Source organism: Canis lupus, chromosome 5 (genome assembly GCF_048164855.1).
Source record: "Canis lupus baileyi chromosome 5, mCanLup2.hap1, whole genome shotgun sequence".
NCBI classification, from domain to species: domain Eukaryota; kingdom Metazoa; phylum Chordata; class Mammalia; order Carnivora; family Canidae; genus Canis; species Canis lupus.
In genome coordinates, this window is record NC_132842.1 from 32,029,792 (window position 1) to 32,101,208 (window position 71,417).

At 44.0% G+C, this 71,417-nt stretch overlaps 2 long non-coding RNA genes across 6 annotated transcripts; one reads left to right on the top strand and one right to left on the bottom strand.

Annotated features, from left to right (window-relative positions):
• Positions 1–30,537: 30,537 nt before the first annotated feature.
• LOC140633443 (uncharacterized) lies at positions 30,538–55,561 on the bottom strand. Of its 5 annotated transcripts, none has more exons than XR_012031059.1 (5): positions 55,295–55,561; positions 54,323–54,724; positions 50,978–51,236; positions 33,573–33,660; positions 30,538–31,175 (listed from the first exon to the last, which is right to left on the bottom strand). It is a non-coding gene; the product is annotated as an uncharacterized lncRNA (long non-coding RNA). The 5 variants fall into 5 exon arrangements; XR_012031056.1 differs by lacking the exons at positions 30,538–31,175; positions 33,573–33,660 and adding exons at positions 38,548–38,966; positions 39,713–39,876; XR_012031058.1 differs by having other exon boundaries at positions 30,538–33,660.
• On the top strand, positions 55,554–57,787 carry LOC140633442 (uncharacterized). Its single transcript, XR_012031054.1, has 2 exons — positions 55,554–55,938; positions 57,443–57,787. It is a non-coding gene; the product is annotated as an uncharacterized lncRNA (long non-coding RNA).
• The last annotated feature ends 13,630 nt before the right edge of the window (positions 57,788–71,417 follow it).

A 71,417-nucleotide genomic window follows, 5' to 3' on the forward strand; every position in this document is an offset into this window, starting at 1 on the left:
AGGAGGTCAAAGGACTCCGGAACATTCTAGCAATCTGACCCACACTCACAGTTGCAATGGAAACCAGGGGGTTTGTGTCATTCAGAAAACAAGTTGACCTGTTCTAGACAAAAAGCAAACTGCGAAACCACATTTCAAAAGAAGTAAAAGTCGAGAGGCTGATTTCAGTTTGTCATATCGATACTTCTTCATCAGAAAGCCCTGAGCAACCTCCGCATTCTTGCGTAGCCAACAATCATGTCCTGGATACCGGCTTTGTGCCAGGACGCCGGGCGGGCACCAGGAGTGTGAATGAGAGCAGTGACCTTCTTTAGGAACTAGCCTGACCTCTGTAGCAGGTGGCAGGTACAGAGGCAGACAGGCATCAGTCAGCGTCGGGGGCAGAGGGAATAGCAACCAAGACTGAGTTCAACAGAGCGGCTGAGATCAGTCTGAAGAATGACCCGTTTCCCATTGTTAGCTGTGTGACCCTGGGCGAGTTGCGTAAAGTCTCTGTGCCTCACCTCTTCGCAGTTAATGCCGAGATGACCCTAGAACCTGCGCCAGGCTGGTGTGATGTGCAGATGCAGGTGATACGTGTGAGTGAGCACAGCAGGGTCTGGAACGTAGGACCTAGAGAGCATTAGCTACTAATATATCCCTACCGGCTCCGGATCTCAATCCGCTCATCTAATGTGGGGGTGAGGGGTGATGACCGCAGCCTGTCCCGGAGGCTGACTGTGATGCTTATGTGGGGAAAGGAACAAGCCAAAACCTGGACCGTTATAAAGTCTGTTCAAAGGCAAAATGCTACCTCAGTAGTAAAGTCCCCCCAAAGTCTCTTGACCCCGTAAAACCAATGTGCGAGTTTCCGAATTACACGGCAGGTGCCACTTCCCTTGACTTCTGACAATGACTCACCCTTGCGCTTTTACAAATGTCCACTGGTGATGAGGCCAGGGCTGCTGTTTGTGATGCTTTCTGTGTCGCCCGTTACGTTAAACAGAAGCAAGTAGCAAGTAAAAGTCCAGCTCACAAGACTCGGAGCAAAATCCATTCAGCTTTCCAAAGATAAGAAATACCCCCTAGGCACACACATGCCTCTGTGAGGCAGCCAGAGGAACCACACACCACCAGCGTACAGGGATTAGGACATAATAACGGATTTTTCTCCATCACAAAGTAAGGGCAGAAACAAAGTGCTCCCGACCAAACTGAGGATTAGTATGAATGAAGCGGAAGAACCAAATTTGCTGACCCTCATCCACTGTGTTCATCATCTGCTCCCCTCATTAGCCAGCTCAGCTGATTCTGGAGAGAGAAGTCTGATCCAGTGCATAAACTCTAACCAAACTGACAAATGAGCTGCTAAGGAGACCTGATCCAATTAACGCGCACGGTCCATCTTTCCTCATTCACAGATGCCCCTTCCCGGCTCCTCTCTCATCTTTTCTGATCCAAACCACTCAGGAAAACCCACTTACTATGCACATAGTGAAAGCTTTCAGGCCTGAGCTCATGGATAGTTCATTGCTACAGCCATGCTAATAGGGTTTTTTTTTTTTTTTTTTTTTTTTGCGAAACTTTATAAAACAATGGGCAAAAGGCAAAGGTAAGATGAATATAGGGTTCTTGTCCAGCCCCCATCAAAGATGCCGTGAGCAGAAGGCAGCCCTTACCCCACAAAAGGATATTTCAGATCATTTTGCTCCATTACACACTTCACATGTTAGCAACCCCTAGTAAGTGAAATGAGACTAAGGATTTCTATAGAGTTAAAACCATTGTTCTAATACTTAGATCGTGGTATGTAAAAATAAGAAAAATAAGAGTGACTCCTGCCTCTCTTCTGTGAGTGACAAGCCATGGGGCTGTCCCTATGATATGCCAAGAGCGGTTTAATGAATAATATGTTTGGATAAAACCTGTTTCTTGGCCTAGCTGGTAGCGTATCTCTATCCCTGTATTCCGTAGTATTATGTGACATCCTGTTACTGACATTTGTACAAAAATCCTAAACAAGCTGTAAAATTAACAAGGTCTTTCTTTCTTTTCTTTCTTTTTTTCTTTCTTTTTTTCTTTCTTTCTTTCTTTTTCTTTTTTTTTTCTTCAAATAAGTGTCTTTATTGGTCTTTAAGGGCATATTTGGGAAATACACCTGGAAGCATTATTGTCCACAATCATGCATGTTTGTGTGACTCCTCTGGTAGGCAACTGGCTTATTCGGATTTTCCTCAAATGCTTTTTCCTTTTGTTGATTTTATTTATTTATTTTTATTTTTTAAGTCTATTTATTTTTTTTATAATAATTTTTTTTTATTGGTGTTCAGTTTGCCAACATACAGAACACCCAGTGCTCATCCCGTCAAGTGCCCTCTTTCTTCTTTTCTTTTCTTTTCTTTCTTTCTTTCTTTCTTTCTTTCTTTCTTTCTTTCTTTCTTTCTTTCTCCTTTCTTTCTTTCTTTCTTTCTTTCTTTCTTTCTTTCTTTCTTCTTCTTTCTTTCTTTCTTTCTCTTTTTCTTTCTTTCTTTCTTTCTTTCTTTCTTTCTTTCTTTCTCTTTCTTTCTTCCTTTCTTTTTTTCCTTCCTTTCTTCCTTTCTTTTTTCCTTCCTTTCTTCTTTTCCTTTCCTTTCCTTTCCTTTCCTTTCCTTTCCTTTCCTTTCCTTTCCTTTCCTTTCTTTCCTTTCCCCTTTCCTTTCCTTTCCTTTCCTTTCCTTTCCTTTCCCCTTTCCTTTCCTTTCCTTTCCTTTCCTTTCCTTTCTTTCCTTTCTTTCCTTTCTTTTTTCCGGTCTCCTAGTTGTTCCATTTGAAATGCTACAGGTTACTGAGACTATTAGACTGGCTGATTATTATTTCTAAGCGTCAAGCCAAGTGCTCAAGGAACACCTCTTTTGTGTGTTTGGGTTTTGTTCTTGCTGTTTTGTGTTTCACTTGTATCAGTGATGCAGATGAAACAAAATACCATGGTGTTCTTCTTCCAAGAGCTTATCCTTCAGATAGGGCAGTGGGATCAATAATTGTGGAATAATTGGAGAAGCGAAGATAATCCAGGGCTGCATGATGGTTTCTAGATTAATAACCCGAGGAGGAACCCCTTCCCACCCCTGAGAGCTGGTGTGCCCAGACAGAGTCTAGTGTGGGTGTCCAGGCTGGCCAGACCCCACTTGGACAGCAAGAGGAGAGACAAAGTGTCCCGCAGCTCGGGGCTGCCCTGGCCAACATCGGGGGGCCTCAACGCACGAGGGCTCCTGGGAAGCAGCTGGCTTAGAACAAGGGGGTGGCTCTCCCAACCGCCGGGGTTGAACCCAGCACCAAGAGACAGGAGGGGGTGATTTTGAAGGAGGAAGAACCTGGCTGGATTGCACAGAACAGGGAAAAACTGGGAGAAATAAGAGTTTGACCACTCATCTGGGAGGCCGTGTGAGGTTTGGGGGTGACAATCTCAAATTCTACTGAAAGACACACCTGGAAAAAAGCTTGAAGGAAAATACCAGGACTTGGCGATGTACACAAGGGTAAAGCTCACATTTTTGCTTGGAAGTCATGTTTCTCACTGTTTTCTACAGAACCAATGAATTGGAGTATATGAATCAGCTTACCTAACAGCTTCACTTAAAGACAAAAGGAAGTAGAGGCCTTTGTAGGAAACCATCCATACATACTTCCTGAAGGAACTAGCAGGGTCCCCAGAAGGAGACCTCCTGATCCATACACCTTCCATTCAAGTTTTAAATAAAATATGCTCCCATATCATTGTGCGGGGCCTAAACAACAAAACTACAAATACTACGTTAGTAAGTTCCGTAAGTTCTCATCTTCTCTGGATGCTTGCTCCCCAAGTTGCCAACCTTGCACTGATCTGTCCATTATGGCTCCTCCAACTCCCTTCCTTCTAGAAGCACTACTACTGCCTGCCAGCCAGTCTCTCCCTGGTCAGGTTATGACTGTGACAAAACAGACACAGGCTTTATTCTCCTGGAGCACAGAATCCAAAATACTCCCTTACAGACAAGCCCAGTGAAGGTTTCCTTTTAAATTTTTCCCCAAACTATGAAAAATAATTTTTTTACTACGTTTTACAATGCAGGATAGTAAGTACTCATAATCTTGTTCACTCGTGAATCTAAACTGTCCTTCTAATGAAAATAATCGTACCTTTTTTTAATGACTGGAGGACTCTTAGATTTGGTGCAGTTTGGGTTCTTATAATGTAGTCACCTGCTGAGCCAATTCTTAGGATGCAAGCTAATGGTTAAGTTTCTAGAAAGGCCAAGCTATTACTTCCAACAGGTAAATCCTGGGAACATGGCAGGTTACTCTCATAAACCAAATGCTGGACTATTGTTTTAGGGCCTTGTGAGGAATGAAGAGACAATTAATTATTTACAACTATGCTTCCCTTAATCTTAATGGAGGAATGAAAACAAAGGGAGAGATGGGGAGGGGGGGGAAGGAAAGTAGTTTCACTTGTAATTCTGCTTTTCTGAGTATTGTTGCCTGGTAATGTAAATGTTGGAGGCTTCTAATCTGGCATCGCTCCCTAAAAATTCTCAATGTGATGGACTCTTACATAAGTGTTTAGAGGAACAAGTTGAAATGTCTTAGTGAGACTCTACACACCAATTTATTTCTTCAAAGCAAAAAGTAAGAAATACTCTAAATAAAATACAATATGAAAATCTGCAGACATTTTTTGGATTAAATTTTCGTCTTCTTCTGAGATGGTTTATTTGGATATTGTAGAATGACTCATTAAACAGAAAGACTTACATATCAGTGAGAAAAATGGTCCTCTTCTAAGTCAAAATATCTATAAATTACTTTGAAAACCTGTATTTCTAATCTGTCATGTGAGCTTAAGTTCAAGTTAATTGCTGTATTCTAAAGGGCATGCTTTTAAACAAAACAAAACAAAACAAAACAAAACAAAAACAAAGGGCATTTGCCACCTGTAGGAAAGTCATGGTATTTAGAATTTAGTCACCAATTCAAAACCTTAAATACCCTACAATAGTCTTCTGAGATTTTCCTGGGCTTATTATAAATTTATATATGGCCACTTGCTACCCAAGCTGCATCAGACACCCAGCCTGTTCACAATGCCATCTTCCACCTGTATCCCTGTCTATTCCCCTTTGTCTGTGTCACCAACGCTCCTCCTCATGCAGACCATCGGTTGAAGCTTTAGAGGAGCACAACCTCTCTTGATCTCCTTGAAGCTCAGCAGTCTCCTCCCATCCCGTGGCCCATGGGTGAGGGTCACAGGGGAGAATAGCTTCAATGGACCCCACTGTGGATGCAGGAGAAGGAAATATGTAACCATGGAAGCAGGTTTTTCTATTTGTTGGTGTGTGTATGGGTGTCTGGAGATCATTTCTGTGCTTGGAGGACCCCCCGCCCCCCATTTTGCCCAATCATAACAGAACCCAGCCAGTAGTAAATGAGTGGTTTTGCATTCCCATGGCTTGATCTTAATGCACATTCTTACTATTTCCTAATTACCACACTGTAAAGATAGACATCACATGTCTTTAATTCAGCCCTGCTAGTTACTGAACTGGAAGTAGACTTACTTTTTGAAATGCTTTCTATTTGTTAGAATACCACCATTTTGGCATTTCCTAAGAAGAAGAGAGAAAGAAATAAGCTTTTTTTTTTTTTTTTAAAGATTTTATTTATTTATTCATGAGAGACAGAGTCAGAGACACAGGCAGAGGGAGAAGCAGGCTCCATGCAGGGAACCTGACGTGGGACTCGATGCCAGGACCCCAGGGTAACAACCTGGGCTGAAGGCGGCGCTAAACCACTGACCCACCCAGGCTGCCCAAGAAACAAGCTTCTAGGCAAGATGGAGATTAACAGTTGTGTCTGACAGCACATGAATTATAGAAAACCACACCCTGAGAGTCTGTGGGGAAGGATTATAATCTGTAAAATCTCGCCCGAGCCGGGACCTCTAGCCTGTGTGTCCCATACCTGGCCTGCTTCCCGCCCAAATGGTTTGGAAGGATGGGAAGAGGGTAAGAATGTTTTCTGTCCACTAGTAAATCCTTTTTCTCTTGAAATATAGTAGTATTAAGGTCAAGCTATCTTTGTTCTTCATATAACAAGGGACTTTATGTCATCAGCTAAGCTCAAATCTTTTAGAATTTGAGGACCTCCATCTGGAAGAAAGGAACCAGTTGGGACAATATCTTTTGTATCTCCAAAGTGAGAAAAAGGGAAAATAGATATTTCATCCAAGGTGACATGTGTTCCAGTGGGGGTGGGATATTTTCCCATAGGCCCTTTGGACTTCTGAACTTCTTCATGCCAGTTCACACCTCACCCTTATTAAAATTCTGTGTCCATTTAGAGTAGTGGGGGCACCCAGGCAAGAGCCTGTCTTTCTTTTTCAAAGAACCTTGGTTTAAAGGATCCCTGATATGATGGGCTGAGTTCATATATTGAACTCCTAACCCCAAAACCTCAGAATGTAAACTATATTTGGAGACACCGTTTTTAAAGAGGTCATTAAGTTAGAATGAGGTCACCAGGTGGGCCCTAATCTGATCTGACTGGTGTCCTTTTAAGAAGAAGGGATTGGGACACAGACACACACTGGAGGAAGACCATCTGAGGACATGGGGAGAAGATGGCCATTGAAAGTCAAGGCCAGAGGCCCCAGGAGAAACAATAGCTGCCCCCTACCCCTGCATCTCAGACTCCTGGTTTCCAGGACTGTGAGAAATAAACTTCTGTTGTTGAAGCAGGCCAGCCTGTGGTCTTTGCCACGGCAGCCCTGAGGTAACACAACTAGTGCGAGTGTGTGCCCACCCAGAACTTACTTATCCTGCCAACATGAGGGATTTCATTATTCCTGGTCTCATGCATGGCAGGCAGCATGACACAAATCTGCAGAAGCAGAAGCATCTGAACTTGCTGAGTCACTGAAGTCAGACTTCTTCACCTTCCGGCCAGAATGTTCAGAGCCTAGAGAGGCCATGAGGCTCCACCAACTAGAGGAGGCGAGCAGGAGACAAGGTTGGGGGAGCGAGGGGCACGTGCTGCCCACACAAGCACCTGGTGCTCCATAGGGACAGACAAGGTACCCCTACTGCAAATACTGGAACCTGGGAAAATTGAGATCAAATGGGTTGATCAGAATTCAGAAACTGCAAAGAAGATTGAACTCAATTTACAGAATAGCATAACAACTTCTGTCTGTTTTTCAAAGAGACAAAACGTTGGAAAGTGATATGCTAGTTTTTCATCCTCATAAATAGAATTTAATTGTCATTTCCGAGCACTGGGATGGGTTTTGCTTCTGAAATCAAATATGTCCCTGTTTACAATCAATCTTTCATACTCATAATCAACAGAGGAAAATTTCAGTTCTTGACTCTTCTTCCCTGCTCATCTGAACAATTGGTTGCTTTCTTTTTTTAGTGTTTGCTGAACTTTCCATATTTCCTCGTTTTCTTTAAAACTGAAGGCTCGGTAGTTTTAAATCAAGATGGTAAAGAAACATATTGTTTATGGGGAAAAAGATCTTAGATATTTCAGAATCACCGATACACTCTCAAGCAATGTATTTCTAACAGTTTAAATATTTCAAGTATTTATCTACAGAGTAGAAGTAAATCAACATGACCTCATCAACTGACACTGATTTTTTATGGATGTCCAGAAAATGCTGATGAGGACTGCAGCTTTTCATATTTCCTACTGATGAATGAAGGGAGACAGAAATAGAAATTCTTGGCAATTGGTGGTGTGTTCCAACATATGCAATCACTTCCTTCTATTGCAGAAAAGGAAGTGCCAAAACAAGTTGCTCCAGAAAGATAAGATGTATGGGGGGCTCTGTGGAGGAGGGAGGGGGAGATAAGGTGGGAATAGTGGCATATAGAATCAGCATGGACAGTGAGAATGGAGTGAGTAGTATTGAACGTGTCTTGGTTAATAGCTATCAACAGGCCTACCTCCATCAATAATCAACAGCTTGTCCCAGAGATGCTGCTTCTTCATCTGCACGAGCAATGCTGTTTATCAGGGCTGCTTTTTCCTTTACTGATTGCTCCAGCAGCTCTTCATCCAGAATCTACTGGAGGTCAGGCATTGTTCCAAGTAGTCAAAAACCTGTGTCCTTACAATGTACCCATAGCATACTAGACCATGCAGCCTTATGAAATTAGATCTTATAATGAGGTTTCCTGCATTTTAAAGGTTAAAAAATTAATATCTGGGTCATATTTTGACCTCATAAGAACCCCCAAATGACCTCATTAGAATCCCTAAAATAGAATAAATAGTGTATATTTCCTCCCCAATGAGTGGTATACGCAGTCTGACCAGAGGTTATGAGCATCATTCCATCCTCTGAACAAGTTCTGTTTCTCCAGTCTCATTGGGGATCTCTAGGAGAGAAGTAGCTTGGGATACAAATGCAACTGAGAATACAAGTGAGAATTTGGAGCCATTTCTTCACCATGAGGGAAAACAACATGGCAAAGATGAGCCATGGTGTTAAGCAAAGCCAAGAGAATCACAAAGAATTGGAGCCAGATTCCTGCTCAAATTTACTTGAATATTGCTTTGTCTCTGGACTTAGCTGTTATGCAGTCCCCTAAAAAAATTCCACAAATTGTTTAGCTACTATGTGGTGGTTTTAAAATATGTGTACAAATTATTTAGCACTTGTCCCTTGGTGTATAAGTTCATCTTCCCTTAAGAGTGAACCACACCTCATGACTTATTTCTGATGAATAGAATGTGGCAGATATGATGGTGGGTGGCTTATGAAGTGACATTATAATGATACTGCTAGTTCCCTAATGTCCTCTCTTGGATGACTTACTTTGGGGAAAGCCAGATGCCATGTCATAATGGCCCTCGAGCAGCCTATAGAGAGCTTCATCTGGGGAGGAACTGCTGAGGCCCCTAACCAACATCAGAAACATGTGTCATCTGTTTGAATGAGCAACTGTCAAGGCTGATCTTCCATCCCCACTCAGACATTCAGATGAGGCAACCCCACTGGCATCCTGACAGCAACCTCTGAGCTACCCCAGCTGAACAGGCCCTCAGAAACTGAGAGGAAATTTTTTTTATGCAGCCATAGATAACTATTGCCAATTTTGGCAGTAGAAGCAGGGCACCTCCAGGAAGTGGGAAGAAGCTGCAAAGATACTGAGTCAGGTGCAAGTGAAAAAAGCAAAAGAGTCTCAAAGACCTGGCAGCAGACATCTGCTGGCCTTTGAGAAACCTGCAAGGAGGAAAGGCTTAATGTATGGTGGAGAAAATGCTCCTGAAAACAAAAGGAAAGGGAGCCTTATGAGTTGGTGGAAAGTTTACCAATACTGTTGATTGCAGTAATTCGAAAAATAAATTAAATATACCTTGTGAACTTAGTAACCAGCCAAGGAGACCTCCAGGCAGTGTTTCAGGGGTGCCACCAGGCTGCTTCTTGCTACAAACAGATGTGAAATGAAACGTGAAAAGACAGAGATCAGCTAAAGGAAATAAGGAGAGGAAGCAAGGACTTGCTGATATTGAAATTTCCCAGCACTCCTGATGGCAAACAATCCTAAAGTAAGACATGACTCCCAGGCAAAGAACAAATCCAGAGCACTGTCAGGAACACATGACATAAACTTGGAAGCAAGGCATGATTTCAAAATCCTTTGCCAAGGCCTCACAAAGGTCTAAAGTGACCTTATGTTTAATCACATGATCACATGATTAAACATAAAGTTAAAGAAACTTAAAGATGAGTTTCCTCAGAAGTCCCAGCAGGAGCTCAAGGTAAACATGAACTATTCTTCAGAATATGTCTAGGTGTGGCTTTCATCAAATGAAATATGTCTCAACAAGATTCATGGGAGATGCACATAACTTTTCAAAAGAATTGCAGTAACAGAAAAACCACCAGCCTAGACCAGAAAGGACAGAAGAAATGAGGCATTTGGACCCTAAACTTCCAGAGGCAAGAAACAACCAAGAAAACTACTTTGCTTGGGGCAAAGGCCTCATTTCATGGGAAAAGGATGATTCGGAGCAAAACCAAGAGCCAAGAAGGCAGAGTCAGAAGCCATGGAGGATTACTCACACACCTGGAATCCTCTTGAAGGACGTTCCAACATATGTCCTAGGAGAAACAAGGATTTCAAGGCTGCAGAGACTCCCGTGTGCCTCCGTTGTGAAGGAAAATGCATGCGGGGTTATCTTGTGCTTGCCACACCATTATACATCTGGATGATGTGGTTGGTGTAGCTCACAGGTCTTCAAAATCCAAGAAGCTGAAACTCAACTACCACCACTGGTGAGAAAGGAATGGAGTGAGTAGAATATATTTTCCGTGTGAAAGGGTAGATTTTGTTTCTAACCAAGGTCAGAAATCACTCTACATTTTAATCAAATTTCATAAAATAGCAAGTCCTTAATTTGACTTTTAGAGTGTTTTCTTAAAAGATATTTGTGGTATCCACAGTACTATGGACTGAACTGTGTCCTCCCACCTCCCTTCATATGTTGAAGGCCTGCCCCTGGTACAGCTCTTCAGAGTGAGGAATTAATAATCAGTGTGAGATGAGGTCATGAGAGGGGGTGGGCCCTGACCCAACACAATCAGTGTCCTCATAAGAGGCACCAGAGAGCATTCCTGTTCTTCCTCTGTAATGAGAAGGTGGTTGTCTACAAGCCAGGAAGAGAGCTCTTACCAGGGAACTGAACTGGCTAGAACATGATCTTGTACTTCTGGCATCTAAAACTATAAGAAAATAAATTTCTGTTTAAGCCACCCAGTCCGAGGTATTTTGTTATGGCAGCCTGAGCAGACTCAAACACATGGTATCATTAATTAAAAACCCTAAGATCTTTGGAGATGAAAGTATTGATTTTTTGGCCTGGTTACACCTCTTCCATTAGTTTTGAGGCTACTGTTCCTAAACTGTATGACTTTGGCAGCCTCTAGGGCTTAACTGGCGACACTGTGAAACAGAGGTAGGTTTACTGCAGAGCTATAAAGCTTAAGGCATTTGGGGGATTCAGTTAAAGAAAAGCTGAGCTAGAAGTACTTTTGTAAAAAAGATTTATTTAGGGATCCCTGGGTGGCGCAGCGGTTTGGCGCCTGCCTTTGGCCCAGGGCGCGATCCTGGAGACCCGGGATCGAATCCCATGTCAGGGTCCCGGTGCATGGAGCCTGCTTCTCCCTCTGCCTCTCTCTCTCTCTCTCTCTCTCTCTCTGTGTGACTATCATAAATAAATAAATAAAAAATATTAAAAAAAAAAAGATTTATTTATTTATTTGAGAGAGAGAGCGCAGAACTGGGAGGGGCAGAGGGAGAGGGAGAGAAAGTCTGAAGCAGACTCTGCACTGAGCGTGGACCCCAATGCCATTCTCAATCTCACAGTCCTGGGATCACGAGTTGAGCCCAAACCAAGAGTTGGATGGATGCCCAAGTAACTGGGCTACCCAGGCACCCCTGAGCTAGAGGTACTTTTCATTCGGAGTTTTCTAGGATATCACTGTATGATTCTTTGTCAAATCTAGTAAGTTATTGCTAACTGGATGAACAAGAGGAATGCCCTGTAGGCTTACTCCCCTGTCGTCCCCACCACCATCCTCACATCAAATACCCTGGGGTTCATGACAGCAAAGTCTGAGGCCTTGAGTATATGCTTATCTTATTTTCTTGATCTTCTTGGGAAAACTGGGTATCTCCATAGGTCCTGAGGTTGTTAACCTCATCAGTATTTTGCAAATTATATGTTTTCTTTTCAGGATCATCTCCTAAATGTAAACATACGTGAGAAATTTGATTTTTCTTAAGATACTATCAGTGAAACAACAAGGCGGAAACACTCATGTTCAAATTTTGAAAATTGGGTCCCATAATGTTTTAAGGACTCCACGATAAATATTTGAAGACTCCAAAGAGAATCTCAAACACAGATTAGATACGATAAATTTATTTAAAAGATTGATAAAGTTTAGATATATCATTGTAACTACCATGTGATAGGATGTTCTACAAGTTTCAATGAAACAAGAAATTAAAAGCTGTTATACACATACAACAGGTATGTTTCAATTATTTTCAAATGTATTATCCAGTAGAACACCAATGGAGTGCAAGAGAAAAAATAATGGAATATGAAACAAAACAGAAAGACGTGTCTTAGAAGTAAAGTCTTTACTCCAATACTGAGTAGAAAAATGTAATGAATGTTTTCCAGATCACACCAAAAGCAGTAATTCATTAAGGGTAAGAAATAAATCTCAAACAGAAGTCACAAAAGGCTTTTGAATTTTCTGATCACACCAATGAAGAGATTGTGCATCATCTAAACCCTCTGCCAAGAAGTTTTAAAATTCTTGCTGATCCGACACAAAATCCTGGCATTAATTATGTTAACATGAAACATATACGATGCCACTAGAAATGGGACATTTTTTGGAAAGTTGGTTAATGTGTATTATCAATCAATTCCATTAATTATGAGTAAAATTTAAAAATCTTGACAAACCCTGTAATCTTACAGCTTACATAGGAGAAAAAGTTGATAGAGGACTTCAGAATATACTATCACCAATAACCAGTTGTAAAACTGAAAGAGATTTTTCAAAACTATTAATTAAAAAAATACCCTGCTAACCATTCTAGAGGAAAGACTAAATTGGTCTATTTATTCTATAAAAATGATAGAACAAATCTTTAGACCTGAGTTAGGTATGCTACCAATTTTTTTTAAGGGTTCCAGAATTATATTAGGCAGCTAATTAAGAGACAGTTGTGTTAGGGGCACCTGGGGTGGCTCAGTCAGTTGAGTGTCTGACTCTTCATTTCTGTTCAGGTTAAGATCTCAGGGTCATGAGATCAAGCCCCAGGTCAGGCTCCCTGCTGAGCATGGACCCTTCTTGGGATTTTTTTCCTCTCTCTCCCTCTGCCTCTCCCCTCACTCGCGCGCACATGCACTCTCTCTCTCTAATGATAAGGTCTTTTAAAAAGACAGTTATGTTAATTTTCTGAATTCCGTAACAGTTGTCATATTGGAATGCTTTCACAAAAATTGCATTTTAATTTGTTTTTTCCTTCTGATTAAAAACATTACTTTATCACTAATTTTCTCCTTGTTTTTTTGTATGTATGTTTTGGACCAATACAACATGAGATCGTGGTGCTGGGTGACCCTTGGCAGTGGTTACCGTATCACTTTCAAGAGTCTTGCTTTCAAGACTAAAGGAAAGGGAGGAATGGAGAAATGGAGTTATTTTAATTTTTTTCTTTTTTTCACTTTACTCTTTGATGGCTTTTAAAAGAAGTGATTGTGATTCTCCCAAATAGATAACATTAGATTAACCCCTATTAAAAAATTAATAAAAACAAAATTATATGGTTCGTATCCCCTTTAAATAAGAAGAGAAACCAAAATGATGACTCATCCATTTCAAAGGTAATATGCAACTCAACAGCAAAGACAGAAAAAATACTTCCCAGGTAGTTATGGTTGGGAATGCGGAGGATCCCTAAAAGAAGGAGGGGGAGATATGGGAATCTTTCCTCAGTCCCTGCAGAGCTAAGCCTTATCTTGCAAATGCCCCTAACCTAGAGAGCATTGGAGGGGCATTTCCTGTGCAAATGTCCTGCACCACAGAGGGAAGAACCCTCGACATTAACAGGGGCACTGGCTCACTTTCATGTATGGGTCAGTTTTAGTCTCTGATCCATGTATTTAAGATAAAATGCTTTTTGTGGTTCTTTCTATGGAATTTAACTGAATGATTAATGCCCATGGCAGGGCTTCTCTCCGTCATTAAAGGGCTTTCCATACTGCTAGTATAACAAGAATCTCTGCTTTGATCCAGGCCGGCGAATTGATTTGAACATGAAGTAGTAGACACAATAAAATATTTTAACAATGAACATCACACACTGTTAACAGCACGGTTGGAAATTATCAACAAGAACAAATGCGTGTTTTCCTAAAAAGACTTTTTTTTTTTTTTGTGAAGTGCAAGTAATTCTCTTCCATGGTTTTGTTAGCTTGCGGAATGCTTAAGACAATCAACACTTTATCAAATGCCTCCCGAGTGGAAGCATTTTAGAGAAATATCCAGCGGAGCTCACTGAGTGCGAGAGCGGGAGGGCAGAGGGACGGGGAGAGGGTGGTAGGGGGAGGCAGAGGCAATGATCCTGTCCCTGCAGGCCCTACAGCGTCCCAGAGGAAGTCAGGCAGATACACATTCCACAACATCACAAAGCAAGTAACACACCAAGGAGCAGTAACAGAGATGCAGAGGACGCCAGTGGGGAGATAACACATTCTCTGTAAGCCATGTGGTTTCTGATCATTTGTTTTCAAAGAGAACATAATTGATCTATCAGCTGATGGACTACATTTTTTTCAACAACAGATTACTGATATGTCTCACATAATTCAGAAAAAGTTGTAAGTACTTCAGTGGAATTCTGAGGCATCCCAGCTCTTCTCAGGGCCTCCATCAAGTAAAAAACCAAAACAAACAACCCCCCCACCAACCCTACAAAGAGATTTAATGCTATACTTATTCCATTCTGTCAGCTAAGTAATAATTACCCACAGATACATCAACTCATAAAAAATATGTGCATTGATTTCATTAGGGTACACATGTCTAATTAAATTCTATTCTTGACTTCCTGAACATACAGTTGTACAATATATTTGTGACTTTGATCAATCTCACACAAATATTAATTATAACTCAGTATAGAAAAACGGAACATTTAGAGCTGCCTGGGCAGAATTAAAAATACTTTATTTTTAATTTATATGTTTTCCTCACACAAGGAATTTTGAAACAATCGATGAAGATGTTCAAGAAAAAAATATTACATGAAGATAAAATTCTGTGGAGGGATACAGTTGGAATATGGTTCAAAGAGAAGAAAGAGTAACTCCTGCAGCCAAATTGCCTGTTCCTGTGTGTCCTTTTAATAGGGGACGGTCAGCAGATCATTTTGTTAGTAAAAGTCCACCAACCACACATAAAAGAACAATTCCATAGGTTCATTTCCTCTTGTCCACAACATAGTGTGCTAAAACCCCAAACTTGCAACTATTCCCCTCATAAGGAAAAATTTCTCATCAATTTAATAATAATTGAGAGCTTGCAGTTTGTAAAATATATTAGTATATTAAGGTACTATGTCAGAGGAGTGAAAACATTTGAAGATCACTGTTCTAAAGCATCATAAAACATACCTTCTAAGCAAAATTATCTAAAAATGGAGTTTTTTTACTCATTTGAACAGCTTTGTCATTTTTCTTGAAATAGTGATCAATACGAAACACGTCTTACGTTTCTATCATGAAGTACGTATTTGTTGAAGTAACTAATGATTTCGTCATAATTTCCAGTGATTTTCTTTCATGACTCTTCGTCTCTACTGAAGTTCATTTTGTTTAGATTTTTAAAATCCACCCAGTAAATGTTTGATTTTCTTTTAATAACATGGTTCACGCACATTTCCTAACAGGCACATATACAGCATCTTACACACATGCGCACACGCGCACAGATTTTAACCGTTAGGACTGTAGAAATGTAGTTAGAGTTCTTATTGTCTTAAATAACGAGTTTCGCCAGACATGCAGAATAAAATAAAAATTTACAGCAGACAGTTGAAACTTACAGTACATGGCGTGTCGATGCAGCCACCTGGGCTCGCATGGAGAGGAACAAAATATAGCTTCCACCGATATGTTCTGGTCTGAACAGATGTTTCCAAACCCACATGGAGGATATGAATCTCTGAAAATAACATGCCATTTCCAGGGGCAGCGTTAGGATTATCAGCAACAGACTGCTCTTCACTAAAACTCGCTAACGCTTCAAGGCAGAGATTTCAGAAGTGTTTTTATATAAGGGGAGTGGGTCACACGTCCGCCCTTAGGGGCCTGTCTGATGCCTGCTGGGTACCGATGAGTATGTAGAGCTGCAGCTACACATAGAACTCTGTTGGGAAATATTTTCCTCAGTCTTGGAAGTGAGGCAAAACGATGAGTGAGTGTGAGTGTGCATGTGAGTGAGTGAGCATGAGGTGGTATGTGTGTGCGTGTGAGTGTGTGAGTGAGGATGAGGTGGTATGTGTATGTGTGCATGAGTGTGCATGTGAGTGAGCATGAGGTGGTGTGTGTGTATGAGTGTGCATATGAGTGAGCATGAGGTGGTATGTGTATGAGTGTGCATGTGAGTGAGCATGAGGTGGTGTGTGTATGTATGAGTGTGCATGAGGTGGCATGTGTATGTGTGCATGAGTGTGCATGTGAGTGAGCATGAGGTGGTGTGTGTGTATGAGTGTGCATGTGAGTGAGCATGAGGTGGTGTGTGTGTGTATGAGTGTGCATGTGAGTGAGCATGAGGTGGTATGTGTATGTGTGCATGAGTGTGCATGAGTGAGCATGAGGTGGTATGTGTATGTGTGCATGAGTGTGCATGTGAGTGAGCATGAGGTGGTGTGTGTGTATGAGTGTGCATATGAGTGAGCGTGAGGTGGTGTGTGTGTGTATGAGTGTGCATATGAGTGAGCATGAGGTGGTATGTGTATGTGTGCATGAGTGTGCATGTGAGTGAGCATGAGGTGGTGTGTGTGTATGAGTGTGCATATGAGTGAGCATGAGGTGGTATGTGTATGAGTGTGCATGTGAGTGAGCATGAGGTGGTGTGTGTATGTATGAGTGTGCATGAGGTGGCATGTGTGTGCATGTGTGTGCATGAGTGTGCATGTGAGTGAGCATGAGGTGGTGTGTGTATGCATGTTTGCATGTGAGTGTATGTGCGTCAAGGAGGAAGGACGGGAGGAAGTGAGCATGAGTCCAGAGCTAAGCTCATTTTATGTAAGATGCTGTGTCCCCTTCTGTTGACTTGGGGGCTTGCTCCCGGCCACAGGCACCCGGGGAGGCGTTGAGGGCCCTCCACCTGGTGCCCCCGAGGCCCGAGGCTGCAGGGGACCGGATGGGGGGTTGGGAGGGTCACTGGCGGTGACAGGGCCGCGGGAGAGCGGTGGCCGAGGGGGTGGCAGCCCTGGGGGCCTGGGGGCTGGTGTGTGCTGAGCAGCAGGGGGTCTGGGGTGGCAAACTTGAATCCTCCGTGTAAGGAAAGCATGAGAAGCTGCAGAAAAGAAAGCACAGGATGGACGGTTCTTGAGGTAGAGGCACTTAGAGCCGGTTACGCCACCTGACTTCACTCCTACAGAGACTCCCAAGTGTACATGACTTGTCCACAGCTTAGAAATCAGGCTTCAGGGGCGCCCGGGGGGCTCAGCGGTGGAGCGTCTGCCTTGGGCTCAGGGCATGACCCTGGGGTCCTGGGATCGAATCACGGGTCTGGCTCCCCGGGGAAGCCTGCTTCTCCCTCTGCCTGGGTCTCTATCTCTCATGAATAAATAAATAAAATCTCAAGAAAACCCATCAGGCCTCTTGCCTGTCTGTTGGGGCATCTCTGGATGCCCCCGTATGTGTCGGGGGGCGAGGGGGTCAAGGCTGGGGAGATAGATGAGACGCTTCGGTCTGAAAAAGCCTGCTTTAAAGACCATGGGCCAAACGGTGTAAGAGGAGCTATCTTCTTAAAACAACACGACAACCCACGTGAAGACAGAGTTCGAGTGAAGGAGGGTCCTAGTGGGGACGTGGGGGCCCTGCTGACGACAGGCAGGGCCAGACCACAATATGTTCGTTTGTTTTTCTGAGGAGCAGAGTGCTTAGAAGGGGGGAGCCAGAAGTAGGGGGTACAAGGCCGAGGGAGGACAAGAAGGGACGAGGCCAGGCCAGGCCATCACCTCAGGAGAGCTGCCTCCACACGGGCCAGGCTGCGTGGTCCCCAGTCCCTCCAGCACCGGACACCCCATCCATCACCCGGCAGTGGACCAGCGTCAGGGCCTTCAGAGCCTGCCCCACGGGGCACGTCCCAGGAGCCAGGCGAGGACAGAGCTCCCCAAATAAAGGAGAGCTGGCCCCGAGCACACTGCCACCCCAAAAGGTGCACGTGGGTGTCCACACCGCCTCAAAACGTGCGGCTGTGCCATAGTGCTCATTTGAATGGGAGGCATTTGAAAGACAGCAGGTGCAGGGAGAGGCTTTCTCTGAACGCCCCTCATCAACCTGAAGATGGGTCCCCCAAAAGGACCTCAATGTCCTCGGTCCCCAATGTGGGAGCTTCGCCAGCCAGGACAAGTTGACCGCAGATGGTCACAAACTGTCACCACCCCCTCATCTATTCTAAGGGCCCCACCATCTCCCATCTCCCCTATCCCGCCGAGATGAGATGCCTCCACCAGCTCCCTCCCCCATCAGGATGGTATTTACACCTAAATCTGAGCCAAATAAATAACCAAAAATAAATAAATAAATAAATAATTCATTTTTAAAAATTAAAAAAATAAATAAATCTAAGCCACCTGATTTTCTAGATTTCTCCCGTGTGGATGCGAGGCCGACATGTTAACGCGTTTCTGTTTGTGTTTGTCCGGACGATCTATGCTGTGTTTCGGGGGGTCTCAGCCAGGGATTTGAAGAGCAGAGGGAAATCCGTTTCCTCCCCTACTCTGTGCACACCTAGGGGACAGGGTCGGCCCGGTCCTGAGGTCTGGGACCAGCCCCCCAGACCACTCACCTTGGGGAGGCTGCGTAGCCTCCTGCCTTCACCAGCTCCTCAGAGCAGTGCTCCTCTCTCTGAATTTCTCCTTCATCCACTGACGTCCATCTCTAGGATTCTGGAACTCAGCACCTGGCATGACGCCCCCCTGCCCCTCGGGCCGGCCTGGCTGTGTGAAGCTCCCTGCGGGGTGCGGGAGCCCAGATGTTGTGGGCCCGCAGCCCCCAGAGCCCAGCACCCTAGTGTGAGGAGCTCCGTTGGTCTCCAGCGGCTCTAACCTCCTCTGTAAAAGCAGGGATGAACTTCCAAGTTCTCTCCTAAGTTTAAATTTTGATTCTGTGACTCAGAGTTTTGCCTTGTTTGGTTTTTCAAAACCTGTTGTGTGCTGGATTTTCCTCTACGCTGGAGTCCAAGCAGGAAAGAGACTCAGCAGAAGGGTCACCTTTGAGTGAGGGTTTCTAGGTTGGCATCGATGGCACTCAGGCGGGTGGGACCCTCACTCAGGACCTGGGGTGGGTGGTCGGGCAGGGTGCATGGCAACACCTGATGCACAGGTGAGCTCGGGGGCCCTCGTGGGCGTGAAACTCTTTTCAGCAACAGATAACAATGATTTTCAGAGTATGTTTAGCTCAGATTTCTGGAAGGTTGATGATATGATTCCCTAAGACTAAGCATCCAATTCAGAACAGGAACCAGCAAACATAGCACCTCCTTGCTTAATGAGAAGATCCAGTTTGCTGGCAGGAAGTCACATGCAGCAGGATTTTAGCAATGTCCCTGGGTTTTAGCAATTTACCTGTAGTTTCCCAGGGAAAATCTGCGGCAGGATTTTGACCTCAAGCAGGTAGGAATTCCCAACACACCTTAATCTCTCCAACTTGATTCACGGGCTTCCTGCAAATCCTCTTTGGGACACACCTTGTGTCTGGGTGAAGACAGGTCCGGTTTCATACATGTAAACCTCTGGGTATGACAGTGACCAGGACAGTGACCTGTACAGTCGGGACAGAACTACAAGCCCGAATCTCTTTTTAATTTTTTTCTGGGGAGATTAACAACTGATGGAGGAAATTCTGATTTCATATCATCATGAAACTGAAAATCGGTATAAACAGGGTCATTTTTCAAACAAAAATAATTTACTTTCGGGGATTTTAATATTCTTGTTTCTTCTATGCTTATCACAGGATGCTGTGCCCATTGCCTACTAGGATTAGATCAGAGAGTTTTCCTTCGCATCACGAAGTCCATGGGACAGGTTATTCATTCCCAATAGGTACAGAAGAATCAAATGGGTATGTTGCAAAGCTTATTGCTTATTTTTTTTTCTTGAGTTCCCTTACCTACTGGCAGCGGTTATGATTTATGCATCGAAGCACGTAGCAAAAAGGCAAATAACGGAAATAAATAACCGTATAGCTCATTGCTTGGAATGAGAGCTTGACGCAGGATCTCCATGTACCTAACATAATTTGCTTGAACATGAAGCAGGGAATATTTTGTACCGAGACTATATGAAGAATCCCTTTATCTTTATGGCTTTGAATAACACATTCCTCCTTACCAGAATGAAGTGGACTTAAAGTTACGAAAAAATTAAAATTAAATTCAAAACTTCTATATTCCTTTTAAGAAGGGCTCTCTGCATAGCACCGCCGCCCCAACAGGAGGAATGAATCAGCTAAAATAAATGAGGTTTCCAGGGGATCGAGATGCAACGTGAGCCTAGTATTTCATTGTCTGGCCAAATATTTGTGGTGCAGATTGGAGTACAGACTTAGGGGATCCAACTTTAAATAAATAACTCGTTATCTAAAACTCCAAGGCCTGCAAGATTCAGCGTGGACTTTCCCATAATAGGCAGCAGGCTTTCCTACAAGAATCTGGACTTGGGTCTGTTCTGAGGCCATAAATCCCAGGAGCCTGGTGCATCGGCATGCAGATTTCACCAACAACACTCCTGCCTTTCTCACAAACACCAGACGCCAATGAGCACCAGAGACCAGCAATGGGCTGTGCGCAGGATGGGGACCTCTCACAGTGGCCTATCGGTCTCAGTTCTCATGGCTCCTTCACGATTATTGCTGATTCACGAGGTTCTAAGGTGCATCAGCATGTTGAAGGGGTTGAAGGGGTTTAGAACATGCCACCCTGAAATATACCCTTTGGGCATACTGACTACTTTGAGCTAAAGGCCCTAGAGAGCCTGCATATGCAGCAAGGGCTGGCTGGCCTCCCTTTCTGTACCCAAAAGCAGGTCATCAAATTTTCCACGAGAAAGTCCCTCCCTGTCCCAGGAAGAGCAGTGCATTCTTACCGATGCCAGAATGGGACTGTGTAAACACACCTACTAAATGACCCTGATCATCCTGGAATTCCCCACAGACCTCCCCACAGTTGTCCCACAGTCAGCCCCGTTCTCGTGTGACATCCCCAGAGTTTACCATTCTTTGTGTAAAATGTATGCAAGCTTTGGGGCCTAAGGGCTTCGTCAGATCTTCATTTTCCTTCCGAAGTCTCCTCTTATGGCAGGGCAGTTCTTGGGCCATGGAATCTGCGAGGGTAGAAGGAAGCATTTCCTCTCCTACAAGCTTATCTTGCAAATATACAGCCCTGAGTCAAAGCTCCATCAGATTACTTCTTGCTGGCACATTCCTGACATTACTCTTTCTAATGTGGGGGGACTTCAAGGCTCCGTGAGCAGGGGCAGAGCCCTCTCCTCTGACATCCACTCCATGACATGAACAAGCCTTCAAAGACCAGTGTTCAGGGCCTGGTCAGTTCAGCAGAGCACATAGGAGAAGCTGAAAGAAATATTTGTTGAGCAAATGCGTGATCAATTAATTCTCCCATACAGAAAAATCAGCAAAGAGAGGGAATCAATCTGTGGGGCTATGAAGCAATTTTTAGCAGGCATTGCTTTGTGTAAAATCTGCCTAAAATGCTCAATTTACAATGAAAACAAAATTTCATGAAGTTATTTCCCGACTGCACCATGTGCTACTTCAGAGTGATACTGTGGAATATTTTTACTGGGATTTTTTTTAAGTGCAACATAAACAAGAAAGAAGAAGAAAACTATGCTTCTCTTAAAAAAAAATTATATTCAGTAATAATCCTGAGTTTGTAAGATGGCATATATATTTTTTTGTCCCCAATATCGACATAATTAAAGTTGATAACTTTGTATTTTGATGCACAGAGATGTTGAACAATGTGAACTACTCAATGCCCAGGCATCCAGCTCAACAGATAGCAAACGGTCTGCTAGACGTTGGACGCTGTGTGACAACGTGACAATAAGAAATGCTTGTTAGTGCTTATTTAGGTTTGAAAAGCACTATTAGAGATGTCACCTCATTGCATCACTATGAGGACCTTGTGAGCTTCAGGGAGTAGTTAGCCCAAGGTCATCCGGCAAGGAAGCCACAAAGCATTTTGGGGAAGATGACCTCGCCTGAAACAACCCCGCTGTAGGTACCCACTGTGTCAGGGCAATCGGATGTTCAGGTTTCATTAGGCGCCCGGGGGGGTGGGGGGGTGAGGTGGTGTTGGATCGAGAGGGTCTCATGTGCAGTGATACTGAGGAGGGAAAGCGCTCTCTTTCTGTCCTACAAAGCATTGGTGAGTGGCTGCCAGGCTACTACCAAAAATCCCCATTCCTTTGTGTGCAGTGCACTTTGGCGAAATTGAGTTTACTGACACTCTCCACTGGCAGGCCTTTAGAAGAGGAGCAGAAGGCCCTCGGGGAGGTGCACACTGTGCCCTCTCAGGACAGAGAGAGACACAAAGCTGGTGCTTGCACTGAAGAGATTTGTGGTGGTGCCAGGAACTCGGAGCTGTAACTCATTTCCATAAAACCCCACATGTTTTTCTTACAAACGGGTGGGCCAAACCAGCATGTTCATTGTTTATACAATATGTGTAATTTCTCCCAGTAATGAAAGATGACACGCCGCCAGCAGGGAGAGGAGAGCCCGTATGGTGGGAAAGAGCACTAGTGCAGCACCCACGAGCTCTGCGGCAGCCATGGGAACCCCTGCGTGCGTGGTCTGCCCCCTGGGACGCAGGTCCTTTAAACTGCCGATGGTGGTAGTTTAAAAGAAAATCAATGGACAGCATGAAAACACACATGCATTGTTATTTTTCCGGAAAAATACCTCATAACTCAACTTAAACCCACTTCCCCTTGTGGAATTTTTGCAATATATACATACATTGGTAATATCTATAATGAAAATGCAATCATAATTAATTGCAAAGATAATTGTCTCCTGCTAGAACAGATCATAAATATAACTCTTATATAATATATTGTATAATAGATATGAAGTATCTTACCTATTACCATATATTATTATATAGTATATACATTATTGAGCTGTATTATGTAATTTATATCTTATATTTTGTTATACCCTAATGACATATAGGTCATATTGTATATTTTAGCATGATGTGTGATATAATATGTAACAATTTATGAGATATTATATGTATTATATATTTCATATAAGATATGATGCGCATCTACTATGATACACACAGTCCATCATAATATAGCTTGTATATTATGTGCTACGTCATAACCTACATTATATGTAACGTGCAGGATGCTAGGCGGTAGTATGCGTGCTGCGGTATATGTCTTGCATAGATAGTTTCCCTATTTAGTGTACGTGATTACAGCACACGTTACATATCCGCCACCTCACAAGAGCCCTTGGGGTGGCTGGCCACCCCTAGGAAGCTGTTGGCCTCGTCCCCCAGCTCCTTGCCAGGGTTATGTTGCACTTCCAGCAGTGAGGGCCTCCTCACCCCACAGATGCACCGCCGCACCTGCACCTGTCCCCTCCAGTCCATGGGGGTCGCTGTGTCTGATTTATTTGCCCTGCAGCCTCACAGAGCCTCTCAAATCGTCTCAGCGCAAGTTTAACTCAGTGTGGAAAATCGGATTGAATTTGTTAAAATTTTCATCAGCCGACCCCTTTTCCATGAAGCCCCCACGCCTCCACTCCGCCTACCTCGACACATGTGGGTGGCTTTCGGCCAGTCCGTCTGGAGAGACTGCCAACTCGGAGGGTGGAGTAATGAATCGCATCCTAAGACCCATGAGAAGCTCAATATTCAAAAAATTAATATATTTTCAACAATCAGGGTCTGAACACGGCTACACTGTGTTCGCCTCCTGGCTGAGATGGGTATTCGTGTCCCAGTAAAACTAATTCGATGTGAGATAAGAGGTTGAAAATGTGAGCACGGGCACAGAGTCCAGGGCAGGGCCTCGAGCACTCCCCATTTCTGACGGGCGCCCCAATAGTGAGGCACCCCTCATAGCCCCATGTGACTGCTTCCCAGCCAGGGCGGGGCCTACCCTCCCTCTTGCAAAATGGTTTTGCCTGTAATAAAGCATCCGGGTGAGCCTTTTCTCTGCCAAAGGGGGTCGAATCCCACCTAAAGCATCTAAGCTCGTAGTAGAAATTTCTTATTCTCCTCGTAGACGGGTCCACAAAACCTACCCTTGATACTGAACATATTTAAGCAATAAGGCCAAACAGAAATAAATAAATAAATAAATAAATAAATAAATAAATAAATAAATAAATAAAGGCATCTCTGCACGTTTTTACCGAAGAACAGAGCAGGAGGAGAGGGGTGCAGGCTAACTCTCAGGCGCTGAGCAGAATCTCAGAGGAAGACCGCTCTAAAAATACCAATGTGACTTTCCCTCTTCATCTAAACCTCGCTAACAGGCTATTAAAATTCCATCCAAGTGATTGACATATTTGCAAAGATTATTATATTTCTCAGCCTCGTGAGAGGCCCTGACTGAGGAAACAGTAAAGAGGCTCCTTTTATAATAAAGCCTCCAACCCAACCTGGGAAAACGCTGCGTACTCAGGAATACACAGGCCCTGCTTGGAGGTGCAGGGTCCTGCCCAGAGGCCCCCGGGGCAGCCAGGGTGCAGGGTACAGGTGCAGGGTGGGTGTGCGGTCACTGCCAGCCCCACTGTGGGCCTCCTTCCTCGTAGCCTAATTGTTCTGCTTCTCTCCATGAATCGGAGCCACTTGGCCTCTGCTCCTGGCCCTCGAGTCCCATGCTTTCCTCTGCAGGGTCACCTGATGCCTGCCCGTAGTGTGTCCTGAAAGTTAGCGCCCCTCCCCTGGGATTCCTGCCCTGCGCGCCCTGCTCCCAGGGAATGTGTTTGACAACGTCAGGCACCTGCTGTTGACCCGGAGGGAGGAGAAAGCACAGCCCCCTGGTGCTCCCGCTCTGTCCTGTTTCCCTCAGCTTTGCAGCCTCTCCTCGATGGAACAGTGGCCGCTGGCCCTGGGGGAGGGGTGGACAGAGCTCCCGGTGGGGCCAGAACAACCGCACAGGACGACGGATGTGGCTGCCTGGACGGAGGACTGACGGGGCCGCAGGGCTGCAAAGTCAACCTTGTAGGAGTCAGTCCAGGTGATCCATTAGTGAGAAGCCGAGTGGACGGGTCTCATTTCGAGACAGAGGGCAAAGAAGCGCAGGACACACTTCTGGACCCCGGTTTTCGGAACACGGGCGTTCCCTATTCCCGCACCCCGCATGTCCTGTGCCCCCGTCAGGGTTAAGGCAGTAGGTCAGGGCTTCAGGGGATGGGGGAATGAAACAGAGACGCTGCTTTCCATGAGCCAACAGCACAGTGGTGCCAGAGCAGGGTTAGAACAAGAGCAAAGGCACAAAAATGTAAGCAAATAATTGGAAATTACGTGCAACAGGAACAGAGCACGCCAGAGAAGCAAGAAAGCTGACATCCTTTCCCCAAATACAGGCACACGGATTCTCTACACACAAGATACCAGTATCTGATGAAGTATTTCAGTCGTTTAATAATACCGGTAATTTACGTCGGGTTAATAGCTATACGTGGGGCACATCGCTTCAGATCTCTGGTTGCTCTTGCCTTCTCTGAATATGGAAGTTGAAAGGTACAAGCTCCAGGTCCCTCGATGACATCGTGATTCTAAGATTCTAGGGTGTTCTGAGCAGAAATAATAGAAAGTGAAGTAATTATCCCCATGTAATTACGGTGTCATTAGGAAGCAGGTGATGGGAAGGCAGCAACGGGCTGCCCTACAAGAGGCTCCAAAATGGATTTCGAGTTTGGATGAGCGCAGCGATCGCCAGGCCTTGTTATTCTGTACCCCACTGTCTGCTAAGTGGTCTTCAATTAATTGCATGAAACGCTGATTCATCTGCTGCCAAAGACCTCATTCAGAAGAAAAACGTCCGCTCGAGTCAAATCAACTGAAATTCTTCATAACGTGGCGTGCTGGGGCTCTCCTTTTAGGATGGGATATCTAAGGAAATTGAGAACCCATTTAGCTGACTTCAGTAATGCAAGGATTCCGTTGTGTTTCTTGGGACGGTGCGCACGTACTCACTTGGCCTCTGGATACTTCTGTGCTTGGAGTTAGTCATGTTAATTTCAGAACATCAGGGCATAGAGGGATCCACCGGAAAAATTGCAACTTTCGGAAAGGAAGACTTTGATTCTCCCCCGACCGAGAATCAAATTAGGGGAAGATATACTTCTTAATGACAAGAAGATGTAATTATGATCTTCAATAATAAAAAAAAAAAAGTGGGATGCAAGTTTGCCAGAAATATTAGGATCCAATAGGAAACTTCCAGAAACTCTCTCTCATGACAGATGACTGCAAACCCCTTCAGGACCTACTCAATATCGCTGTTCCCTTTTGTCAGTCAAGCTGTTTTGATAGAAAAGCCTGAGAGGCATTGCTTGATTTACTCATTAAAAATATTAGTTTGTTTGTAATTGCCAATGCCTGGAGGCCTCCAAGGTGCCCTTCAGTGGGTGGACAGGTCATTAAACTTGGCCCATCCAGACAACGCAGCACGAAGAAGAAACCAGCTCTCGAGCCATGAACAGACGTGGAGGAAACATAAATGCATCTCACTAAGTGAAAGAAGCCAATGTGAAAAGCCTCCATACTTCATGATCCCAAATATAAGACATTCTGGAAAAGGCAAAACTATGGAGACCATAAAAGATCAGTGATTGCCAGGGGTGGGAGAGGATGGATGGACGGTGGAGGATTTTTACGACAGTGGGACTAGTCCATGTGATAGCACATGGTGAACACACGTCGTTATACACCTGTCCAAGCCCCTAGAATGGTCGATACCAAGAAGGACCCTTCATGAAAACCATGGATTCTGGGTGATGATGACATGTCAGGGTAGGTTCATTGACTGTAGCAAACATACCACCTGGTGGGAATGTTGATAGTGGAGAGACCGTGGGAAGACAGAGGGTACATGGGAGGGTTCTGTACCTTCCCCTCAATTCTACCGTGAACCCAGAGCTGCTCTAAAACATAACGTCTTGATTGAAAAACAAAAAACAACCCAGGAGTGCAATACATGATGAGGACGAGAGCCTTGCAGTGTGAGGTCACAGCTCTCTGGCTTTGGAGCAAGCAGCCTTCCCCGTCCTGCCAGGAGATGGGGGGAAAGGAGAAGCTCCCCTGGCTTGTCCCAGTGCCCACACCTGTGGCTCACTAGCTGACCTTCCAGGTGCAGATTCTGAGCATCCACCATGGGTCAACGTTCTGAGGTGGAGGGAGATCTTTTTAGGGCCTGGTCAGTAAAACCACCCGAGGAAGGGTACTCTGCCTGAGGCTCAAGGCACTGCCAGATGGTGGTTCTCTGGCTGGGGCCATCGGCCAGGGTCACACAGCTGATGTCCCACACTGCATGGAACCCAACCAAAGGAAAACAACAACAATAATTTGCTTAAAAGACAAATTATGTTTAATATTAAATAAAGACCATCTTATGGGGGGATGGTGGCTGGGATGTTGTACACAGCATGATGATGAGGAACCAGATCTTAGCTCTAATGTAGATGCAGGAAAATGTCTTTGAAGGATGGATAGAACAGATGAGAGCCTTTGAGGGGAGTCTGTATGCTTGACTCTGGTGGTTTTCTGTCAGAAACCATCCTCATGGGCAGCCCCGGTGGCGCAGCGGTTTAGCGCTGCCTGCAGCCCGGGGTGTGATCCTGGGGACCCGGGATCGAGTCCCACGTCAGGCTCCCTACATGGTGCCTGCTTCTCCTTCTGCCTGGGGCTCTGCCTCTTTCTCTCTAGCTGTGTCTCTATGAATAAATAAATAAAGTATTAAAAAAAAAAAAAGAATCCATCCTCACCCCTACCTGCCCTCTCTGCACCCATGGGTCAGAGGGGAATGGGAGTCAGAGCCCTCTGAAAACCCCAGGCATGCCAGGTGAGGACAGGCAGGTGCATGAGGTCACAGCTTTGGCCACATGGCTTCTGTCCCTCGGTGTCTCTCCTGCAGGCGGCTACCTCATCTCAGCTCATCTCTCCTCAGAGCCCCTGTGCTGCTAATAAGAATGCCCCAGGCCAGGGTCGGATTGGGCATTGCTCTTGGTTGTTGCTTCCAGGCTTCGTCTCATTCGGTGGCTCTGAGGATCATCCTCCAGGTACACTTGCCGCCTCAGCTGGTGCAGGCCCTGCCACTAAGGATGTGTCTAGACCATCCCTGTGCAGCCCTGCTGGCTTCATTAATGACACAGCTCATACTGTGGTGGAATGTCAGTCACCTCTGACTTTACTTCCAACTGTGGGGAGGCATTCTGTGATGTGCAACTCTTGAGAATACCTTTGTGTTGTGACGGGAGGGGGTGAACTGGCCATGTTAATTCTCATTGTCTAGTTTCCTTATGGGGTCCTTTCTAATCACCAACCCAGCCTAACAACCCCTGTGTGGGGCTGCAAATGGGTGTCAGGGGTGGGGGCGGGGTGCCGTGGGTCCCTTGAAGGAGGTGGCTCCCATGCTGGGCTCGAATGAAAGGTGTCGAGTGGAGAAGGGGAACCAGAATCCAACACAGCAGGAAAGATAGGGCTTTTTATTAAAAAAAAAAAAATTATTGCCAGAAATAAATTGGCTTCTTTGGAACCGTTGCTAAGAAGTGGGAAGGGGTTTAGAAGTCTTCCAGCAACGTTCACCTTAGAAACAGCTCAGGAGGGAAACCCCTGTGTGAGACCATTGTCTCCACTGGGTGTATGATTGCTCTTCTCCACCTTCCCCTTCTGCTTTCCACTTCCCTCCATTATTATTCTACCTCTTTGTCAATGAAGCATTTCTGGGTTTAGAAAGTGACTTCCCAGATATATGGGTTTTTGTGGGGTTTTTGTTGTTGTTGTTGTTTTGGGTGGTCCTTATTGGTGTCATTGTAAAAGTGAGGAAGCATCTGAGGCTGGAAGAGGAGAGTCCCCCAGACGGCTGGCAGATGAAAAAGCAGAGAGGCAGTCTGAGCCTCTCAGTAGTACTTTCCCCTAATACTTTTGTAGGACCCTTTGCCCCTTTGCTGAATCTTCCTTGAACTAAAAAAAAAAAAAAATTCTTATACTTCTTCTATCCTTATTTACTGCTTTTTTGGAACTTTGGGATGTTTTGTTTATGCAGAACTTGCTTGCGGATCCATAGATTATTGAGTGGAGCTGCCAAGTCTCTCCCCGTCCCACGTCATGTGCGTACATACATGTGTGTGTATATGTGATGAGTGTATACATGTTAGGTGCCTGTGAGTCTTCGTGTGTGTACATACATATCTGCACATATACACGTACTTGTGTACATATGAACACACACGCATAGTCTCAGGGAGTTTTGCCCTCAGCACTCCTGACATCACTTGAGGCCACAAGACTCTTTGTTCTGGGGCTGTCGTGTGTCTTGTAGGATGTTCAGCATCCCCCGCCTCTGCCCTCTGGATCCCGTTGCTCCCACTCCCCCCTTTCTGACAAAAAGGATCTCCCAGACATCGCCACCTGTCTCCTGGGGAATAGAACCTCCCTGCTCAGTTGAGAACTCGATACACACGCATACATTTCCTTTTCCCAAGAAGCATTCCTGAAATGCAGAAATGCTTGTATCGTAAAAACAAATGAAAATTTTGATTCCCATCACTGAAGTTGCTGTTGAAAAATAACAGAAATAGTGAGGGTTTAAGCATTACTTTGTCATCCCATTTCTGACAGACCACATCACAGCACGGTCACCGCACTCAGACCACCTGCCATTTTGACCAGATTTTTATGATCCTAAAACCACTGTTTGATCTGTGTTTCAATAAAATGAATAGCCCCCAATATAAAAAGGGAATATTGTTCTACATGTTATCTCCAGATTTCCTTCCAGCTATTTTTGGACTTTAACCAAGTACACATGACTGTCTTGTGACTCTTTTTATTAGCATACCACTTCATTTGTGTCTTGAGATTGGTGAATTGTCTTGAGATTAGTAGAAAATATCTCTTCAATCAAAGCACTTATGACTAGTTTTATTTTTCAAATATAATCATAAAGCCCCCGTGGTTCCCAATCCCTGCAGTGAACAGACCCGGGGGTTCATGGTGTTGGATAAGCCCAGTGCAGTGGCAATGTGGTGTCTGATGTGCCTGCAGATGGGCAGCCTGTTCACCAGGGGTGTATTAGCAATGGCAGTGAGCTGCCATCCTCCCCATGACTCCTTAGACACCAGTGGCCATTTCTTTGCATGCCCTATCACTCAGCCTCTGCCTGGACAGATTCCCCCCATGAGGACAGGCTTATTCAGTCAAACAATCCCACTGAATAATTTCTACCTGCCAGTGTCCACTCACATGGCAGACAGATGATCAAGGCCCAGCCTGCCAGGAACCTCATGGTGGATGTGGCATTGAGCTTCCACACCATCTAATTCCCCCAGAGTGACAGTTTGACCCAACCCCTAACCTTGTAACTCAGTACTGTTCAAGGATAAACAAGACTGATATTCTAGAGATTAAAAAAAAAAAAAAAGTATTAAAACAACCAAGCAAAGCACCCTAGGTTGTTCATCAATAATGTTGTTGAGCTCCAAAGTTCTGACCGATAACATCAGCCAAGAAGAGTAGGTGGAAACAAAGTCATCCAAGTTCATTCTTTTTTTTTTTTTTCCCAAGTTCATTCTGAAAGTAGGGTGTGGATAACAAAATCAAGCTCAAGTCGATAACAGTCTGTAACCCAGGGTTACAGAAGGGAAGGGTCTGAGGAGCAGCAAGGAAATTGGGGTCCAAGTGCTTAGCACAGAGTAAGCCCCAGGTCAAGGCCCAGAAAGGACAGAGGGATGCATGGGGACTCTTGAACTAGATGTGGCTTTTGACCTGACAGACGGCCCTACTTATCGCAAATTCAGATGCCTTCAGAGGCCAACCTGTCAATGTAAGTCAGAGTGAGGATAATGTCTCTCTTAGTCTGTATTTCATTTTACCAGTTTGGATTACGAGTCAGACACTCAGGAGAAGGGTTTTGTAGTAAAAGAAAGGAACATAGCAGCCTAATGGCCGATGGTAACTCATGTGGGACTTGGCGTGGGTGGCCAATGGTAGGACCTGGAGAAACCCATCCTTCCAGGGCGATCCTCACCCAGCTCCAGAGCTAGTGGCCAGGGGACAATGCAAGTTCCCCCAAAGAGTCCGGCCTGGGATTTCTCCATGTGTGGCCATTAACTCAAAATCCTTTATAACTCTGTAAAGGGAAAACATGTCGTCAGGCATCCACCAGAACGAGCCCTTTGGGTCCTGCTCCTCAGGTAGCCCAGGGGAAAGCCCAGGTGAGTGGAGGCAGCATGTCACTTCCACTTCCTACTGGAAGATTGCCAACCAGAGACCTGTATCCTTTGGTTCCAAGTCCTAGACTCTTGCCACAGTGTCCCAAGATGGTGTACTGAGATGTGTCCAAACCATCATCTGGTCTAACCAATCATCTCCTAAAAAGTGGCAAAGCTCTATTCATGAAGGATCCTTTCCTTTGATTTGCCACAAAGCCACATTGGAGTTCAGGATTTCTTCAAAACCTGCATTGAGAGCTCCTTCTCCAGGGCCTATCCTGAATAACTTTGCTTGCTTAGAATTTTGAAAATACATATCACAGAAGTTCAATGACTGTGTCTATCTTTATTCTGTACCCACTCTCTAGCTTTGTATACACACACACACACACACACACACACACACACCTTGCTTCCTCATGAGAACTACATTCTGCTTGCGTTGAAGGAAGGCCTTGTGCACATGTGTGCATGCATGTGCGGTGTTTGTAATGCCTCTGAGATAGTTCAGAGCAAAGAAATCCACATAGCAGCACTCAGTCGATGCAGTAAATGCTACATACGGGGGCATAGGGACCATGGCACCAGGATCAGATCATGCCTGACTAAAAGAGCAAACATAGGCATTTCTCAGAAAAATTAATATTTTGGAAGAGTTATATGCCATGAAAACATAAAAGTCACTCTAACGAGGATACAGATAAGTCATGTATTGTTTTCTTTCACCAAAGACTAAAAGTTCAATGTTCAAAACTGAAATAAGTCATGATTCCTGCCACTGGCTGGTGAAATTAAATGCACTAGTTGGCCCCAGTAGGTAAAAACTGCAGCATCCAAGTAAAGCTCTAGTGCTCCCTAGCCCCGTGAGTGACAGATCCATTTCATAAGCTTTAGAAAATATGAGATTCGTTTGTGCACTAAAATCTGATCGTGATCTTCCCACTGAGGCCTTCGGGCAACTCTAGACATAGAATTATTATTCTTTAAAGATAAGGATTTGGAACAAGGCAGGATGATTCTGTGCTCCTGGGGAGACCGAAGTCTTTGGCATGTGGTGTGTGTTGAGTCTTGCTCTCGGACAATGGGCAGGAGGTGGGAAGCGGGATCTGACCCCTCTGCCCGTGTCGCAGGCGTGAGCTGGGGCAGATGCACCGCTATTTATGATGCATTAGCACAGGGCTAGCGACCAGAAGATACGGATCATGGTTCTTGTTCTATTGCCACAAATATGTTATGTGACTTTAGAAAATTTCAGAAAATTGCTCATTCTTTTTCTGCCTTCTCTGGCTAATGCCTGACCTATATAGCTCATGGAATGGTTATGGGAAGAACATGTCAATGACTCTAGAAATAGCAGACAAATTGGTCTTTGTGCCATCTTATTCTGGTCTCATCCTCTTAGAGGTATTAAAACATTAGAGAAACAGTATTTTTATGAATCAAAAAAAGTTCCAAAGGAAGAAGGATGTACCTATGAACACCAGTGACTGTGGTGGGCAATATGATTGCAAGTGATAATTATGACATATTAGAACATTCAATCAATATCTATTTGCTCACTTTGGGCCAGGCTCTCGGCAACACAAAACAAGACATATATGTTTATTTTTACATAAATAATGGATCAATTAAAAAAACAGGTGTTAACTTATTTGTATACACCTCATTTCATCACATTAAAGACACCATTGATTTTAATGTATGACATTATTTTCTATGCCACACAGATCTTTAAGTGGTCAGCATAGACCTGCCTTTGTAGAGACTTCTAAAAAAAATTAACTGAGTTTTTTTCTCAAGAATGCAAGTCCTATTTCTGCAACTGCGGTTTCTGACAGTGTGATCCTGGTTTCAAATGTTCTTGAGCTCAAGGCTCCATGTATGTGAAGCCACTGACAATAAAACTACTGAACAACCCGTGATGTGTTGAGATCTCTTCCCCGACCCTGCTCCCAAGGCTGACCTAGACACTGATCCTAATTCTCTCCTAACCGGACTTAGGCACTCATTCCCGGGGGTTCCCTCCAATTCTATTTCACTTCTCTACCTATAAGATCGGGTTTGTCAAATATTTGACTAAGTCAAATATTCACTAAATCCACGTGTCATTGTAAATTCAGCTCTGAGTGCTGAGAAGCAGCCCCAAGGTGAGCTGTTGAAAGTAGAAGGAATGGGAGCAAGGGCTTCAGAAAGGAGCCCCTTCCGGCCACCCTGCCGAGAACCACCTGAGCTGGGGACACAGGGATGCTTCCAGTCTGTCAACGTCCCAAAGGGGCTCCCCGTTCCCGCGTGGGTGGGGAGTGTAGGAGTCTCACCTGATTCTGCAGTGTCACATACACAGCAAGTAAGTGCTCTTTGCCAAGTGGCCTCTGTCTTTCATGCTAGAGAGAGAGTGAGTTGAACCTGCAAGAGAAAGAGGAGAAACCCAGCCAGGGTTTGCACCTGGGGATGCTGTGCCCATGGCCACACCACAGCACCGCATCTACTGCAGTGTCATTTCTAAGAGGACCGCAAAGTACACCAAAGTCCAGACACTAGAAACCACTTGTTTTAAGGAACTACTCATGAGTTTCCTGATAACAAAACAAAACAAAACAAACAAAAAAACAACAAAAAAACAACAAAAATAGATTCCCTAGTGAATCTAGGGATGTCAGGCAAAGACCACAGACATGATTTCCAGACCCCAAAGCTAGAACCTAGTATGACACTTGAATGTGAAGCCCACCTGACATATTCACTCCTCCTGCAAAAAGGGAAAGAGGAAGAAAGGATGAAGGGAAGGAGATGGGTAGGAAGGAGAGAGGAAGAAAAGAAAGAGAAAAGGAACAAAATTATGCTATAAGAAAGAAGATGTGGTCTATGTATACAATGGAATATTCCTCAGCCATTAGAAACGACAAATACCTACCATTTGCTTCAACGTGGATGGAACTGGAGGGTATTATGCTGAGTGAAATAAGTCAATCAGAGAAGGACAAACATTATATGGTCTCATTCATTTGGGGAATATAAATAATAGTGAAAGGGAATAGAGGGGAAGGGAGAAGAAATGGGTAGGAAATATCAGAAAGGGAGACAGAACATGGAAGACTCCTAACTCTGGGAAACGAACTAGGGGTGGTGGAACGGGAGGAAGGCGGGGGGGTGAGGGTGACTGGGTGGCGGGCATTGAGGGAGGCACTTGACAGGATGAGCACTGGGTGTTATTCTGTATGTTGGCAAATTGAACACTAATAAAAAATAAATTATTTTTAAAAAGAAAATATAAAACATAAAAATAAATTAAAATAAATTATAAATATATATATTAAGTGACTATCAGGAAGTACCTAAAACCTAACATCCTTTGCATTTTCTAATCCCATAAAATATAAATAATTACGATTCCTTAATGGTTGTACACACATCATTTGCATCACTACAAATATCTTCTGAAATCTGGGTCAAGACAGCTCTCCAAACATTTTTCTATTTCCTGCCAATCTGTGCAAAAGTAATCCGTGACAATACCATGTGTTTATCACTCAGTAGCTGGAGGTCCTAGAGGCTCAGATCACGACGGGCAGAAATATATGGGAGAAACTTGAAGGTCCTCTCATGTGAAGAATGTTTTCTCACTGGGCAGGAAAGTGAATTTTTTGAAATATCTTCTGGACTGTATCAGTACTAAGAATATTGGAAGTTAAGTGCTTGTGGAGTACTTGACATGGCATGGGCTCATGATAAACATTAAGTGAACAACCGTGACGTTTGTGTTTAAATTCAGGCAGGATCTGAGCTATCCAATTTCTACTGGATAGCTACCGTTTCTGTATGGCTATCTAAATCTTTAAAAATTAAAAATTAAATAAATGTTAATATTCTGTTAACATTTCCTCAACCAGCCACACAACCACATGTGGGTCTTGGCTGCCAGATTGGGCATTGCAAAGGTTCCACGGGTCCGGATACTGACTATCCAGGTCCCCCCACAGCCCACAAGACCAGCACGGCTATCTGGCATTACACTCCTGCTTCTTTTTACAGAGAGTCTCATTTTTCTTATCACATGCCTCCCCTTAAAGTTTGTTGTTTTGGATAAGAAAAAAACAAAAAACAAAAAAACAAAACAAAACAAAAAACCATGCAGCCCTGCAGGATACTGAGCTCCAGTCGGAGCTTTTCCCACCTCCGAATAGAATAGAACTTCTGGGTTGATTCCAGAAGGTCCTGACTCTCCCTATCCAACACCCGTCACCCCAGACTTCTTGTTTGTAATGGGTTTGCTGATCTGTTGATGTTTTTGGTTTTCTCGCTGGCATGTTGGCTTTCTATAGCTACTGTTTTCTGAGAGCCTGAGAGTAAGTTCCAGATCTAAAGGTTGTATTGTAGATTCTAGAAGCTACGAGATTCAGTTGAGTCTGTTGTGACTTCTGCCTTTTATTATGATTTAAATAATTCCCTCAGAAGAGCATTCATGTTATTCAAGGTCTTCACTATGTTTTACATGATTATCACTCTTGTGAAGTCAGGAATTCCTTCTTACCTTTTCCTCCGCGCCACTGGAGGATGTATTTTAGTACCACCTTCTGTTGCCGGCATCCCACTTATTTTTAACTTTCAAAGCAGTAGCACATGCATTATTCAAAGCTCTTGCTAGAAGATTTGGGGCAGACTCTGCTCTGGTGATTGCCTTTGAAAGCTCTGAGTTGCCAAGCACTGAGCAAATCTCTTCTCCGGTTTGCTTGTGTTTTTATATATCATTTCCATTCGCGTAGTAAGTGTAGGAATCATGATCACAAAGAATCATTAGTGTGACCAGACACACGAACTGGCGCTAATCATTAATTCGTAACATCTTGTTTATTCTTCTGTCTCATCAAGTGCTGCTGGGCGTGAGGCTTTAGCTTTCATTCGTGACTTTGTCCACAGGATAGAATGAGTGTAACGGGTCTCAAAGTGTTCTTCCATTTTCCCACCCATAAAAGAAGATGATTAAACAATACATCGGTTTACTTTCGTCCCCAGAATACCTATCAAGCTATGAAAACAGCAGCACATCCATGGAGACATCTGGTGATGCGAGCGTGGCGCTGGATGCAGGTGGCTGCAGCCGGGGCATCCCTCCCTCTGTCACTGTGTGGTCTCCATGGAAAGCGTGTGCCTCGCTGATCCAGGAGCACCATTTTGGTGAAGGTCAACAAGTTCCCAGAACACGGCTCAGGCTCTCACCCAGAGCAATCATGACATATTTGCTTTTTGAAACATCCAAAGCAAGCATGTCCCTTCATCGGTTGTTATTTTAGTTCCAACTCCGATCAAAGTGACTGTGTGGGGCAGCCTCTAACAATACAGTCCGGTCACTTTCATTAATTTCGTTTGGGAATGCGTGGCTTCCAATACAGAAAGGAATATTTTCTTTTTAATGAGAATTTTAGAAAATATATATAAAGAGCACCCTATAGACAGAGTTCATACTGATTTACCCAATGTCACACTGGACACACGCTAACACACGTGTGGTCGAGTACAGGCAAGCCCTTCTCATTGCAAACTGTCTCTGGAGCCACAGGTCCAGAGTGAATTGTACTTCCTTGTCGCTCTTCTTGACCTGTTTTACGTAAACCCTTCAGAGCCCATCCTGGTAACTGCCATTGTCAAAAAGGTCCCTCAGATTTTCTACGTGTTTTCACATTTCTTCAGTCAACACTTCGGAGTTTGAATAATGGTGCTTTCCGCTACTAGTTTATTATCATGGAAAGATTACTTAACCTTGACAAGTATCAGTTTGCCCATCTGTAAAATGGGGATAAATTGTAACTAGTAGGTAGGGTTGTCATGGAGACTAAATGCAATAATGCGGTTTCTCAGCATGCACCATTAAAAATGAGAGTGTTATATTATTATTGTTATGATCATTCCCAAGTTCCCCAATCCTGAATGTAAAGAAAATTATTTGATTGTGTAGTGGTTTGCTAGATGCAAATATTGCCCCAGTCTGATTCATGTCAGTGCTGTTTATCCTGTCTTGCTGATTTCAGTGAGGGGATTGGAAGCCAAATTCTCTATCCAGGTTTCCTAAGTTCAAATCACAGCTCAAAAGCCTATTGACTGATGGCTGCAATAGACAGATAAAGTCCAAAATCCCAGCAGATCCAGAGTTGAAATCTAGGTCTTATTCACATCCTGCCCAAAGCAAGAAGTCCCGATTTAATTGGCAGGCTCTTTCCTTCCGGGCAGTAACTTGGGGACCCAGGCTCCTTCCATCTTTTGTCTCCACCATCATCAATGTGTGGCTATTAATTAAACAGGTTCTACTGCATCACATGAGCAGAGCAGGGAACAGGCCACACTTCTCCTGGGAGTTTGCATGGTCCAGACTTGGAATCACTTCTGCCAACGTCACATGGGCTGGAACTCAGCTCTATTGCATATCTAACTACTAGAAACACAACCATGTGCCAAGAGCAAGCACATGAGTTTGGTAATTACCCAGCAACACTGTCTAGCAGAGTTTTCTGGAGTGATGGGAACGATCTAGATCAGTTCAGTTGCCCACTAGCTTCATGTGGCTATTGAGCCCTCGAAAAGCATCCTCTGTAACTGAGAACCAAGGTTTTACTCTTATTTGATAGCAATTAGTTTTAAATAAGCTTGAATACCCACATGTACCAGTGTTTCCATACCGGACAGAGCAGAAGGCTCTCACACAATGATCAGTTTACTTCTGAGGTTCCTTATCTACAAAGTACTGAATCACAAGCATATGCATTTCAAAAGTTAACTGAATTGAATGAGTAAATGCTCAGGTTTATGAACACACTATATCACAAGCCTACTTTGAAGAGCCTTCTCTGTCGTTAGCATATTGCTGCCATTTACAGACCCCTGTATCAAGTACAATGGTCAAGAGCAGCAAACTGTCAGGGTAGACCCAAATTTGATTCCTAGTTTCTCAGTGTATCCATTGGGCTTTATTGGGGAAAAAAAAATGACAGGGGATCCCTGGGTAGCTCAGCAGTTTAGCATCAGTCTTCGACCCAGTATGTGATCCTGGAGTCCTGGGATCGAGTCCCGCGTTGGGCTCCCTGCAAGGAGACTGCTTCTCCCTCTGCCTGTGTTTCTGCCTCTCTCTGTGTTTCTCACGAATAAATAAAAAATAAAATCTTAAAAAAAAGAAAAAAATGACATAATTTTCCATTTGCCTATGTATAAAGGATACAATAATTCCTACTGTGTTTTTTAAGGATTAAACAAGATAATATATTTTTTAATCAACAGAGTTTAACTATTATTTCTCACCCCGTATAAAAGGCCCCTTAATTAACATAAATCAAATGGTCACCTGCATAAACTAATTTCCAACTGCTTCAACACTTTGCAAATAAAAGCCTGTATTGGCCACTTTGATCTGAATTACTCTGTACTGTTCTCTCAGCATAGTGATGATAACTACTAATTTTAAACATCTGGAAGGCCCTATGTTTTCAGCAAGACCTTATGTTTTTTCTCTAGAGTTGTCCCTCACTTTCTAGGCTCACAGTCCATCCATGAGTTGTCCACTGAAGATGGCATAGAAGCTGTTAATTATTTCTTTCTGCTGCATGCGACTTGTAATGCCAGTGTGGATGCTTGTGCAGCTCCCTGCCTTCCTTTCCCATGGGCCAACAATGCAATTCCAGTCCATAGTCTCAGAAGGTGGAGTCATGATTTTTGTCATGAGTAGGCTGTGAAGGAAGGTGAAGAGCAAAGTGAGCCATGATGTGTTTGTAAAGATGAGAATGAGCAAGATGATCACACATCTAGAATACAAGCCAGGGAGCTAAGATCATTTTCCATCCCCAGGCATTGAACTAAACAGCTTTCAGGAAATATTCAACAGTCCTTTGAGGAGACATTTGGGGTGAAAACTGTAGTGGGGGCCCCACTATTTATGTACACCCCCGCTTCATCTATGTAGGCAATTTGCACAGGTGAAGGCACATCCTTAAAGGTCCAGATCCCATGCTTCTTGTTCCGTGTTAATGAAGTTCATGATGACATGAACAAATACTCCTAGGACCAGCCAAAGGCAGGCAACTTATCCATTCAGGAAGTTTCAGAAAAAAATTAACAATTCTGATACAAATAATAATTGGTTTATTATTCAGGATCACTGCACATCATTATATATCACAATTACACTGGTTCATATCATAATTACATGATTATATATATTTGAGGTAAGAGTGTTCTATGATGTAGTAACACTGGTATGGCCATGTTCAGGTAGTTGTTTCTTGAGCCTCTGTGCTGGGATTTCTGTTTCATAACCTGATGACTATTGGAATTGGCGATGTTGATTCCAAGATATACCATATTAATATCTTTCTTCAGTATCATACTCTCTGTCACATTTAATAACTAGCTTTTCAAATACAGGCCACTTAAAGAATTCAGATTGAAATTCACCTGAAGAGTAAACAAAACTTACTAAACTTTCTTTGGTTCCAAAGCACACACACCCTCGTGTGCTACACTCAACAGACACCAGCTGGGAGGTGCTCGCTGGGTGAGAGGGGGAGGAAAGAGCCTTCAGAAGACATAACGGTAAGCAATTCAAAATAGTATCAGGAGTGAGATCTTCTGTGGCTGTTTCTGGAAAATAAAATCAACATTTCCAATCAAGGAGAAAAAGCAGAAGTCTTGAGTGAAGACATTAAAGCCCCGTAGAATAAGCCAGGAATGATGTGCACAATGTTGGACTCAGTAAAGCTAAATACCTTTGCAGATGATTCAGGCCCACAGCAAAGCTGAGGCATCTAAAAGTAACATGAGCCATTGACCGCAAATATGCTGCAGACCTATAAATGTGATTTCTGCTGCATAGAAAGATAAAAGAATTATAACTAAAAGAAAAGCTGTACAGCTTCCCCATGGCTCTGGGCTTAAAGTCTTATGCCCCCCTTTTTTTGTTGGTGGTGAGGTATGATTAAGAGCACCATGATCTGTCAGTCATCTACCTTCTCTCTTCCCATTCAACCCACCTACTAAACCAGGTGGCTCAATTTACTCAGCCTGTAGGCTTCAGTCTAGGCCAAACTAGTTAACATTTTCTTTCTCCTCCACAAACCTAGGGACCTATTCAGACATTTACACCTTATACTATTGACACCCCTAAGTATCAAAAACTCTGTAGTTGAGTTGCCCACTGTACTGTACACAACTCAGAAGAACAGGGATGCTATTAGCCCTTGCTAATCTCTGTTAGAAAATAAGGCCATTGTGAGACCATGGCCCTCATGGCTGTTCAGTTTCTCCATCGGTCACTGTTTACTTTTATAAATCCAGAGACAGCATTAAGATACAGAAAACAGTGTCTTGGAGGATATTTGAAGAGTCTGGCACCCAATTTAAGATGAATTTCTCAGTTTTCCATCATGAGCTTTTAGGAAATGTTTCAACAAGATAATCAAAGTCCATCTTCAGAACATTATGAATAAAGTCACTTTTTACTCTATGATCTTCATGTTTACTCTTTCTCCATCCTCTATGGCCCCAGATTCAGTCTTCATTCATTCAACAATCTTCCATCAAACATGGTCCGGGAACCAGGCTCTGGGAAGGGAACCAGCTGCTGCCATGATGGACCCTTGACCTAACCTGCCTTTACCCTGACACTTGCCTTGCATCCATCCCACTTGGTTCCCTCTTGTTAGTCCACACTCTTCCCAAAGCCTGTCCCCCTGTGAATTGTACTTACCCATGTAGTTTTAAAATTTATTTGTTTGTATACATATGTTCTGCTACTCCCTTTGTGCCTAGATTCCAAAAGAATTTGAGGAGATATGAGTTCACTTGTTAGTGTCCCATCCCACCAAATTCCTGTATCTGCTTTTCAGTAATGGGCTTGACAAAAATTATCAGGGGGACAGAAATCACTGTGCTACTCTGTGTGAGTCATTATAGAAACATGACTTTTATTTTTTTAAAGATTGTATTTATTTATTTTTGAGACACACACACACACACACACACACACACACAGGCAGAAACACAGGCAGAGGGAGAAGTAGGGTCTCAGCAAGGAACATGATGTGGGACTTGATCATGGATCCCGGAATCATGCCCCAGGCCAAAGGCAGATACTCAACTGCTGAGCCACCCAGGCATTCCAGAGACATGATTTTTAAACCTGCTACAGCTTGGTAAAACAAGTAGAACTATTTCTGCTTTATAGATGAAAAAAACAACAATGTGAGATCTGCTTCCTTACCAATTTTTCAAATACACAACACAATATTGTTCACCATAGGCTCTATGTTGTATAGCAACAAATTATCAGATTGTATACATTAAATATATGCATTTTTGTATCTCAATTAAACCTCAGTAAAACTTTCAAAAAGAAGAATATGGCACTAGAGTTCTACTCAAAACAGTTTCAAGAAACACTAAATTGGCTTCATGCTCCAGATTCAATCTTTAGAGTAAATGTTTGCTCTTGAACTTCAGAAAAACAACAATAAGTTTAATTATTTTTAAGAACATTTTGTTCTGTTTTTGTTTGTGAGAGCTCTTTAAAAGCAAATGGTCTAAAATAATTGAAAACACACTATAGATAATGTTCGTCATATACGAGATAATATCGGTACTAAATATGTTCAAATGCATATTTAGAGTGAATAAATCAAATAATAAAACTGGAAAAAATGCTACATTGTATTTCTAAGACCATGCACTTTCTTCCTTGCTTGTGAATCTGATAAATGTGAAAGTTGAAAGGATGACAGACTGTCTTTGTTTAAATATTTTTTTAATATAAGGAATAGCAAACCAAGGTAATGTGATGGTAGATTTGTATTATGGCAAAAGAATGTTTCCTATGCAGAAGCTTTTTATCTTAAGTCCCAATAGTTCATTTTTGCTTTTGTTTCCCTTGTCTTCATAGAGGGATCTTGCAAGAAGTTGCTGTGGCCAACTTCAAAAAGGGTGTTGCCTGTGTTCTCCAGGATTTTGATGGAATCTTGTCTCACATTTAGATCTTTCATCCATTTTGAGTTTATCTTTGTGTCTGGTCCAGTTTCATTCTTCTGCACGTGGCTGTCCAATTTTCCCAGTATTTATTAAAGAGACCGTCCTTTTCCCAGTGGATAGTCTTTCCTGCTTCGTCATATATTAGTTGACCATAAAGTTGAGGGTCCATTTCTGGATTCTCTATTCTGTTCCATTGATCTATGTGTCTGTTTTTGTGCCAGTACCACACTGTCTTGATGATAACAGCTCTGTAGTACAACCTGAAATCTGGCATTGTGATGCCCCCAGCTCTGATTTTCTTTTTCAATATTCCCCTGGATATTCAGGCCTTTTCTGATTCCATATGAATCTTAAGATGATTTGTTCCAACTCTCTGAAGAAAGTCCATGGTATTTGGATAGGGATTGAACTGAACATATAAATTGCCCTGAGCAGCATTGACATTTTCACAACATTAATTCTTCCAACCCATGAGCATGTAATATTTGTCCATCTGTTTTTGTCTTCCTCAGTTTATTTCAGAAGTGTTCTGTAGTTCTTAGGGTATAGATCCTTTACCTCTTTGGTTAGGTTTATTCCTAGGTATCTTTTGCTTTTGGGTGCAATTGTAAATGGGATTGACTCCTTAATTTCTCTTTCTTCAGTCTCATTGTTAGTGTAAAGAAATGCCACTGATTTCTGGGCATTGATTTTGTATCCTGCCACACTGTCAAATTGCCGTATGAGTTTTAGCACTTAAGAAAAAAACTTCTGCAAAGCAAAAGAGATAGTCAACAAAACTAAAAGACAACCTGCAGAATAGGAGAAGATATTTGCAAATGACAGATCAGATAAAGGGCTAGTATCCAAGATCTATAAAGAACTTATTAAACTCAACAGCAAGGAAACCAGCAATCCAATCATGAAATTAGCAAAAGACACAAACAGAAATTTCATCAAAGAAGACATACACTTGGCCAACAAGCACATGAGAAAATGCTCTGCATCACTCACCATCAGGGAAATACAAATCAAAACCACGAGATACCACCTCACACCAGTGAGCATGGGGAAAATTAACAAGACAGGAAACAACAACTGTTGGAGAGGATGTGGAGAAAGGGGAACCCTCCTGCACTGTGGGTGGGAATGTGAACTGGTGCCGCCACTCTGGAAAACTGTGTGGAGGTTCCTCAAAGATTTAAAAATAGACCTGCCCTATGACCCAGCAATTGCCCTGCTGAGGATTTACCCCAAAGATACAGATGCAGTGAAACGCTGGGACACCTGCACCCTGATGTTTATAGCAGCAATGTCCACAATGGCCAAACTGTGGAAGGAGCCTCAGTGCCCATCGAAAGATGAATGGATTAAAAAGATGTGGTCTATGTATACAATGGAATATTCCTCAGCCATCAGAAATGACAAATACCCACCACTTGCTTCAACATGGATGGAACTGGAGGGTATGATGCTGAGTGAAGTAAGTCAATTGGAGAAGGGCAATCATCATATGGTTTCACTCATACAAGGAATATAAGAAGTAGTGAAAGGGATTATAGGGGACGGAGGGAAAATGAGTGGGAAAAATCAGAGAGGGAGACAAAACATGAGAGACTGACTCCTAACTCTGGGAAACAAACAAAGGGTAGTGGAAGGGGAGATGAGTGGGGGGATGGGATGACTGGGTGATGGGCACTGAGGGGGGCACTCTATGGGATGAGCACTGGGTGTTATATTATATGCTGGCAAATCAAACTCCAATAAAAAAATATACAAAAAAGTAAAGTCTGTTTTGTCTGGAAAAAAAAAGTTTCTCTGAATCTCAAATCAGAGGTTAATTCCAATTTAGCTATAATTGGCCTATTATTCCATTCAAATTGATTTCTTTTTCCATCATCCTAAAAATAAATCCATCCTTTCTGATGAACAAGACTTGACTTGAGATGTTGTGGTAATTCCCAAGTGATTCCTAGAGTCACAGCCTTCCATACCAGTAGGACCTGTGCCACCCCATGATTTACCTTCCTGGGTGAAGTGCATGGTAATGGATAGGAGCTGGTCTGGCTCAGTGACAGGGATGGTTGGAAAGACAGAGCACCAGTCCATCACAAAAGGGTTGAATACTCTTAATTCCAGCCAAGTAATTTTGTGTGAGTATGGAGGCCAGATACCAAGAAGCCAGAAATCCAAAGCTCTATGTGAAATCTCATGATTTTTTAAATGTTGGTGTCCAGCCTAGATTTAAAACTGTGTTTGGGCCAACAATGTGAAAAACATTGTTTGAGCCAACTATGTGAAGCCAAAATTCACTGCTGAGCCCGGCCTGGGAGCTACCAGTTTGTGACTTGGAAGTGGGAGCTCTAGAGGGTCTCATTATACCTACCGTCTATGAAACATTGCTCCCTGGGGTGACTCCCTTGGCAGTAGGCCAGCACCCAGCAGCCAGAGATGGTCACCTGCACTTACTGTTATTAACTTCTCTTGGCCTTGGAAAGGAGAAAGTGGCCCAGATCAGAGGTGAGGCCTTCCATGTAATTTCTCTCCAGAATTGCTTAGGTCATAGCGCACATCCCTGTGCATCTTTTCTGTCAGAATGCCTTGCCATGGAACTAAGCCATGACTAGACTTTGTAAATCTTTTTACATATCCAACAATAAAACCAAACAGAACAAAATGTTTTAAATGCCATAATTATTAAAGCACATTACCTAGTCACACCTGATTACCTCAAGGGCAGTCAGACTGCACTCAAAACAAGCAGGAGCATTCTCTGCCCTGAGGGTACTTTCTCAGACAGTCTGAGAAGACTAAAATAGGGAAGGTTAAGTGAAAATGCCTTCTCAACCACACAAGGGATTAAGTCTATAACATATTGCTTTTGCTTTAGTAATGATAAGGTTGGGTTGGTTGGTTGGTTTTCATTTCTGCCACATAGTTCAAAATGCCAAATATCATGGCAAATTAGCAACTTTTGCTAATATCCTAGTTGATTACAAGATGTTATGCACCACTTAATTAAGATTTAGAAAATTAAAAAACATGAAATCAGATAAATGCAAGAATTTTGGTGTCTGGAACTCCAGTTATGAAGGACAGGTGATGAAAGGAATCAGGGAAGTTCAACTCCTCTTAGCAAATATTATTTGAGCATGGAGCATATGCTTACTGTGGTGAACATGGTGGTGATAGGAAAGAATTACGATTCTGCACATTCATTAGGATAGCTTGTAACATAGGAATGGAGATCTCTTTTTCAAAACTCCTGAGAATATAATACAGACTAGAATCCCAGAATTATGAAGGTTCCAAGGCCAGAGACAAATTGCATTCAGCTTGAAGGCTGATGGGACTCAGACTCTGAAGCAGCCCACTGGAGCGGCTGACGGTGAAGCACAAATTGAAAGATGCGTGAAAGTATTAAGGCTGTATCCTGGGAAATAGTGGGACCATTAGTGGAAGCAGAAAAGTCAGGGCACAAGGAGTAGATTCTAAAGGAAATTTTGATTTTGGCCCTCATGAATCTTAGGGTAAAAGCAGGTCATGCTGGAGTAGATGCCAAAAAGACCATTAGAGGTGTGCAACTTGAGCTCAAAAGACCCCAAAGCTAGAAATTTGTACTGGAGACTTGTCTGTGGAGAGAGGATAACTAAAGTATTTTGCCTGAAAGTTATCCTAAGGTCACGAGAGAAGTTTGAAGGAGAGAGGGCGAAAGACAGCTGAAGCCAGAATTTTTAAAAATAAGTTGTTTATTTGACAGAGAGAGAGAGCACACAAGCAGGGGGAGTGAGAGACAGAGAAGCAGTCTGCCCGCTGAGCAGGGAGCCTGATGGCAGGGCTCGATCCCAGGACTTTGGGCTCATGACCTGAACTGATGGCAGATACTTAACTGAGAGAGCCACCCAGATACTCCGGAAGCCAGAATTTTTAAAAAAGCCTTATATTAAAGGTCAAGCAAAAGGGGGACATGTGGGTGACTCAGTCAGTTAAGCAACTGACTCTTATTTCTGTTCAGAGCATGATCTCAGGATCATGAGATTGAGCCCCTAGTGGGGCTCCACACTCAGTGGGGAGTTTGCTTGGGATTGTCTGTCTCCCTGTCCCTCTACAGCAAACCCCACCCTGTTCACACACTCTCTCCCTCTCTTAAAAAAAAAAAAAAAAAAAAAAGTCTAGAGAAAGAAAGCCCTAGGAAGCAATACAAATGAAGGAAAACCAGGAAAATATGTATTTTGATAGAAGCTTTAGGACGGAAAGATATCCAGAAGGATCTGGGAACCAAAACATGTCTAATACTGTCAAATGTTGCCCAAGTTCAAAGACAACAGAATTGCTTACTTTGGTGAACAGAAGGTGATCCTTGATAAGGGAGGATAAGTGATTTTAACAGCATTACAGGGAGAAACTTTACAGATCAAAGGACAAATTATAGATAGAAGGAGTAGGCACAGTAGAAAAGAATAGCCAAGTTTTGGGGGGAGTTTGACATTGAAGAGAGTTTTTTCTGTTGAATGATTAGTGAGGTCAAGAGAAGATTTTGTCTTCTTTTTTTGTAGGAGAGAGAAGACAAAATGGAGAAAAGGTAAACCACAAAAGAGGAAATAACTGGTGGGTAGAGATTCTGAGGATGAAGTACATTTCTTGGAGGAAACATGGGAAAGAGAAGGATTATTTCCTCTACAAGAGACAGGAAGTGAGAGAGTGAGTGTACAGAAACATAGGCATCTGAAATAAAGATGAGAAACATAAACAACCCTCAAAACAAGCTTGACTCCATGTGTAGAAGGGATTGAGCGAATGCCTGAGAGGTGTTGTAATGATGAGTCAGGAGAACAGGGAAGGTGGAGCAAGAGCAGGAGGTTCCTAAGTGTTGCTCTTGCAAGTGGGATAGAATTCTAACAAAGAGGATGTGTGTGTGTGTGTGTGTGTGTGTGTGTGCGTGCGTGTGACATGTACATCATTACTTGTGTTGTTCTCATCTCATCAGTGTCTTTTCCTTATCCTGGTAAAAAGAAAAGACATTGATTGGAAGAAAGTCTTTGTGAAAAAAAAACATATGTAATTAGGGACTAGTATCCAAAATATGCAAAGAACTCTTAAAACTCAACAGTAAGAACCCACTTAAGCAGTCAATTAAAAAATGGACAAAATCTCTAAATTGACACCTCACTGAAGATACACAGATGGCAAATAAACATATGAAAAGATGCTCAACATTGTATGTTATTAGGAAATTGCAAATTGGAGCAACAATGAGGTACCACCAAGTTGCTATTAGAATGGGCCAAAAAAAAAAAAAAAACAAACACAAAAACAAAAACAAAAAAAACTGACAATGCTAAATGCTGATGAGGATGTGAAGCAATGGGAACTCTGACTTAGGACTGATGAAAATGCAAAATGGCACAGTCATTTTGGGAGACAGATTGCCAATCTCTTGGGAAACTAAACAAATTCTGACCATATGATCCAACGAATGTACTTCCTGGTATTTGTCCAAACAGTTGAAAACTTACAACCACATAAAGTCCTGGAATGTTTATAGTTGTGTTATGCCTAATCCCCAAAACTTGGAAGCAACCCAAATATCCTTCAATAGATGAATGGGTAAAAAGCATGATACATCCGTACGGTGGAGCATTATTCAGCAATGCATGCATGAAAAGGTAGAGCACGGGGGATATTTAGAATATGGAAAGTGCCCTGTGTGATGCAGTAAAGGTATGTACACTTCCTTAAACATTTAGTAAGACCCACGCAGTATAGAACACCAAGAGTCAGCCCTAAGGTAAGTACAGACCTTGGTTAATAATCATGTGTCAATATCAGTTCATCAATTGTAACAAATGTCCCTCAGCAATGCTAGATAATGCTAGGGAAAACTGTGCAGGTATATATAAATAATCTATGAATCTTTTAAGACATAATTGCAATTTTAGATCTACACCAAAATGCAGTGAAAAGCCTGACTTGGGAATTTGCACTAATTACTTAGACTTTCTCAAATTCTTTTGTATCTTTCATTCTTTTTTTTTTTTAAGATTTTTATTTATTTATTCATGAGAGACCCAGAGAGAGAGAAAGAGAGATTTGCAGAGACACAGGCAGAGGGGGAAGCAGGCTCCATGCAGGGAGCCCGACGCGGAACTCGATCCCAGGTCTCCAGGATCAGGCCCTGGGCTGAAGGTGGCGTTAAACCACTGAGCCACTCAGGCTGCCCCTCTTTCATTCTTTTTTTTTTAAAGATTTATTTATCTTTAGGGGAAGGGTAGATTGTGTGATGTGAGCAGAGGGAGGGACAAAGAGAGAGGGAGAAGAGAATCTCAAGCTGACTCCCTGCTGAGTGCTACGTGAACCCACGACCCTGAGATCATGATCTGAACCAAAATCAAGAGTTAGACACTCAACCCACCCAAGTGCCCCTATCTCTTTTAAACTTAATTTTTGTTTGTATGTGTTCACTTTGGGAATGTAAGTGAGAAACTGATGGAGAGAGAATTTCCAGAGGAAGAAATTGCAATATTTTCTTTTTATGAGCACTCATCATATAATATAGGAGGGAATGCTGAGTATAAATAGACCACCTTTATTTTTTGTTTAATCTATTCAACTGAGATCTGTATTGCCACTACATCAAGTATTCAGTTTTGAGAATTCAGAGAGTAGTTTTTTTTACCTATTTCTCACAATCAGTGATAATTTAGCAATCCCTACTCACATATCAATTGATTCATTTACTAGGATAATGAAATCAATAATGTCTAACTTCTTTCAGATTATGATATTAAAGAAGGCATAAAGTTCGAATTTGGGAAAATGAATTTTTAAAAATATCTGTAAAACAAACAGTTGGTTTGAAATAATGGAAGTGGAGCGGGTTTGTGGAAATAAATAGAATGGAGCAGAAAAATGGTTTGAAGGGGATATAAGCGAAATAATGTGTTAAATTGATTTCGATGGAACCCTTTATATTGGCAAACTGCTAAACAATCATTTTTTTGCATATCATGAATTACCCACATTTCCACCGTCTCTCATGTTCAAGCAAAGTGCTGACGAATTAATGCTTATTAGGGAAACAACCGTGAAACAGAATGACACTCCACTTCAGGCGATATACGCAGTTAGAAATCAGAATGCTAAAGAATATCTTAAAATCCGTCAATTAATCCTCTTTTTTTCATGGCTATATTGTTGGCTGATTACAAATGAGTCACCAAAAGTATTCTGTGCATACAGAATTTGGATTTAAGGAGTGTTCGTGTCAAAGCATAGAAATACAGAAATTACTCCTAATTTGGCCAAACCTAGATAGTGCATTCCAATCTCTAAAAGTCCACTCAGAGGGACACCTGGGTGGCTCAGTGGTTGAGCGTCTGCCTTTGGCTCAGGGTATGATCCCAGTCCGGGGATCCAGTCCTGCGTCAGACTCCCTGCATGGAGCCTGCTTCTCCCTCTGCCTATGTCTCTGCCTTTCTCTCTGTGTCTCTCATGAATAAACAAATAAAATCTTACAAAAAAAAAAAAAGTCCACTCGGAAACAAATAAATGTAAGTGGAGTGATTGTGACTGACTGACTGACTGCTCGGGGTGGTCACCGGGACGATGGCTATATCCACGCCACGAGTATTGCACAGAAACTCAGATTGATGGATACCAGTTTCACATACATGTTTGTAAGCGTGCAAAACAAAACCATAGTTAGTAATGCATGGGGGGTTGCAGATTTAGAAGAGTATTTCCATCGATACTGCATTTGCTTATGTGTGTGTCAAAAAGGAGACAGAAACACACCACCTAGTCCAACACAGAAAAATGATGTAATCGTTGACTAGGCATCAGGTTTCGAAGAAAAGAGAGGCTATGTCCACAGGGCTTGATGACAGCAAAGGCAGGGCAGCCACCCCTGCTGGGCTGCGGGGAAGAGGGGAAGGGATGGCTGAGTCTCAGGGGCTTGGTGGAAGCCCAAGGAGCAGAAGCTGGTAGACCTCTGAGGAGTGGAAGAAGGAGCAAGCCCTGTGCCTGCCTGCACGCTCCTGCAGTAGAGTCTACCCTGGGGCCAGCTGGCCCAGCAGGAATGGGTTTGCGGGGCCCCAGCCTGGTATCACAGAGCAGTGGACAGACGGCAGCCTGGAGCCGAGGGACACCAGCTCAGTCCCTGACCTGGTGCTCGTGTCATCTCTCACCTCCTGCGCAGTTCCCTCATCCTGGGAACACATTGCAATTGCTCCTTCCCTGTCTTGGGATGTGTCTTGGAGCCTCCCCCCCACCCCCAGAGCACCTAGGTGCCGTCCACTTCTGCTCTTCAGTGAGGCAAAGAACTTCCCTGAAGTCTGCCTCCCTGACTCAGTCACCTCCGGAACCACAGTCCCTTTCCTAAGGTGCACAGCAAACCACCCACAGTCGGCTCATCGATGGTGAGCCCGTGTGAGGCCCACGTGAAGCACGGAAGCTCCCGGGCTGTATCTCTCCCCCATGCATCTGTAATCTCCCTGAGGACAGGAGCCCCATCTGGGGCATTTTGTTACAGCAGCCCGTGCAGACTGAGACAGATGCCCAGGAAGTTGCCAGGTGGAGGCTGGAAACAAGGGAGCAAACAGAGAAGGGGCTAGAAGAAGCATCCTGGTCTAAGAGCTCGTCACTTGGACTTGGTGCCAGCGCATCTCTAGAGCAAACTCTTCAGGCAAATGACTTCATGGGGTAAATTAACAACCACAGAGAACAGATGCCATGACCCCCATACCTGGGTGGAGGCTCTCGGAACTTTGTGAGTCTGGGGCTCGATGTCTAGAACATCCATTATGATATCCGCTTGATCCACTGCCATGAAATGCACCTCCCTTGTAACCTAAATACTTTATTCCACATTTTGCTCCGTTTTCGAGTCCTGTCCCCAGAGCAACCTTCCAAGGGCATTGTTGATTGACTACATGCAAGTCAGCATGAGACAAGCAATCCGTTAACTGGCTTGTCTTGTCCAAGGGGGTGTGAGGCAGGATGAGCTGGAAAAGAGAAAGTGGGTGAACATGGAATCAGAATGTAAGATGTCGAGCCCCACACCTTCAAAGGGTACCTCAAAATAACAACAAAACAGCATCCAAGCCCAAACTAAATTAAAAAAAAAAAAAAAAAAAACAATGTCGCTGGACCCGTGCCATTTCTGCCACTGCACTGAAACTGGGTTTTAGTTAACATGGCTTAAACGTTTATACTATCTGGAGCTCGCAAGCCATGTTTGCAGGTAAGTTTTTTTCTTTACAACTTGAGCCTTTATTTATTTATTTTTTTCCTTTTCTCTGTCATTCGTGACATGTAGACTCGGAATAAAGCAGTAGATCTGGGTACGTCGGTTGTTAATTGGAACATCCACCAAAAGATAATTAGCACATACTCTTGGGATGATGTGACAACCGAAGAGTCGTGACTGGAGCTGGGTTTGAAGTCGAGTAAATACAGAAATTGCATCTCTCTCTCGAAATAGCCTGCTCAAAATCTGGGTTAAGTGTGAGTGCCTAGGTGTCAACAGCAGGCTGACCACAGAGCCGGGAATCAAGACACGAGCATCCAAAGTGATTACGGGTGAAGAGAGGCAATGGGATTAAAAACTGGCAGTAAAATAAATAAATAAATAAATAAATAAATAATAAATAAATAAAATAAAAAATAAAAACTGGCAGTGACGCAAAGGCGAGGCAGGGGGAAGTGACCACGACAGGGGTCTGAAGAAGACTCACCGAGGAGGGAATGGTTAGGGCCATATTGGCGCACACATGTGGAAATACAATTCAGTTGAAAAAGAACATTCGTGCCCCTGCCCCAGAAGGTCATGAGAGTGGGCATCATTATATTAAATAACCTCTCTGGAGAGGAGGCACAAGCCAGTTTACTAAGGTATTTAAGATTGCACTGCAGGGCCGCCTGGGTGGCTCAGCGGTTGAGCATCTGCCTTCAGCCCAGGTCATGACTCCAGGGTCCCAGGATCGAGTCCCACATTGGGCTCCATGTGGGAGCCTGCTTCTCCCTCTGCCTGTGTCTCTGCCTCTCTCTCTCTCTGTGTCTCTCATGAATAAATAAATAAAATCTTTTTTTAAAAAGGGGGGAAAAATCCTATCGGAGAAGCAATTAAAAAAAATCCCACTGGGAGCTATAATTCACTGGCACCAATATCGACTTGACAAAATGTTTCCCGTTCTAATTTCGGAGGGCTCGATGAGGCTCTTATTTCTCTCCTCTGTACCATTTATCTCTAACCACCGTCTTGTGCACTTGAAAGGGGGCTAACCGATTGGAAGGAAGTGCTGGGTGTCCTTGAAACAATATTTAGATTCCTGATTTAAGGTTGGTAGTTCTTACATCACAAATGAAATGTTGAAGACCGAGAAGGCTAACAACAAGGGAACGCCTTCATAAAATCGGTGTTAAGGAAGACTCTAACGTTAGGGACGGGATCGTTTTCCAGCGAGCGGTCCCTGGAGTCTGTCGGGAGCTGAGCGGCTGGGCTGCGGGGCCTAGGAGGCCCGACCTCCTTGAGCTCGGTCTCCGCTCGCCGCCGGCCTCCGCTCCCCGTAGGTACCTGTATCCGAAAACACCTCCTGTGCTGCCGCGCAGAGGGGCGGTGAGGATGGGACGGAGGACCAGGTCAACAGAGCCGTCCACACAGCTAAGCAGCCGTCCCAGGGCACAGGCTAACATCGTGTGACGTTAGAGGGAAGACAGTAAAACGGTGAAGTGACAAAGTCTACAATGGGGATACGCACGTAAAAGAGAGTGTTCCGGGGTTCAGAAAATGGGGACCACGTATACAGGCTGACCTGCATGGCACCATACGCTCCCGTAGTGACTCCCTCAGTGCCTTAGGTGGCCTCTTGTCTCTGACCCCAAAGCAGCAGGTGACATTGTCAACCCATTTTCATTTCTTCTGTCCCCAGGTGGCCCTCTAGACACTTCACAGTCATAACGCAGTCCTCTGCCTTTCTGTCCCCCGGACCAGGGATCCCACTGCCTGCAAGAGACTTGGCTCTAGCTCGGTGTGGGCCTCTGCTCTCGTCCTATGCCACCCTTGAAACTCTAGAGTTCTCGGATGTCTAAGGCTGCTGTCTGAGGAACTCTGCAACAGCTTCATGAGTGAATCAGACCCCTCAGGGAATCCTCTGCATCCCTGCCGCAGGGCCTCCTCCCCGCCCCACCTGCAGTGGGATGCCTTCTGGATGGAGAACAAGCGCCCACACTACACCCATGTGACTTCACGGGCTTCAGAACACCTTCCACTTGTCCCGTGGGTGTCTCACACTGCGCTCCTCCAAACACTCCCACCCCATTCCTACAGGGTATCAAACAGCCACTGATTTATGTAAGGTGCGGTGGCCTTCATCACATGCTAAGCCAATCTACCATCTGTGCGCCAGGTCGTGCCCTGCAATACCTGGGGGAACTTCCTGGTGCTTTTCATTTGGGATGATTAGCGATGCTTACAACCTGGTGGCTCTGACAGTATGATCAATAAAATAAGCGAAATTTGGAACAAATCCTTTGCTCATAAAGGATGTTGTCCTGCAATCCCCAAATCGGTTGATGTGGGACGGGTGGTGATCTTGGAGGACTTGAAGGACGAGCGGACGAGCCAGTGAGACATTTGGAAGATTCTCATTGTACCCTTGGGGCTTGGTTGTAGTTAAAAAGTGGACTGACCCCAGAGAGTCCCCGAGCACTCTCCCTTCCTTTCAAGGGCGGCTCATGTCCCACCTTCTCCCGAGTGTCCCTGCTCTCTGCCACTGCTGTCACTGTCCTCTGAACTGTTGGAGCATTTTGTCTTTGCCTCTGGCTTCCTCGTTAATGACTCAGCATAGACTGCAGCTGATAATTACAAACATATTTTTAATGCATGCACATATTCACCCTCAGCAAGTAGTTGCCAGCCGTGCAAGGCAGAGGACTCACCGCACGGGTCTTTCTCCCAGGGTCTTGCTGGAGCCCGTGCTGCACCGATGCCCCAAAAATACAGACGGGGACCTGGGCAATGGGGGAAAGGATAAGACGCACGACCAGACAAGAGTGACTGCTTATCTAAAAAGCAGGACGAGACCTTTACCGGGTGGTTCCTTCGTTGTCCATCAACGCGGGTCTTAGAGCTGTTCTGGGCGTTCCGTGAGCTAATGCGTGTAAGTCGCTTGATCCAGGACAGGCCCCGGGCACGTGCTCAGTGCACACCAGCGATGGCTGTGGTTGCTGTGGGCTGCAGGGGGCCTACCTCTGTCTGCCCACACACCAGCTGCAAGAACCATACTCTACCCCAGTGGGGGCTCGGAAAATATTCCTAAATGTAATAGGATTGAACTGGTGGTAAAGATGCTGCAAACACTTTGTACGTCTGATTTGCAGAATTAATGACCGATCGAATCCTACTGATGCAAATGGCGGGAGACACTGTGCTTTCGTTGTAATAAAACCTCACCGCGGATGCCCTCAGGGTCACAGCAAGGGGTCGCGGAACCTGAGGACCAAAGGGAACCAATAATGGGGCATCAAGGAGACCATAAAGGAGTGCTCTGAATGTAGTTCTGCAGGAGGGGGTTTCCGTTTTCAATGTGTGGCACATACACCTCAATAAAAATTAAAAATGAAATAAAATAACAAATACAAAATTAAAAAAAAAAACTCTCGAGCTCCTTATGGGAGCTGGGTCACCTTCTGTTACAGCTGTTTTGCTTTGTTTTCTTTCTATTGGAGACGGTGATGATTGGGGGAACGTTGATATTAGGAAGAAACCCTTCCCTGCTGCGCGACGCCCCTGCAACGCTGGCCCCTGGCACGGGGAGCAATGCTGCAGCCCCAGCTGGGTGGGCTGCAATCTAACCAGGTCCTGACACCGGCCACCTGGAGATGGGGTCGGACCCCACAGGCTGAGGCCTGGTCCCACAGCACCCCTCCCGACCCCTCACAGACAGCACCCACAGGTCTGCGTGGTCCCCTGTGCATCTGACCTACTGGCTACTACTGATCGGAGCTGCTACAGATTCGCTTAGTGTGCGGGCGCGGCTCACAGAACTTGGGGGAAACTTACTCTTTTTGCTTACTAGACTACCAGGTTATTAAGAAAGGATATGGCTCAGGAACAGCCAGGTGGAGAGACGAGTGGGGCAAGACTGCGGAGAGGTGTGGAGGCTCTCCAGGGCCGGAGAGCTGTCCCCACTCTCTATGTGTCCTCCAACCCCAAAGCTCTCCAAACCCTGTCATTTTGGGGTCTTTGTGGAAGCTTCATCACAAAGGCGTGCTTGATGGGCAGCTGATCCAGCCCCCAGCCACTCTCCCCCTCCTGGAGGTCAACGGTTGGGCTGAAAGTTCCAAATCTCCTATGATGCCTGGTTCCCCTGGCAACCAGCCCCCATTTTTAATCGTCTCCAAGAGCTGGATTCTTTACATAAACCCAGGTGTGGTCGGAAGGGGTTTCTGATGAACAACAGGACCCTCCGTCTACCCTTATGATGCCACAGCTATTTCAGGAACCGAGAGCAAAAGAAGAAATACTAGAGCCAAAGATGCTCCCATTGCTTTGATCTCTTAGGAATTTGCAAGGGTTTCTGGAGCTCTGTGGCAGGAATGAAGATGAGGATGGAGTATTTCTTACAAATCACAGTATGGTAGCTGAGTAGGAATTATTTGAGGTGTTAGGGAGGCGGCGAGGGCAGTGCCTACGCCGTGTGACGGGTGAGTACACAGCACGCTTTTTCTCTGGCCCCAGCGGGAGCCTCTCTGAGGGCAGGGCCACCTCCCTGGGCCTTCCAGGGCTGGCCCCGAGCTTGGAAGCCAACTACGCTCCGTGGGCAATGAGCCGCTTCCCTATCCTCCCTACTGGGGGATAATGAGGGTTTGGTAGTTTAGGGGTGAAGGTCCTGCACATGCCACTGCTAAAATATGCAGAACTGGCATATTGACTATTTTGAGTGGAAGTCGCTTGCGGATGCAGGGAGGGGTCTCTGACCGCCTCCTTCCTATCTCCTTTCTCTCCTGGGTCATCAAATCCCCCAGGAGATGGGTGCCCAGCTGCCTCAGTCCATTAAATGTCCTACTCTTCATTTCGGGGGCTCAGGGCCTGATCTCAGGGTTGTGAGATCGAGCCCCACATCAGGCTCCACGCTTAGCATGGAGTCTGCTCGAGATTCTCTCTCTCCTTCTGTCCCTCCCTTCCACTTGTATTCTCTCGCTATTTCTCTGTCTCTCTAAATACATAAAATATTTTAACAATAATAAATAATAAGACTATCTTTAAAAAAAAATTCTGCAGGAGAAAGGCCCCCTCCCTTCACCAGAAGAGCACACATTCTTAGACACCGAAACGGGCCTGTGCGAACGTGCCTACGACAATGACCTAAATCCCCAGGGGTCCCCCCATTTATCTCCAGTATTGCTGGTGGCCCACACCTCTATCTCTCCTGTCTTGTCAGTCTCTGCCGTGGAGCATGTTCTTCAAATGGTACATGAGCTCTCAGGACTACCTACTTTCTTGGGTCTTCATTTCTTTCTTTCTTTTTTTTTTTTTTTTTTACATTTTTTATTTAAATTTTATTTTTTAAATTTTTTAGAAATGTATTTATTTACTTATTTATTTATTTACTTGAGAGAGAGAGAGAGAGAGAGAGAGAGAGAAAGGCAGAGGGAGAAGCAGGCTCCATGCAGAGAGCCTGACACGGGACTCGATCCTGGGACTCCAGGATCGCCCCCTGGGCCAAAGGCAGGCGCTAAACTGCTGAGCCACCCAGGGATCCCTATTTAAATTCAATTTACTAACATCTAGTATAACCCCCAGTGCTCATCCCGTCACGTGCCCCCACCTCAGTGCCCATCACCCAGTCACCCCATCCCCCCACCTGCCTCCCCTTCTGCAACAGTCAGGAGTTTCTCATGGTCTGTCTCCCTCTCTAATTTGTCCCATTCATTTTCCCTCCTTTACCCTTTAATCCCTTTCACTATTTCTATTCCCTGAATGAGTGAGACCATATGATGATTGTCCTTCTCCGACTGACTTGCTTCACTCAGCATCATGCCCTCTGGTTCCATCCACGCCGATGTAAATGGTGGGTCTTCATCTCCTCTTAATCTTGGGTCTTCATTTCTTATGTAACGGAGGCCTCCATGGACACAAAGAATATTAACACTCAATAAAGTGTGCACGTTCTTCTGTTCAACTGTCTTTTTTTTTTTTTTTTTCCAGTTTAATTCCCAGCAACCACAGATCCCAGATGGGCAGAGGACAATCCTCACCTCCTCTTTGCTTCCGCGGACAAGGTTACCTGACCCCAAACGCCGTGTGTAGGCGACGCCAACCAGGATTCAGAAATATTCCCGTCATAGCGACATTTCTTTTAAAAGCATCCATCAGTGATAGCTCCCTAGCAAAATTTTCCCTGATTGCCATACTTTATGCCCTTATTTTAATTTGCTTAAGCAGGCGTTATGATTATAAATTGGCTCTTGATTATCCACAGAGGTATTATCTCCCGATACTTGCTGAAAATAACTGAGCAGAAGAGGCAACTAAACTGTTTATTTTCATTCACATCGCTCTGTGCGCGCTTTTACTTTTCTGGCTCCTGTGACTGACAGCCAGAGATTTTATAATCTGAGATATTTGATTACTTCCCCAGCCCAAGAAAGGAGCAGAATGAACCCGGGAAGAAAGAGAGCTGACGAGCATTTTTGCTGGAAGCGAGGGGTCGTGCAAACATCGAGGAGGCTCGAGCAAAGGTAGGCGGGCAGGCGGGTACTCGGCCTGCGACAGGCTCCAGCCTGGGGTATCGTAGCTGTGGCTTTACTGAGTCATGAATTTTCCAGCACGCCCTCCCAAGAAGACACCTTGCATAGTTAGGCCACCTGAAGATGCTTTAAACTCTTGTTTCCTGAATAGTGGACAACGCACCCGGCCACGCTCCGCTTCACATCTCAGACACCTCCAGCTGCTACAACAAAAACTCCGCAGACTGGGTGCCTTACCCACACCGGGCATTCATCCCCTCGGCCCTGGAGCCTGAAGTCTGAGGTCCAGGTGCCAGCACATCCCGTGTCTGGTGAGACCTTACCGTTTGGTTTACAGACGGGGTCCTCTGGGCAGAGGGCCGAGGGGGCTCCCTGGGGGCTCTTTTTATTTTTTTTTAGATTTTATTTATTTATTCATGAGAGACACAGAGAGAGAGAGAGGCAGAGACACAGGAAGAGGGAGAAGCAGGCTCCCTGCAGGGAGCCCGATGCGGGACTCAATCCCAGGACCCTGGGGTCATGCCCTGAGTCGAAGGCAGATGCTCAACTGCTGAGCCACCCAGGGTCATGGGGGGCTCATCTGTGAGGCCTCCCTTCCTGTTGTGACCTCCACACCTCCGGAGTCCCCACCTCCTGACACCGCTACACGGGGGGTGAGGCTTCAACAGATGGACTCGGGGGGACGCACACATCGGGTTTCCAACGCGCCTCAGGACACCAGGGCCTACAGGTGCAAGCTGTGAGCACTCAGGTGAGAGCAGGGGTGCGAGGTCAGCCAGGCCGTAAGACCCCGGCCATCGGGGGCGGGCGCTGCGGGCAGAAGGCCTGGAGTGTCCCCGCAGGAAGCCGTGGCCCTTCTGTGACAACAGAGCCCCCTCTCCCGCCACCGGCCCTGCCTAGTTCCAGGAGCATCATCACCTTTGGCTCTGAGGTGGGCCCCTGGTGCTGCCGGGCTGCACACACTAAAAGCAGAGATGAAAAGCCACCAAGAGGCAGCGAAGTGAGGCTGGTGCTGGGCTGCGGCCGGGAGGCCTCAGCGGGCAGCTTGGCAGCAGCTTCGGCCAGGCCGCCAGGTGCAGGCCGCGTGGCAGCAGGCGCATACTGTCACCCCCCCCCCACCGCTGGCCCTCACCGTGCCCTGTCCTGTCCCCCTCCAAGGTGCTGACCTGGTCTCGGGTCCTAGCAGGAGTCCTTCAGGCACAGAATGGTCCACGCAGGAGGAGGGGTCTCCCTGCAGACCAAAGGGGGAGAATCAGGATCTTTCCCTGCAGGCCCAGGAAGAGAAGGCAGGGTGCGTGGGCTTCGGTGTTGATTTATTAGTTCGTGGGTGGGGCCGGCCTGACATTTAGGGGAGAGAGAAAGTTCTGGAGAAAGAGAGGGCGGGAGAAAAGGCCAGCACCTGCCCAGTAGGGAGGAGGAACTTTCAAACACGGTTATCGGTGCTTGATTTGAACTCAGGGGCTGAACTTGCCTCCATTGCTAAGATGGAGTCAAGAGCCCCCTTATTGGGGTGTCAAGTGGGGATGATGTCAGAGGCTTAAGGGGTGTGTGATCCTTCGGACTATGTTAAAATTTCTATGATACACAAAGGTCCGCCTCTCAGGTAGAGCCCCTGGCGCAGCCTGGTCCCCCTGGGGCTCAGGAGTGGCGGTTGGCGCCCCAGGGTCCCCACCGAGGGTGCCTGGGGTAGACTTCCACCCCTGGAGAGAGGGCTCGCCCAAGCTCTGCCTGCGGGCAAGCAGCCCGGGCCCGGGAGCCCAGGCCCAGCAAAAGCCAGACATGTCATTTATGACCATTTCATGACGCTGACCTTTTTAAGTTTTTCTTACAGAATTCAGCAAATTGTAGAGCATTAGGGAAACTTTATTTTTTTAATATTATCATGCAATCACCCAGGATGTCAAATCTGAAGAATAAAGGAAGTTGTTTTATCACTATATGTTTTTTTTTTTCCCCAACCTTTCATGGCTGTAAAATCACTAGAAAAATTGAAGGACATGTGGATTCCATTTTGCTAATGAGTTAGGAAAGTAGAGGAATTAGAGACAGGCATAGAACAATTGATTTAGAATCTGAACATACCATGGGAGACCTACACATTGGGCTCACAGAAAACGGGACCAGGGGCACTTGGGTGGCTCAGGTCATGATCCTGGGGTCCCAGGATCGAGTCCCACGTCGGGCTCCCTGCAGGGAGCCTGCTTCTCCCTCTGCCTGTGTCTCTGCCTCTCTCTCTGTGTCTCTTGTGAATATTAAATAAAATGTTTAAAAATAAATAAAAAACAAAACAGGACCAGTTATATAAAAACAAGCATGCAGTTGTGTCCGAGGTGATGACGGAACACACGTGCCCTGGAGCAAGACCACGCCATCTTCCTGTCCGCTCTGTGATTCGTGCCAGCTGAGGACCTCCGGCAGGTGCTGAACCTCGCTGTGACTCAGTGGCATCCTCTGGAGCCTGCAGATGACGATACCCACCTCAAGGTGGTGGTTGATGCCATGTAAGTGGGAGCACATCTGTAAAGTGCTCAGAACGTATGCACACACTCAAGGGAAGAGTCGTGTTGCCCATGAACCAGCAGTGTGAAAGCAGACAGGTGCGATCAAGCGGGGCCTTGTGTCTGCTTCTCCACAAACAACGTCCTCGCCAAAGTCACACTCCGCAGGGTTGTTTCTGAGGCCAGGCAGAAACATGGAGTTTGGACGTTGCCATAAGGACTTTGCACCTGTTGAATCTGCTAATCCTCACAATAGCCTGAGAATCTGGTGCTGTGATCTATACGGTTGTGCAACAGAGACTCGGGAAAGCTGTCGTCCAACAAATGGGCAAACTAGAATTTGGAGCCAGACTTAATAGTTGAAGATGGAAATTGAGAAGTTGATGCTTGTTCAAGGGGGTGGGGCAATGGAACAGTTAGAAATCATCAAACCAAGGTACTCTCCAGATACCTGGGCGCCGTTCATATGAAAAAATGAACCACAAGACTCTCCACATGCTTGACGTGAGGCCTTGTTTTCGTCCAAAGTACCCACGACGGTGCGGAACATGGGTAACAACATCCATGGTTGGGATGAAGACGAGTAATGTTTGTGTGAACCCTAGATTCGTAAGAAGTACATCACTTTCTATGCAGAAGGCAAATACTGTCAAGAAATAATTCAAATGTCCAAGGGGCATGAGAGCCACCTCTCTATTCAACTGTAATTCTCAAGGCAGAGCGACTGCATTGAGTAAAGACCCTAGGAGACAAATACTGGGAATAGTCGACGTCCGGTCCTCTGGTTCAAGTTAAGTTCAGGAGCAGAGTAGCATCAATTACACACTAAAATAGATCTCACATTATTAATGCAGATCACAGGGAGGCCAATCATGATTCACTTCCGTGCGCTTAGGGGGCCTCAACACCAAAGCATCTCAGCTCAACTGGCCCCAAGGGGGCTGGTCTTGTTGCAAAAAGCCTTGCTCGGCGCTCACGGGCAGAAGGACTGTTTCTGGACTTGATATATCTCAATGGACATGTGGTTGAAAACCGATTTACCATTCTGATGCCAAGTCCAGGGTGGGGGTGTATAAGTGGGTTTCTCCCACGCCACCAAGCAATTCCCCACCACCACCTGGGGGTCCTACTGTTCCACTCAATTCTGACACTGTCTACCTGGAGATGGGCCAGATCCCACCGGCTGAGCCCTCAGTCCCACAACCCTGCTCCCACCCTTCATACACCAATTACAAGTCCAAGTTGATACCAGGGGGCTTCTGACAGATGGCTGTAGATCAGAGGGTCATAGCAATTCCCTCTTTAGGTTCTGTTAATTTCCCAGAGAGGCTTGTAGAACTCAGAGAAACAGTTGACTCACTGGACCACCATTTAAAAAAATATATGTTTTATCTATTTATTAGAGAGAGAGAGTGGAGGGAGAAGCAGAGGGAGGAGGAGGGAGAGAATCCTCAAGCAGGCTCCCCACTCAGCGGGCCCAATCCCAGGACCCTGAGATCATACCCTGAACCGAAATCGAGCATCAACCACTTGGCCGGCTCGGCCACTGAGGCACCCTTGGGCCATTTGTTTATGCTAAAGGATGAACCTCAAGAATGGCCAGATGGAAGAGGTGCAGGGGACAAGGTATGTGGGAAGGGCATGGAGCTTCCCTGCCCTCCCCCAGCAAGGCACTCTCCCCACACGTCCAGGGGCTCCCTGGGAGCCCTCTGAACCCGGTCCTTCTGGGGTTTTATGAAGGTCCTGTTACACAGCCATGGTTGATGAAGTCATCAGCCATCAGCGGTCTGCTCCTCCTCCAGCCCCTCTCCTTCCTGGAGGTTGGTGTGGGGGCTGGCTGGATCTGAAAGTTCAAACCCCTGAGTCACAGGGTTGCTTTTCCTGGGACCAGCGCCCCGACTCTTGGGGTGCCTTCCGAAAGCGGCCTCAGTGACATAGCAAAAGACATGTCCCTACCCCTCTTCACTTAAGAAATCCCAAAGGTGCTAAGATCTCTGCGCTCGAAACAGGCAAGAAGACCGAATATGTATTTCTTCCTATAAATCACCACATCACAGCCTCTTTACTCAAAGACGCTGAGCCTGGGAGGGAATGGTCCCTGCTTGCTGCTCACCCAGCAGGAGTGACCGTGGGCCTGAGGCCAACCCCTGGGGTGAGGTCCTGCTCTGCCCCTGACCTGGGGTGCGCCAGAGGACCCTGTAGCCCTCAGTTTCCCTCTCTGCATGAAGGACTGTCGCCCAGAGTGACAGGGATCATGCACCCCCCACCCCAGCATTCACCCAGTGCTGGAAACAGAGCCCAGTTCTCAGCGAATACTACTATGTCATCAACACTTGCCTCCCTCATTTCATGTTTTTCCGTCTTACTCTGCTGTCCTACTTTTCATGCCGTAAATCTGGTTTCTAACCACAGATAGCAACTTCCATCAGAGTCTATATTTTATAGCTTGGTCTTTCATTCTGACATTGTCTAAAACACCCTGCAGCATCCTAAAGTGTTCCACAAATCCTTGGGGAATTAAAGGGGTTTCCACATTAATAAGGTGAGCATCCGTTACGTATTTTTTTGTGCTAGGCCGTATGCTGCGTGTTTTACTTGCTCGGGCTCATTTCTTCTCCACTAACAGCCTCGAAATGCACATACTCTATGAATGAAATACATTTTTTGATGAGTGGCCAGGATGCCGCGTTTCTGTTGCCATGGCAGCAGAGGTCTGGCCCTACAAATCTGACTTTAGGAGGTGTAGTCATTGTTCTGCTCTTCTCGTCCGTCTCTGCGCTGTTTCAAGGCATTCACGCGACAATGGTGCGGCGTGAGGCCTGCCCCAAAGAGATTTTCTTCACTGTTGTCATTGTTTCCCACAACTAAAAATGGATGTTCTAGAACCTTCCCACTGCAGCTACTGAGCATGGCACCACTCTGAGCCCAGGCACAGACCTCCAAAGCCCTTGGAACATGCCTGTGACAGATAAAACCACCAGGGAGAAAGTTGGCGTGTACTTGGGGAGCTTGGCTTTAATTCAATTGTTCAACGACTGAAAGCATTAGTTTCATACAAATGCGGGGGGCATGGTGGATTATGGGGAATCCGGTGTTTGCAGGAGCATTTCATGTAAATGTTGAGCTTGCAGCAAGCTGCTGCCTGTTGACTCCCCAGACCTCCACGGCTCATGCTCTTCGGCAGCCCAGGTGGGTCACAGAAATCCCCGTCACGTCAAGCCTCGGTTTGAGAAGGGATTGTGTCCACAAATGTCCTTAGCGAGAGGTGGGAACTGGTTTGTACGTGCCCTTTCTAACGCCTTGTCCACTCAGGCTCCTAATAAAGCACCAATGAGCGTTCGAAAGAATGTTCGTTACAGCGAAAGAATGTGTGCACTTGGGTAAAAAAATAATAATAATAAAGAGATATATATTTATATATCTCTTTTATATAAAGATATATATATTTGTATATATATCCATAAATATATCTTTATAAATAATAAAGAGATATATTTATATATCTCTTTTATATAAAGATATATATTATATATATCTTTGTAAATGTATCTTTATAAATCTTTATAATTTATAAATATTTATATATCTATATAAATATATTTATATATTTATTTCATATATACATGCGACAGTTTTCTGATTTTTAAAATGTTATTGAACCCTAAAACACAAGACTTCATTCTTTGGACATTTTTGTTACGGTAAAATATACATAGTATAAAATTTACCATTTTCACTGTGTTTAAGTGTGTGGTTCAGGGATAGCCAGCAGGCACTATCCAACTCCAGAACTTTCCTCTTCCCAAACTGCAAATCCTTACCCATTTAAATGCACACCGCTTCCTTTCTTAGCAGCTATCACAACAGATCCACGAGGATTCTTGCTTTTTTCTTTTTTATCCTTTTTTTTGTGTGTGCATATTAAGGTGTATTTAACATATACAATATTAGTTTCAGGTGTACAACGTATGGATCCGACAATTCTATACATTACGAAACGCTCACCACAATAAGTGTGATCACCATCTGCCACCTTACAACATTCTTACAATATGATTGACTACGTTCCCTGTGCTTTACTTTTCACCCCCAGTGACTTATTTATTTTATACCTGGAATTTTGTACATACGTCTTAATCCCCTTCACCTATTTCACCCGTCCTGCCCTCCTCCCCTCTGTCAACTAGCAGTTTGTTCTCTGTATTGATGAGTCTGCTTCTGGTTTTGTGTTTGTTCATTTGTTTTGTCTTTTAGATTCTGTGTAAAGGAAACCGTTTGATATTTTGTCTTTCTCTGCCTGATTTATTTCACTTCGCATAATACACTCTAGGTCCATTCACGGTGTGGCAATGGCAAGATCTAATTCTTTCTTATGACCGAGTAATATTCAGTCGTATATGTACACCATATCTTCTTTTAAAAAAAAATATCTTTAAGTAGTCTCTACACCCAACATGGGGCTCAAACTCACAACCTCAAGATCAAAAGTTACACGCTCCACTGACTGAGCCAGCTAGGCGCCCTGACCACGTCTTCTTTATCTATTCATCTACCAATGGACGCTTAGGTTGCTTCCATATCTTGGCTATTGGAAAAATTGCTGCAATGAACACAGGGGCACATATATCTTTCAGAATTACTATTTTTTGTTTTGGAGGGTTAATTACCCCGTAGTGGAATTCCTGGACCATAGGGAAGCTATATTTTTAACTTTTGAGGAGCCTTCACACTGTTTTCCACAGTGGCTGCAGCAGTTTGCATCCCCACCAACAGTGCACGAGGCCTTCCCTTTCTCCGCATCCTCACCAGCACCTGTTGCTTCTTGGGTTATTGATTTTAGTCACTCTGACAGGTGTGAGGTGTTTCATCAGTGTGGTTTTGATTAGCATTTCCCGGCTGATGAATGATGTGGAGCATCTTTTCATGTGTCTGTTGACCATCAGTATGTCTTCTTTGGAGAAATATCTGTTCAGGTGCTCTGCCCCATTTTTTTTTTTTTTTTTTTACAAAAAGGCTTGAGGAATTATTTTTTTTTTTTTATTATTTATTCATTCATAGAGGCACAGAGAGAGAGAGAGAGAGAGAGAGAGGCAGAGACACAGGCAGAGGGAGAAGAAGGCTCCATGCAGGGAGCCCGACGTGGGACTCGATCCTGGGTCTCCAGGATCATGCCCTGGGCTGCAGGTGGTGCTAAACCGCTGCACCACCGGGGCTGCCCCTTCTGCCCATTTTTAATCAAATTATTTGGTTTTCTTTCGTGTGAGTCCTAGAAGTTCTTTATATATTTTGGATGTTAATCCCTTATTGGATAGGGTTATTTCATACGCAAATTTCTTCTGCCATTCAACAGGTTGCCTTTTCATTTTGTTGATGGTTTACTTCACTGTGTGCAGAAGCTTTTCAGTTTGTTGAAGTCCCAATTGTTTATTCTTGCTTTTGTGTCCCATTCCTGTGGAGACGGATCCCGAAAAATATAGCCGAGGCCTATGTCTAAGAGTTTACTGTCTATGTTTTCTTTTAGGATTTTTATAGCTTCAGGTCTTTTTTTTTTTTTTTTTTTTTTTTTTTTTAGTAGCATGAACATATTTATTTAGGAAAAGTCATTATAAGTATCATGTTTTCTGGTTACATCTGAAATTGTTTAAAAAGGGGAGAGGGAATAGGCTGCCACATCAACTATCACCTAGCAAAATACCTGGCATACAGTAGGTATTGGAATATGTTTGGCAATTGGAAACGATAACAGTCAAAATGAGAACCTGAAAATTGGGTATTTTCAAAACAATCCAAATTTTTCTAAATTACATATACATTCAGGTAATCCATTATTCAATGTGTTTTTTACTTTGTGTTGCATTACTTTGATATAGCTTCAGGTCTTACGTTTGAGTGTTTAATCCATCGTGAGTTTGTTTTTGTGTATGGGAAAAGAAAATATTCCAGTTTTATTTTTTGCATACTGCTGTCCAGTTTTCCCAACATCATTTGTTGAGAGGACTTTTCCCCATTGAGTATTCATTCCTCCTTTGTTGAAGCATAACTGACCATATACTTGTGGGTTCCTTTCTGGGCTCTCTATCCTGTTCCACTGATCTGTGTGTCTGTTTTCATGCTACTGTTTTGATCATTATGACTTTGTAGTATAGTTTGAAATCTGCAATTGTGATTCTACATGAGGATTCTTAAAGCATGTGTATATGTTTCAGTCTCTGAAATTATGGGATATTTAAATCTTGATCCATATTCTGAGGTATTTGACATTCTCTGTGGAAATGTGTGTCATGTAAAACTTAAGAGTAGGGAAGTGACTACCACGTTCTTAGTAAGGAAATGTGAAATTACCACGTGATATGAGCTACCAAGCTTGAAATGTGGACCACAATTGCATTACTTAAGAAAAAAAAATAAGCAAAAAGATTTATGTCAAAAAGAAGCCAGAAAGGGATGTAGGCAGAGTTATTTGAGATAATAGCATCTAACAGAACTTAGTACAGGTTAGTGATTTGTGTGTTACTCTTAGGCTCTAAGTGAGTTACATGGAGTTACTGATATTATTACTGCTGGTTGATTATGTTTTAATCTTCTCACACCTCACTTGTTTCCATGGACGGATTTTATATTTTTGTGGATGATGCTTTAAGTGGGGAGAAGATGGGAACACCAAAACAATGGGTCTGTGTCAGTAACGTTGGATGCCATCCAGATTGGCACCCGGCCTTGACCTTGCATTTACCAAAACCCATTGTCGGAAGAACTGTGCCTAAGAAGTCATAGAACTAAATTCAATACATATGTATTTGAGGGCAAATAACTGATTTGAGAACGAAATTTTCAAATTATTTTTTCTCAAGTGGATGGACTTTTCAATTTGTCAAAAACACTTTTTAGATCCGTTGTCCTTCTCCTCCTGAGGTCTGGCCATGAGAGTTAGAAGAGTGTTGCATTACGAAACATTGTCGGAAGAGCCAGATTATGTCCAGGAGAATATTGAAGCTGGGCTAATCACCAAAAAAAAATTGATTTAGCATTTGCAACTGAATTTGTTTTAGTTTGCAGTATCTTTTTACCATATGCTCCATGTGGGCAAGTAAACATTTCGAGTAATGAATGTTTATTACCCTGTGTTCCTAAAATAAACTTTCTATTCTGAGCTACTTGTATGTGCCAAGGTTCAATACAAGATTAACAATAGAAAGCGAAGGTATACAGAGTTACTTCATCTTTGGTGTACAGTACCTCATTTACAGAAAATGGCCCCAAAATATTTGCCAGATGAAATAATTCTAGAATAATAATTGTGTTCCGGTTAAAATAAATTCTGTAAAGGAGTTTTGTTATCTTATCCATGTAGAATTCTCTAAACTCAGCACAGGTTTTATACTCTTTATATTATTTAAATAGGAAAAGAAGAAACAGGAAGTTGAACTGAGCTGAATTATCAGATTAAGTTCTTTGTTTTTAATAAAAACAACAACAACAACAAAAAAGATAAAATAGGGGCCCTCTATGAATTTACTACAACCAAATAACTTTTCTGATGTTTTTTAGGTATTTCTCTTTTAGTCTTTTTTAGACACATTTTATACAGCAATTATAATACTGTGCTTTGTTCACCTAATATGAGCACATTTCGCATTGTAGAAACCGGACAAACTTTTTTTTTTTTTAAAAGATTTCATTTATTTTTTCATGAGAGACACACAGAGAGAGGCAGAGACACAGAGGGAGAAGCAGGCTCCCTGTGGGGACCCCGACATGGGACTCGATCCCAGGACCCTGGGATCACTCACTGAGCTGAAGGCAGAGGCTCAACCGCTGAGTCCCCCAGATATCCCCTGACAAACATTTTAATGAACTTTTATTCTTTTGTTGCTTAGATGTGTCATACTGTAATTATTCACTTTTATATTGTAGAAAATTCAGAACTTTTATTTTTATTACTATTATGAGTACACCATGAGAAAGATCATTCCACATATGTTGAAATTATTATCTTAGAAAGAGTCCCCAAAATAGAGACACTGAATCAAAGGCTATGAACTTTTAAGATTCTTGTCAATTTGGTTCCTCAGGTAAAGAATATTCTTAAGTAAACAAGGCTTGTTATCACTTATAGTCACATCAGCAATGTAACTGAGCATTCATTCCTTACTTATAAAATTTAAAGGTTAAAAAAATACCATTTGTTTTTAACATGAGTCTTTTGAGCAACTGCGATTGTTAGTCCTCTGTGTCAAATCAACTGGGTCACAGGGCACCCAGGTACTTGGTAAACATGATTCCAGATATTTCCGGGGGTGGGAAGGATGTTTTTGGATGAGATTAATATTTCAATGGATAGACTATGTCAAGTAGATTACCTTTCCTCATGTGAGTGGGTCTCATCTGATCAGTTGAAGGCCTGAATAGAACAACAACAACAAAAAAGCAGATTCTTCAATAAGTAAGCAGGAATTCCTCTTGCCTGATAGCCTTTGAACTGGGATGCCGGTTTTTGCCTGCCTTGAGATGTGAACTGAAATGTGAACTCTTCTTTGGGTTTTGAGCCAGATAGGTACTGGACTAGAACTACACCTTCAGCCCTCCTGGGTCTCCAGATGGCAAACTCATCCTGCAGATCTTGGGAATTGCTGGCTGATATAATCACATGAGCTGATTCCTTATAGTCTATCCATCTATCCATCCACCCATCTATCCATTCATCTATTTATCTACCTATCTACACACTCACACATATATACATATGTACATCCTTTTGGTTCTATTTCACTGGAAAGCCCTAAGACAACAGCCTCAATCAGCTTACTGCATATTTGTTCATTAATTATATTTCCTTACTTTTGAATGATATGTTTATGTTCTCTGGCTATGTATGTATGAGGGCATTCTTATTGATTGCCATGAACTAAATTCTATACATTTTTGTAATACTTTCAGTAAACTTTAACTGTCCTGACCAACCTACCTTCCCAAAATCTCAAGAAATTCTATCAGAAACACTAATTTTTTTAAAAGATTTTATTTATTTATTCATGAGAGACACACACAGAGAGAGAGAGAGAGGCAGAGACACAGGCAGAGGGAGAAGCAGGCTCCATGCAGGGACTCCAAGATCAGGTCCTGGGTTGAAGGCAGGCGCTAAACCGCTGAGCCACCCAGGGATCCCCCTAAATTTTAACTAAAACATGAAGAATTCTGATTCAGAAAAAAAGAAAAGGATGCATAACTAGAGTATGGTCAGCATGGCTTTTCTTCCTCTTGGTCAAAAAAGAAAGAAAAATGAAAAGCAAGTTTAATGTGTTGTGCATAATGAATCAGTTGCTCTTTTGGTTTGTGTCATGGCCAAACCCAAAGGCTGGCTGCGAGTTCTCCCGCAATGCATTTGATTTCCGCCACTGCAGAGCAATTTGATAGGAGCATGGAGTTCGTTTTTACTTGTACTGGAGAGATTCTAAGTCTTGTGAAGGTGATCATCCCGAGGCATTGGCAGAGGAGCCGGTTTCAGGGCAGAAGGTCTGCCCTGAGCTCCTGTGCAGGTGGGCCTCCTGCCCTCGGCCATCCACCTCTTACAGCTTCAAGCTTCTAGAAATAAGGACACCACTGCTTCCATCTGGAACCTTCCTGTGTATCGCGGTTGCCTGTCCCTACTGTGTCGGTTGACAGGACGTTTGTGCCAACCATGTGCTCTCTTCTCCACCTTGGAAGCTAAATGAGAAATAAAATCACTCTGCAACCAGCAAGAACAGTTTCTGACCTTGGCGGTGGTTCTTAAGGATTTATTTAGCCACTTCTGGTTTTCTAGGCAAGAATTTCCTTGAAACACTAAAAAGATCTCCACGTTTACATAAATCAGACCAAAACAGTTCCTGACCTTGCTCACTATCGTTCTGCCTGTGGCTGACCACGAGCTCTGTGTGTCAGGGATGTGCAGCCCGGGACCCTGGCCAGAGCACTTGCTCCCACGCTCTCTCCCAGGCCCTTAAGTACATTAGGGGAGGCTTAATTGTCCTCAACACACACACAGAGGGTCTCTACATTAAAAGGCCTCAAAACCCACTGTCTGAACTAAAAATCCTAGCACGCTTTGCTGTCTAAGGCTCACTGGCTGAAAAAAAACAAAACAAAAAAAAAAATGAAAGCTGGGATGAAGAGAGTGGAAAGAGATGGGATTCTAGCCCTAAAACCCAACTGGCCAATAAGTGGCCTTAGAAAGTGTGATCATTCATTGTTGTCTCCTGACACTAAAATTAAAACTATTATTATTTCCCCCACTTAATGGTTTAAGTTTAACCAACCATTGTAAATATTTTAGCAGGCAAAAAAAAGGGTTTTCTTAATAGGAACTCATTCAAAATATAGGATAGTAATTAAAGGAAACCACTGGTGTTTACAGTTTTATACTCCCCCTATTAAAATGAGCGAGGTATGAAGAAAAATGTGTGTCATAAGTGGAGATTATGGTCACTGGAGAGAATTATCTATTTTAAGCTAAATATAAATAATTCATGTGTTTCCCATAATAACACGTGCTATCGGAGATATTTGATATAAATTTATAATACAAAGAAACTGGTATTATTACTAAAAGGCAATGATAAGAATATTTCTAATTTCCATTGTCTACCACAAAAATGCTGGTAATTATTTAGGGTGAGAGTTTTTTTTCGTTTTGTTTTCTGAAATTATTCTAACAAAACCACTTCCTTTAAAGATGCATGATGAAGTGTGAGCCTCTGCTCACTGCAGACACATCTGTGCAAAATTGCTAAGAGACCTCTTCGAATGTCCCATTTCTTTTTTAAAGTGCACATCTTCTGCTGTAATGGTCACTGCTAAAGTGCTGCTAAATTTGCAGGAGAAAATGTTGTACAGAGCATCAGTTTAGGGAGGAAATGACAATGAAGCCCCTCAGAAAAGATTTTAAAGGAATATGAT